Raw genomic sequence first — 68,354 nt, 5'->3', positions numbered from 1 at the left:
GTCAAAAACGATCAAACCAGTTGTACTTTTGCAGTTCAGCCTACAGACGTTACCGCTATCGAAACCGTGCATCTGGGAATGCTGGGTTGCAATGAGTTCTCGGAGCATAAAACTGGGTCCCACGTGCACGACTCTTTGTGGCTCGATGTCATGGAAATGGATCTGCCATCACTAATGATGAATGAGATAATGATGATGGTGTGGTATGGGGAGTCATGGGGGGAGGAGGAGATAGGTGGAGGAATGGTGGATTTTGTGGGGAACGGATCAGATGAGTCTCAGCTCTATCATCATGGAGCTTTATCTATACCTGATGATGAAACTACTTATGGCTTCTTGTGGCAGCATGACAACTTGTAATCTTGCTTTCCTTTTACCATTAAGAATATGGATTGTTCTTAGATCTATCAAAATCTTAGCTGATTGATGATGTTTTGGACTAAAAACAAAATGATTTCATGCTTAAAGTAAGGAAAGTCTAAAGATACACATTTGCACCTCACTTGCACTCTGTGTGGGGCTCCTAGTTCATGTAAGTATGTATGTAAGTGCGTGTGCAAAGTTTCTGTTGCTAGCATGTTGAATAAATTATACCATGTCAAGGTGCTTCTTTGCTCTTATTACTTGTTCTTTTGAATTATGAAGTCGTACCATTTTCAAACAAACAAAACTATTAAGTTGTAAAGGCATTCTTGTTCAGCACAAAGTGTTGAAATTTTGGACAGAAGATTTCTTCAAGGGAGGGAGGGATCATTGCCCACGTCTAGTACAGCTCTGCTATGCCAATTCCATCGTTAATTGGATCTTTTGTACACGGTGAGAAATCTTTTTCTGTGCAGACTGTGCTTGGCCCATTTACCTTCGCTTTCCTGTCCCCAAAATATCCTTCCTTCTCCTTTTTAGTGGAGGGGTAAGAACTTCATTAAATAATAAAACAGTTAACATGGATAATCTCTTCTGTAAATGGAACATCTGCACTAGCACCTTAGTAATCCTGCAAGAAGATAGCTTTGAGATCGCCTGATCTCGTGTTTGAAGTCGTGCAACAAGAAGAAATCCTCAAAATAGCACTCATTCTGCATCACAGCATTTAAATAATCAGTAACAATATACCATTCATTCTCCATATTGCCAATAATACGTTTTATGGATCTTACAGTGTGCAATAACAATAATACAACTTAATTCTTTTTACCAAGAACCGTGTCTACATGTTCTATATGGATTAGCTGCCTACTATTTTTTCCCCCTTCTATTTTACTCTACTATATTATGATCTTTTGGGTCAACTAAATTAACGACCATGCAATAGGAAAAATATGATACTCCATGACTGCTGTACAAGGTTCCAAATGTTACAGCTCGAGTTTCAAAACTGAAAGACAAAAAGGATCTATTTTCTCCCACTATGAGATGTAAAATCTCAACTACAAACATAAGTGACAAAAGAAGACCCATTTTCAAAATTATATCAAGTAGAATAACATACAAAATAGGTACATAATTAAAAAGAGCTAACAAAATGCTGTTCACTACGTGGCCCAACTAAAATTGCATACAAGAATCCACCTCAAATTTTAAGAATGAGATTTGCACATCTAACTTTTAATTTACCAATAAAGAACAAGCAAATGCCAAAGTGTTACACCAATGGATGGAAAACTTTTTCAATCGCATCTATCAAATGTTAGAAGGCGATATAAAGATACAACCAGAATACAAGGGCCAATACTAAAGTGCAGCTAGAGCAACCACAGGGAAGACCCGTTGTTGCACAACGTATACCCAGTTCCAGGTATTTCTCTTCGTGGTTGCTCTAGCTACACTTTAGTATTGGCTCTTGTATTCTAGTTGTATCTTTATATCGCCTTCTAACATTCGATAGATGCGATTGAAAAAGTTTTCCATCCATTAGCGTAACACTTTGGCATCTGCTTGTTCTTTATTGGTAAATCGAAAGTAGTTAATGTGCAAATCTCATCCTTAAATAACCACCATTTGAGGTGGATTCTTGTATGCAATTTTAGTTGGGCCACACAGTGGATAACAACTCTTTTTAATTATGTACCAATTTTATAATTATAACAGAGTAATTAAGCTCTTTTTAATTATGTACCAACTAAGCATCTTTATACATCACATGATCCTCTTTCTACTATTATTGCTTGAAAAAGAGATAAAGATGTCATATAGCTCACTATACATTGTTGAGCATATTTACCAAAGAAATTAAGCTTTCAGGACAATTGGCGACTTAACATGGTATCCAATCTTTGGTTTTATGGGAGGTTTTGGGTTCAATTCTCTAGGGAATTATAAAACATTGGTTTATGGCTGGTCTTCAGTTAACTTCTCACCATTTGCACGGATCCTAGTACGCATTTATTACTTACTGTATATATACGGGTGTTGGGATTCGGAAGTTACTTGATATGCATAAATGGTATGAACATTTAAAGGGATAATTGATCTATCAATTACCTTCAGATTGAACTTCCTTAAGAAGTCTTCAATACAATCCGGGCCCAACAAAAGACCCATTAATCTCTCTTCATTTAGAAAAAAAAAGTCAGGGCTCATAGACGGGTCTGACCACAAAACAATCACCGGAATCAAGTTCACCCCTTTACACGGAGAATTGGGTAATTTTCTATCTGCTCCTATTTAAATTTTCCAGTGAATCAAGAAGTAGTGAACCTTATCAGGTCGAGAAAGATTTTACCAGTTTACCAGTCCTTCTTCCTTTTTTTAGAAAGTAATCAACACGTTACGAAAAAGCCCTCCATGCGCGGTGTAGACACATCCTACTATGATGGAAGCTAGATAAAGTTTTGCAAAACAATATAAAAACTTCTTATACACATTCTCCCATTGCTCTCCGTACTTAGTTAAGACTTCTTGCTTGAACCCATACTGAGGCAGTACAATACTTTGACTCGTGGTTTCCACGTAGAAGAAATACTTTTTTTGGGCATAACAACCTATAAAATGTGCATCATTCAACTAGTGTTAATTTCTTTACTCTTAATTCCATGCAACGAAATTGGATAACACCGGCGTACTAATCCAATTAGATAGCGAGAAAATAGAAACAAACTTCTAATAGAATAAGACATGATCATCCCTGTGGATTGTATTGGATTGTAATGTCACAGATATAAAATTATTTTGTCCATTATCGACCGCTATGAAACTTAGATGATCAAATGTCTTATTCTATTTTCTCGCTATCTAATTGAATTAGTAAACCGGTGTTATCCAATTCCGTTGCATGGAATTAAGGGTAAAGAATTAACTTTGATTGAATGATGCACACTTTATAGGTTGCTATGCCCGAAAAGGTATTTCTTCTTCATGGAAATCACGAGTCAAAGTATTGCACCGTCAAGTATGGGTTCAAGCAAGAAGTCTTAACTAACTACGGTGAACTGTGAACAAATGGAGGATGTCTATAAGAAGTTTTTATATTATTTTGCAAGATTTCCTCCGTCATAGCAGGATGTGTCTACACCACACATACAACACACATGGAGGGCTTTTTCATAGTGTGACAACTACTTTCTAAAAAGAAAGGAAGAAGACTCGTAAAATCATTCTCAACCTTGAATGAGGTTCACTACTTCTCGGTTCACTGAAAGAGTTAAATAAAGCAAAGAGAAAATTATCCAATCCTCTGTATACAGATATGAAATTGATTCCCGGTGACGTTTTGTGGTCAAACCCGTCTATGAGACCTGACCTTTCTGTATACAGAGGTGAAATTGATTCCCGGTGACGTTTTGTGGTCAAACCCGTCTATGAGACCTGACCTTTCTCTAAATGAAGAGCGATGAATGAGTCTTTTATGGGACCCAGACTGTACTGAGGACTTCCTAAGGAAGTTAAATCCAAAGATAATTGACAGATAAATTTTTCCTTCAAATGCTCATGCCATTTATGCATACCAAGTTCTCCAGAGAATCCACACCCTAATCACATCCGAATCCTATCACACACATTGAGGTGCAAACACCTGTATGTACATAAAGTAATAAATGCATACTAGGATCCGTGCAAATGGCGACAAGTGAATTGAAGAGACTTATTTAAAGCATTGGATAAAAAATTCAACTTCGGAGAGTAAATGATCATTCTCTTGTATGTATGCATGTTCACTAAAAGTGTTGAAGGACTAAAGCGCGCTCTTTGGCTGCAATTACTGTATCTTGTAGAGACTTATTCATTGCATGGGATCATAAATTCAACTTTGTTCGGTAGTTTTTTTGGGTGTTTAACTTCACAATTGTAAGTTGCAAAATGACATGAAATACAAAGTATTATGATTGCTGAGAATTAAATTATTTGAATAAGAATGTGATCAAGCACACAGAGATGTTATAGATGATCATTGCTCTAGGCCATGTTTACGATACCTACAAGTGATTGAGGTTTGGTCGTTTGGACTCCATTTGCTTGATGAAATGATCAACCTTAAAGTTGCTATATGTCTCCTTTGAAAGTTGGCAATGTCTCCTGGATGTATATTCTATGCCGAAGTATTCTATGTTGGGACCGGAGGGCTAAAAGGTTAATTACAAGTAGTTGTTGGAAGAAAGGGGATGACATAGGAAATTAAGGGCAGAAATTCTCATGCTTGGTCCCATGAACGTGAAAATGGAAATAGCATAGAAAGTGTATTAAGAGCTATTCTTGGGAATTATCTTGGATACATCTAGAGCTCTTTGAATTGGTGCTACCTGAGTAGGTAGTAGGTACATTATGGGTTAGATAGAGAAATTTAGACTAAAGTTTATGAAGTAGCTAGTAAGTACAGCATCCCAAACTTCCCAAGCGCGGTGTTGCGTAGAAAGAGACCCATCTCTAGGCCCCGGGTAAGCACTACTAAGCGCATCAAGGTCGAGGTCCATATTATAACCTATGTTTCAGATTAATTGGCAATTTCGACATGTTATACACATTGCTAAACAAAATATAGGCAAATTTATAAAGACTTGAACAAGGGGTTTTGCGCCTACTCAATTTAAGGTGATTTTCAATTTTTTGTGAGGTCAACTAGCAGAATGAATATAAAGAATAGGAAGTGTATAGCTTGCCAAGGTAACATACAACAGTCACAACATAATAGAAGGATCCATACAAAACGACACTTTTTAGAAACAAATGTAGATAGAAAATCCTCAGCATAACGCAACTGTCTAGCCAAAACCCATTCATTGTCATATTAAGATCAAACTTGGTCTTATCCAATTAACCTAAAAATGAAAACTCGATCAGCACATGGCATAGCACTAGAATGAGTAAAATTCAACATACTAAACTACCGTTGCTCAAAATTTATACCGATCATGAATAAATAATGACAGAAGAGCATATACAAGTCATACTATTTTTTTTGTTGTGTTTCCATTGGCAATATTGTGACATGCTTCCGTAAGACCGTAACAATTTGAATCCTCATAGCCCCATTTTTATGAGCACATGGTATGTGACAAAATCATGACATTGTGGTAGCTAATTCTCCCCAAGCCAATTTGCCAAGGTAGCTAATTCTCCCATGCTAGTTTAAAGCAGTTGAACAGTACACATAGATTAAGAACCAAGGTGGCTATTTAGAGTATGCTTAACTGGAAAGCAGTGCAAATTGGTGGATGCATAAAGGTGACACCATCATCAGGAGATAGAATCAAAAAAGAAGACATGACTACACATGAAAAGGTAACAAGTAGAGAAGACATCAAGACAACAGATTTCCCCCTTCAAGTAATTATGTTTTGTACTTGTAGCGTTAAAGTTGATTAAACCACATTAGGCATACAAAAATTGCACCCATACAAGCAGATCGATCGATTAGAGGAAAAGGGAGAGAGAGAGAGACGGTGAGATCGGGAGAGAGAGAGAGGGCGACAAAGTGTGGCCCAATTCTTTTTTGAACAAGGCATAAAACAATCTTAATTATAAATTTTCAATGAATTTTTGATGCACCAAGAAAATTAATGTACGGTATGTGGAGTATTAGCACGACAAACAAACACGCTCATGTACAAAATATTGGAAGACACTAATAATTCTTCATTAAAACAAGTCTCGAAGTCATAATCATTGTTTCGATATTCATTATTCAAAATCGACATCAGAAAACATAGTTGCTCGACTAGGGTTTTTATCTCACCGTACCGCCGTAAGCAGATAACTACGCTCATCAACCACGAACGCGAACACATTCTTGAAGGTCGGGTGTACAGGGAGCAGGAGGAGGTAACCGATCACGCAACTCTTGCAACAACGAAATGGCCTCAGACATGTCACGATCATAGCGCTCACGAAGGGCATCTTGCATGGTACGGATGGCCCTCGTCTTGCTACGAATCTCAGGAGTTATATGCGAGGGCTCAGGCGGCGTCGGCGCATCATCAGGCAAAGGAGGGGCCACGGGCGCCGGGACGGCGGCGCGACGGCGGGGCCTTCTGCCGCGCCGGATGGGTATAGTAGATCGGGCCATCGAGAGAGAGAGAGGGGGTTTCGTTGAGGTATGGAATAGAAAAGTAAAAGAGGCCCTTCTGCTGCTTGTTTCTGATGAGTTCTTATTTAGAGTTTTGAGGGGTAAATTTCAGTTATCACCCTGAGGTTCCTAACAAATGAAGAAACAGCCCCTAAAATTTCGGAAAATGCACTTCCTTCCCTTGCTTTTCATACTATTTTCCATATTGCCCCCTCCAGTCAACTTATACAGCGTTCATTTGTAGGCAAAAATACATACTAATAATTAATAGGATTATTTTGACCTCCGCTCAAATAGTGCGAGATAATAGGTAAAAAATTCATTGATATTCGAGAGAGATGTTTTGATATCTGTGGAAGTGTATTAATATTCGTGAGATATTCATTAATAGCCAAACTTGTTTGGATTATATGCATATTATTCAGTAGGTGAATGTTAGCATAACCGTAATTAATATCCCTTTCTTATATATACTCATCAAACTGGAGTATATTATCTGATCAAAAAAAAAAACTGGAGTATATTATTTTTTCATTCATTGCACAGGGCAAAGTGAGGATGTGTGCAAAAAACCTCCACCAGGATTTTTTGATGGTTAATTAAGGCTTTTCTTTTCTTTTCTTTTAAAAATAAATTATTTGTCTCAAGGTCCAAGGAGAGAAATCTAAAGTTCAAAAAATAGGAGGAAAAGCTAAAAAAATATTGACAGTTTTAAAAAAATAACGACGACATTTCGAATATCATTTTTTTCTTTTCTATTTTTTATTTCAATCTATGTTTTTATCTTACACTTTCTATGACCTTCATAAGTTTGAGATGTTTCTCTTCCCCATATTATGCAGGTGCATGTCATGCCTACGAAATAAATGCTCGGCATTAGTTTTCGAAACAATAAATAGTGGGCGCTTTAAACATGATAATACGAGCAAAAATATTTTGAGTGTGAGACACATCTCGAAGGTTTTAAATATTTTGAGTTGGTGAAGAATTAAAGTTCTAGATAGAGCTGAAGAGAATCCTACAGAAACCGACGACACACACCAACTAGGCGTATCAACGTCATGTGGGGTCCACTCCGGATTATGCACGGTGATCCGAGCCGTTCAATAATTTTAAAACAAAAAACCAATTGGGCCTAAAAATAAACTCAATCCCATATGTGTAGATATTCGATCGAATCTTCCATTTTTTTTACAAATCCGGAAAACGAATAAAAAAAATGAAAGGTTGGATCGAGCATCTACATATCGGATTAGCTGATTTTTCTCATGCCCACTCGTTTTTTTTTTTTAATTTATTAAACGGCTCAAATCATCTGTGCGAGATTCGTGGGCCCCGCATGGCATCGGTACGTCCGGTCAGTGTGTGTAGCAAGATCCAGGGAACTTGGGATTCTCCTTCGAACTCATGGTGTCATCTCTCTTTTACCAGAATGAAAATGTCAACCTCATCGTTGAACAAGTCAAGGAGAGGAGTATACAATTGCGCAACTTGAATTAACATGGGGCTCTTTTCAATTTTTTGGTACATGCTTGTTTGAATCAACTCGCTTGGTCCAATTTTTAAAAATAAAAAATAAGCTCATTAAGTTTTCCAGCCAATGTAAACAATTCATTATTCAACTTCTTTATCAGCCCTGCGTATCCTGATTTTTATTTATCTGTTGCCGAGACTATATTTTATGATTCTTCTAATGTGCAAAAAAGCTTTATACATATTTTCTGCAGTTTTAACGGCTTAAAAATTTTGCTTCTATGAACTCTCTTTTATTCTGCAAGTGGAGTGAAGTGCAGTTGATGCCTCCCTTATACTCCCATGCACATAGGTAGGATTCAATTCCGTAAGCACCCATCTCCTTCCCGAGTACCCCTAAGATAAAGTAGATTACGAATAACAAATGACAAAAAAAACAGAAAAGAACTCTCTTGCATTCTGATACGTTGGATATTCGTAAAATATTGGAAAAGCTGAAGTACATTTTCCCTTTCCTCCAACATCCAAACACAAACTTAAGTGGGATACAAGGTGGTAGGAAAATAAAATCTCCATTTTTCCCACCTCCTGCCCAGGGAAAACAGAAACACCGTTGAAATAAGCCATCATAAACCAATAGTTGTGCCCTTATAAAAGGACAATATGCCACTAAATTTTACAACAAACCAACATTGCTGTACTAAATTTTGACCATATTCAATCACGTTAAAGAACAATAACACTCCCATTCCCATAAAACAACTCACCACTACGAACTTCCCCGTATCCATAATTAGTTGCAAGCCACCATTTGTACTAAAATGTTTTTTTTTTTAACGAGGTACTACCAAATGTTCGACCTGCATAATTCAAGAAGAATGAAAATTTTGAAGAAAGTCAACCAGGATGACATCACACAACAAAATGGATTCCACATTTGACATACCCGGTTGTGGATGCATACTTACCAAAAAAAACAACGCGGGTCACATACCCTCTAACAAGAAGTTCCAACTGATCTCGCGATGGAGCATATAAACCGAAACCGTAGATCTTATATCTCTTCGATGATGTATACCCGCTCCTACGTCTTGCATCACTATGTAAGAATGCTTATCTCATTGCTTTATTTCAAAGCTCAGTCATCTTTGGGGCCGACATTGAACTTGGCTATGAAGAATCCAATAGTATCTAGTGGAGATGATGGATCAAATCTCTGAACAAGATCTTCCTCACCGGGTCTTAACCATTCCCTGAAAAAGAGAGAAGCTCGATCGTCAAAGTAACTCAACATTTGCAAAAATGTTGTATTTTTTCCTACTTGTGTCAGATTATTATGATTTTAATGATATGGGTATAAAAAAGAAAAGGATTTTCTTGATTTCTGCTTTGAAGGACATCAAATCTTCCTGGTCTCCAGTTTAATGAGCTTTAGGTAAGTTTTGGTAATATATGCTTTATTTTATCAACATTTGCAAAATCACAAGTGAGCTTCGTAAAGTGCAAAATTAGCAGATTGCAATTAGGAGTAATTATTCAGCGCTCCCGAAGTACCATGTGGCGTTGACTGCGTAATACTCCCAACCATTTATGTTGGGACAAATTTTCCTGTAGGGACACCATCATTCACTTTTGTTGGGTGGTTGGGAAACAAGGGATTCACATTGTGTGGTGGCGATCTTTTATTTGTAGGGAGTACCAAATGATACTATGGGAGTATTGAAGAATTGGCCTGCAATTAGAGACTCAAAGCAATTGAAAATTCCTTCATGTTTTCAATTTGCAATTGTATTTATCAGTCAGAGACGGAAAAGAGCACAGGAAAATTAATTCATGTTTTCAATGTCAATGTTCTTCCATGAATCCAATGGCTCAATAGTCAATTTGCATAAGAGAGTGGAGAAGATTGCAGGATAGATATAGTTGTAGGAGATGACTAGAGGATGAGTACTTACTCAATGGAACCGTCAGACAGTTGACAACCACCAACAAGGCCAGGTCCTCCAACGTTTGGATGCTGAAATGAAATGCAAAATCAGACTACATAGTTTTCTTTTCTGTGGGTCAGACTGCATAGCTTGAAATACCAACAGCTAAAGTAAGACTTTTGATGAAAACATTTTTCAAACTCAAAACCATACCTCGTCCAGAGAATTCCAAAATCAAAGTACCTCCAAAAATGTACAACTACTTTGACAACAACCATTCAACGCCATACTACGTGACACAAAGACGTCCTAAACTGCAAAGGGAAAATGCATCATTTATGGTGCAATCAACGGTCCCATACAAAAACAACAAAGTAAGCGACCATATGGTTGCACCTCATTACTTGCACTTTTGGACTTTAATCATAAGTATCATTTCTGTATACTATAGGATTCAGTAAGTGATGCTGATTTGGATTTAAGAGGTTTGCATTTACTTTCAAGTAATTCTCCATAAGGAACTTCTGTATGCCTCACTTTTTCTGCCATAAATACTTTTACAGCAACCAAGATAAGACTAGCTTTAGATAGAGAGCTACTGAATGAGCCATCTACAAAGAGGACATTTGTTCCAAACCTATTCCACCTTCAGTAATTATCACATAGATAGTGCTTACACTTAAACAGGAAGTAATTCATCTTTTTTGTGTTCATATCACCAAAAAAAGGCTAGCAATGAGTACTACAGCAAACCTGGCCAATACCATTTCTTCAAGTGATCAACACAAAAGACTCACTACTTTATGATCTTGCCCATTTCCTAGTAACTAGATAGTGGTCAAGGTTCTTTAAATCTTTACCCCCATAATGCTCTATCATACACAAGGATAGTCCCAATATGGTTGTCATATATCTAACATCCTTATTCCACCTCTTTTTCCCTCTTTATATCCAGTGCATTAGCACCTTAGGCCAAGCTCCCGTACCACTCTTCAACCCCTTCCCTATCATCCTTCGAAGCTCCAATTAAAGCCATATTCTACATCAGCAAAGCATGCATTCAAATTCTCCATAACATGAAGTTCTATCCCTTGGTATTGTGCCATGTTTTCCAGTAGAATCAATTTGATTTCTTCCAAAAGCAAGTGCTGCATACCGATTTTTCTGCTGCCAGGAATTCAATCTCTGCACAAATAGATGCTGGAAGATGAAGCCATCCTCCAGAGATTCAATCTCAAGGATCCAGTCTCAGCCGCCAAGTGTTCCTCCCATTCCCTGTCCACCACCTATCCCAGCCCCCTTACCAAGCCACTGGCATCCACTCCCTCCCCTTTCTCCAGGATGCCCCTCACCCACCATTATTTATGCAGAAACATTCTAAACTACATCTAGGAACTTTCACCGTCTTTTTTATAGCATGTCAAACTTAGTAAGATTCTCTATATTTTCGATATGGTAAACTATACTAGCAGTATGGTGCAGAACTGAAGAACTAGTCATTTATCTCTTATATATCTAGTTAACTAATTTGTTTTTTGTGGTGCCCTGACATGTTTTTGATTAATGAATGTCTGAATGCCCATATCTATGTGCATTTCAGCACTTCTAGGTCAGGTATTGTTCAATAAATCTGAAAGATAGATGTTCAAAAATTAAGTAATGGAAAACTGAATGATAAATTGTTTAAGCTAAACCCCTATTTGGTAAAAATATAAAGAGCAATCAAAACAAATGGTTCAATACAAAGTTTGATGAGTTTTGATTATATCATGTAGGTACCGTTATCTTACTTTTAATAATGGTCGCTAAGTGTTTGAGGTGGCGGTGGAAGGGCTGTGGTGGAGAAATAGTGGTGGAGAGATGGTTGGAGCGGTGGTGGTGGTGGAGAGATGGCAGCAGTGCCCACCAGATGAGAAACTCAAGTCAGCACATGTAATGGTAGCGGTGACAGTGGTAGAGTGTTGTCCAATATGAAGTGGTGGTGGTAGTAGTGGCAGAGTTGGAGTGGCAGTGGCAGCAATGGTGGAGTAGTGGTACTGGTAGTCGTAGCAGCATTGGAGTGGTGGTAGTGGTCCTAGTGGCGGCCGCCGGCCACGGTTGTGGATGGTGGTGTAGGAATGGCCGATGGTGGGGTATAAAATATTGATAAATTAAGTCAGAATTGAATAAGCACAAGGCTACGTAATTTTAATAAATTTTTAGCCTATATTTCAAAATCCACTGAACATTAAGCAATGTGAAGTATCAAACAACCCCTTAACCACAGGCTTTTCATTCACCCTTTCCCCTTCTGCTTCATCCTTCTGCATTCAATAGCAAATGGAAAACATATACTCCTCTTTTTTCAGTTTGCCAACATATCTCTACTACTCTAGAACACGACCAAGGCCCCAAACAATCTCACATTGCAGCGATTGGCCACAACTAAAGCAAGCAATGCACACTTTGGTTTTAGAAGGAACATGCTTGTAAGGTCAATAATGAACCCAAGCTTCATCTTCCACTTCATTAAGTTAATAATGTTGAAATTTAGCTTATTATTCAATGACATTTAAACCTCGCAAAATATATGAGAATCAAACATCTCGCTACTTCCTTCTAGTGATGGTATACGCCGAAAATGCGATTTGGTTCACAACTTAAATCGTCAATGGAATGACAAGTGAAGCTTAAACTTGTAGTCAAACCTGTAATGCCAGCGACAGAAACTTATAGCTGTCCAAAGCGTACCGGACCAGTGCTTCATTCTCACCGGGGTTGATTGTACACCTGAAATTGGAAGGAGTCATGTGAACTGCACTCTTCACAAACATAGACATGATTACATACATGTGGCATCAAGTGCCAAGACCGTGGACAAGATATGGGGGACCACTTCTGTATTGTACACCAAGTAAGATACATGCACAAGGGCCACCACTAAATCGCGAGTAGGAAGCTTCTACAAGTGCAGCAAGGCACATCCATGTCTAATTGGATAAATTGACTCATAAACAAAGATCTTTTGCATATTTATATATATATATATATATATATATAGGAATTTTCAAGTGAGGGATCCCTCATTTTGTTAAAATGAGGGACTTTCATTTCCCGATCAAATTTTGAAAATCCGAACCGTTCAATGTGTGCAGAACGTAATTTTAAGGGTCCCCGCGAGAAATCAGCAAAAAAAATGACCGGGAAGGGCGTCATCCGAGCAGTTTTTTTTGAACCGTTCAATGAAAACTGCTCGGATGAAGCCCTTCCCGGTCATTTTTTTTGCTGATTTCTCATGGGGACCCTTAAAATCACGTTCTGATAACTTTGAGCGGCTTGGATCATCGAAATTCAATCGGGAAGGGGAGTCCCGCATTTAAATAAAATGAGGGATCCCTCACCGGAACCTATATATATATATATATCTTGACCAAAATGTTTTGAGAAGAATGTTGGCTTAAAAGACTTGAACAGTGAGTACGGACGTGGAATATACGATAACTCCACCAGGGCGAACAAGCTGAACAGCCTGGTCAAACATTTTCCTCTGATACTTAGCATGGTTCCTTAACCCTTCTATTGTCTCCTGCATCAAACAACAAATAACATTAGCCTTCTTGTTGAACCAAGAGGAAATAATGATGGAAAGGAAAGGAAAGAATAATGACTGGGGATGAATAAACTGTAAATAAAGTTCAAGACAAAAGGAGATACATATACAAATAACAATCTTGAATTAAAGTATTGAACATGTTGAGAGATGTATTAACATGACAGGGACACATATAACAAGATATGTTAATGCGGCCCTATATGTTGCAGCCTATGTCACATGGACTCTTCCAAATGCATGTAACTTCTCGCCTGGGACACATGGGTAAGGGAGTGGGATACGTGTCTGACACATGTATCCGATTAAGAAATTTGAACCCCTCAAATAGCATGCAATTAGTTTTTGCACAAGGACGTCATTCCATTGTCTAGAATGGAGTCAGACACAAGCCTTCATAACAAGATGTTGGTCTACATCCCACCACTTGTAAGGTTCTTTACAACCATAGTATAACCAGTTTCAGTGTAGATACACTGAGGTAAGTAGAATTAGTATCAGGTGTTTGTAGTAAATTTTACAATAAGTGTGAAAAGAAGATGAATGACATGAAGTGGAGGAAAACAGAGGAGAGGTGCATAAGTAACCAAGGAGGAGCTGTAAATCCAAAATGATTTGATTTTTATTTCTGTTCATATGAGTGGAGGTAGCAAATGTGAGAGCAGTTATGGCCCGTTGGGATTGTGGATACAAGCCCCCCATTCTTGATAGATAGCTTACCGCCCTGCCCTTTATAGTAGTTACGATTGTCATGGAAGAAGAGCTTGTTTTGTGTCAAAGAAGCATGATAAATTGGCCTGTAGCAAAAAGACATTCGTCCCGCATATAGCAACCTCTCATTGGCTGCTTTCTTAGCAGTACACACTACCACATGCATTGTGCATCTATCTTACAGCTTCTTTGCCAGTCAAATTCCTAGTCCTAGAATGCAATTTTGAATATATTTAATTAAGCATAAAAGCCATATAAAGGTTCTGGTACTTGATCCACCAATATGCTAAATCTGGAGAAAATGAAAAACCAGTAAGAGTAAAGAAACGAGCGCCACAACATTCACAGCACCCTCATATAATGCTACTGTCATCGTAATCAGCAATCATAGTAGGTTTACAACTGGAAATCCATTTGCGTACATTGTGAATACAGAACAAATTTAACTTATACTCCGGACAGAAACTATACCAATACCATTAAGAATGAAATAAAGAAAAACCAATAAATAAATCTTATGTATCAGTAGAACGCTTTGTTCAGAAAGTACTCAACCTCTCCAGCAAACAGTCGGGGTCTCAAACCAAGAGCAGAACAAGGAGCATCAAGGAGAACTCGATCGAAGCTATTTGGATAAAAACCTTCTGATTTTTCAACCCTACCACCTAAGCAATGACTTCTTCCACGCCCATTAATATGTCCCTGGATACTCTTCTGGAGGACAGCATTGCAAGCTTTAGTTGTTTGTGTTGCTTGCTCGTTGCTAACTGAAATATTAAGTTATTTAGAGATAAAAGCAAAACTAACAAAGAGGAAAAATCATAATGTGCATATCGACAATGGATCCGGAACGAGCTTAAGTTCATCATCCCAATGGCAGACACATGTACCTACCAAGGAAGATCTAAGAAGCTCCACTAACACTTTAAAGAAGGTAGTATGTCATGTCGGAAACCAACACCCGTTGGACTCCCTAACGCAGGTCAAACACTCTTCCATACACGTCTTCTTATTTGTTAATTCATTAGGACGGAAAACCATATGGACACTTGGGATAAACATGAAGTACATAGTTTTCACTCATGCTGATGTGGTCAATGAGATGAGCCAAGAGGATTTGGTAATTTCAGAAGGTTATAATCATGAATTGTAGGCATCGCCCATGGATAATCTATAGGCCTTGTAGTTGGTTTAATCTACGTTAGACACATTTAGCTACATCTTTGCATTCATAATAGGCATCCATTATTAGGTTCATTTCATCATATTAAAGTGTTTTGTTATTGCGATGTATATGACCCTCATGATTCATGTACTGCTCAACAACACTTTTTTACTAATCTAACACTCGCAATAGCACGTTCTCTCAAATAGCAACAACTATCTTAAACCAAAAAACACAAAATGTATTATAAGAAGTAACATACAATTTGCATTGCCAGTAGAATCTTTGTCTGACCCTTCTTGGGCAACACATGATGAAGTGTGCATATCGTTGGATTCACTCCTTTGCCGAACAGCTTTAAGAGCATCTAACTTGTATGTGGTTATACAATTCAAGCCCATTTCAGCAGCCAATTTTTGGATGTCGAGAACCTACAAAATAAAATAAGGCTAGGAGTAACATAATGAAACCTTTGCCGATCAAAAAGAAACATATGGGAATCTTTTTCATCATCGGAAAAGAAAATAGAGAACATCTAGACGTCAATATTCTCAGTTTTGGACTGAACACATGGTCCCAGAAACATTAATGGTGGTTTAACGGAACTGACTCATGAATTTCTCATGCAGTGGAATAAATTAACCAAATACCATTAAAAGACATTGATGTACTTGTTTAATGTGTCATGCACTATGAACTTTGCACTGATACTTTAGAACTTTAAACAACAGCAAACTACTTTCTTTTGCAAAAGAAACACTGCTTAGAGATTGCTACACATTGCCTTAATACCTTCAAAATCTTAGCATATCAAGAGCACTCGGCAGAAACAGAAGCCCAAAGTATTCTGCCAGACAGCCCGAGATAATTAATGTCAATTTTATTGGTTATCTAATAGCCTTACCTGGATTCTTAATTTCAACATGCCCAAACCAATTTAAGATGACATCAAATCTGCATTTATAGGACAAATCTTGCAAAAGTTGTCAATATCAACCACACTTGCCATAACCTTGCGATTCACTTTCAAGTAGGTGCTTCAGTCTGCTAGTTCAAAATCAGGTATCATAATAACAAAGACAATGGCTGTTTGAGAACTTTCCAAAACACAAGTCATCGCTGACAAAAACTTTTCCATAATATAGTAAGTTGTTTATATAGTCTTTGCATGTCAACAGAGTATTCAACAACAAAGAACCTCTTCTTTCATTGTCATTCACCCTCCATAACGAAATAATATGAGTTTTCAATTATTGTTCACACCCCATCCACGGAGAATACAAAAAACACTGATAGGAATATGCAACAGATATCCATTATTTGGCCATTTTTTGAGTTTACTTCGTCAATTTGAGATAGCAATATAAGATCATGGGGGCTGGATGCCATCCTGCCTGATCTGGAGCTAGTCAGTCTAATGTGCATCAAAATTCAATAATGCAGGAGTCATAAGACAACAAAATACAAGTGGTGGGACCTATCAGAAACTTCACCTTATTGTGAGATCTATCAACTGCAACCACCTCTCCTTTGTCCTTCATAAGGATTGCTACCGCAGTTGTTTTCCCTCCCGGAGCCGCACACATGTCCAATATTTTCTCCCCCTGTTGAGGCTCTGAAGAAGAAACAAAATATAAACACCAGAAAAGTCACACAAAAAGGAAAATCTTCCCTGCAAACCAAAATTTTCACATTAACTCTACTTGAACCAAGAAAAAAACATAGTGTTAAGCATTCTATGAGACATAACACTACAGGTAGCCATCCAAATTAACTAGGCTACCAGACACCGGTATGTACACCTACAACATCAAATAGAGAGCAAATTTATCCAAGATTGCCGACATGCACCACATTCCAACATCAGCAACCAAAAAAGTCATTGCTTCTCTATCTTTATACAAAACAGCCACAGATCAAGCTAAATTTAGTTTACAGAACAAGGTAGCGTGGGATTGTCAAACGGCAACAGATACAGTACAATAAACAGTTGTCAACTATTGGATGGAATTTAGAATCGATATTTCCACTATATATATAAGAAAACAGATTTATGCATTTCAACGTACATCATAAATATATTTATATACATATATATACATAAATATAATATAGATTGAGCCTAGTACGATGAAAGAACTGTTTTGGACGATCATCATATAATCGCTTGCTTATACGGAAAGAGGTGTGAGTCCAAGGGGCTATGCATAAAGAGTCTTCCCTTTTACGCAGTGTCCAAGGGATTCTTGACTAACCCCCTATGCATCGTCTTGGAATGATATGGCTACCATATTCTGGGTCAGGAAGCAAAAAGTGTGAGAAACACTTGAGGACTTCCATAGATTTATCCACACAATGCCAAGATCCAATAAGCACTTTTGAAACTTTCATTCTAAACAATACTTTCCGGGCCAAGATAGAACTAGACAATGTCAATTCTCAAATGGGATGCAATGAGAAGTGTTTAAATCACATACTTTTCAAACAATAAATTTTTTTCTAGCTGATTTACATTCTCCCTACCATTACTACCATAACCACTTGACAGGAGAGAAATTATAAAACTGTAAGAAAAACAGTTCATCTACAACAAAATATGGTTAGCAACACTACTTCCATCACGAAAAGGAGAAGCAGCAGGGAGGCATGAAGAAACATCAGTAAGAATGATATCACACTGAGATAAGTACCAAGGACATGTGCTGTGACAATGCTTGGCAGATTTTGCAGGAATATTTCCCCCTCAAGAACATCTGAAATCCACAAGTTTCGGGAAACAGAAGATCAAAAGATAATCAATACTTTTTGAACAGCAAGTACGAAGCTTGAAAAATTATTCAACAACCAATAGTAAAATTTCAAACGCGCAGAGACAGATAGATGAACCAGGAATGCACTAGTGCTTCTTATCTCAAATCTCAATATGCTTCAATCTGTACTGGTCTTTTGTCACCTCTTGCTTTCTCTCTATCAGCATCCTGCTGAAAATTTCTCTTAGTTGGGTGGGGCAGGAAAGAAAAGGAAGAAAGAGTGATAAAAAGGTCAAGCCATCCAACTAAGAGAAATATTCGTCAGTAGCTGTTGATAGATAAAGAAAGCAGGCAACAGTAGAAACCCATGCCAACAAAATACAATGAAAAGAAACATAAGGAAAGAAAACCCAGTAATGTATGTGCATCACTTCTCCTGGGTGTTCAAGTTCCTGTCATATTGTCTTCTCCTCACTGCCATAAATTATAATGCTCATATCTGGTTTGAACTGTCTTCCACCTTGCATGTGCACATCCTTATACTTTTTTTAATCCACATAAGCACACTCACGATGGAAAGATACAGAGATTCATATCTTGTATGAAATGTTACCACGACAATGGAAAGATATAGAGATTCATATCTTGTATGAAATGTTACCACGACAATACAAACTACAGAGACATGATACTCCACGACAAATGCCCACCTGTCTGCGTGCGTATCACCAACCACCCAAAAGTACCAATTTCAACTCACAAAAATTACATGCAACAAGCAAGTGCTCCTATTTTACGAGAGGAAGATGCAACAAAATCGTGAAAGAAGAAAGGATGAATAGGGAGATGATCACCATTGCAATATATTCAGAAAACTGATAGTTAAGAATATAATCGATATCAAGCATGCTTCCCATGTCACAGAAAAAATTGTACCATGAAAGGAAGGAAGCTTAAATACTCTATCATTCACATCCACGGCAGTTCCTTTTAGAACGCGAAACATTCCAGCTCTTGACATCATTGTGGTTCCTTGGCCAATGTACAAGCCCTTTCGTTCCAAAAAATAAGGATCTACAACCAAAAAACAAATAAATCAACCCTGACATTACAACAAATATTTGTGTCGGCACAAACAGATTAGGGGAATAAACTTTGCTGAGCATTTCTTAGGATTTACTGAGAGAAAAAGTCATAAGCTTTTCTGAGCGTTTAAAGCCAACAATTGCAGCAAAAAGGGGTATTACAATGAGATAGATATATATATATATATATATATATATATATATATAGAGAGAGAGAGAGAGAGAGAGAGAGAGAGAGAGAGAGAGAGAGAGAGGAAAATGCAAGAATGAGACATGTAAGATGAGATGACAAGAAGGTAGAGAGAGTGAGTGGGCAGCGCCGCTATGATCACTAGTTATTCAAGTTGTAGAGCCGGCATTGGAATGGTGAGAGAGGATTAGCAGAAGAGTTAGTGGTGATATTTTTTCCTTCCACTATATTAATAAAGGGCCATTACTGTTTGAATCTGATTTCTATAGATGAAGCTCATCGTTTCCTATCATTTAACTAAAACTTAATTGCAAGTGCTACGCAATTGGAAATCTCAAAGGATGGTGTAACTACACCAAAGTGAGGGTACTTACTGTATTTCTTCCAACTTTAGGGAAGTTCAGTGTTCGAGCTTTAGGGGAGTTCATTGTAATTACCCAAAAACAGAAGCAAAATAAGGGAAAGGAAAACAGAAGAAGACTGGGATTGAAGTCACTCAAGACGTTTTACAACCTCCATTTTTATTCACAGACAGCATTGTGAAGTGAAATCTAATGATAATATCCGATCACTTCCATCAAGTTATATGTCACAAGTTTTTAATCATTTTATGGTTAAAACCTCAGTTCCCAAGAATCAAGGTTGAAAGAACAAACGACAAAAACATTTATGCTAATAGTTATTCAGTTTCCTGTGCATATAAGAGAGGATGTCTTGCCTATGTGTGATCCCTGTAGAACCGTCCCACGAGTCATACCAACAACCCATCCACCATCCTGGCCAGGCTGCTCCACAGCAACTGAAACTGCAACCACATCCCCTTTCTCAACATGAGCACTACAAGCCAATACACCAGGAACATACACCTAGACAAGAAATACAAAAGGAAAATGGAAAGAATACCCAGTAATCATTGTTTGTCAGGATCACACGGTGGATAGAGAAACAAAACAAATGGATTTACAAGAATTCAACAACCATATAAAAGTTCTTCATTGGCAAATTTTAAGTTCCACATCCCCCACAATGACAAGAAATATATAGAAGAAAAAACAACAGAAACACTAAATAGTTGATTTGCAGTAACTACTTGATGTGCAGTAACAACCACATTCCAAGAGAAGGAAATCCTGTGATGTTCATGATCCAAATGAAACAGTAAAAACTACTTTGCAAACAAATTTTAGGCAGCAGATGTAGTTGATATGTAGGCACTTTAAGACTCAGCTTACCTGAGCACCCCGAAGAACAGCCTCAGCACATTTACGACTAACAATTACCTCCTTTGGAGGTCTGTCTTGTGCATAACCATAATTGACTGTGTGTGGTCCTGAACCTTTGACAAACACAACATAGTCTAACCCAGGTAACTGACATTTAGAAACATGATAGTTTTGACCACTTTCAGAGACTGCCAGATATGCCTTTTTTAAGTCATATGATGTAGGGGGAATATAAGATTCTTTATGATCTGGGCCAATAAGATATTCAGCATGGGTGTCACTCTGATTCGTGCCATCAGTACCACTTTGTTGCCTTATTCCCGGCAGAGCTGACGATAATTTCTCAATAATGGCATCACTTGTCGACTTGAGTGTATTAACACGGATACATGAGTAACAAGACGGAGACCTGAGCAAAACATGTGTGCTCAAAATGGTGAGCAATGATGTTAAATAGGTAGATATTTATGTATATTGCAATTGAGCAATAAAAGACTGAGATACATCTCGTAAGAATTCGTTATAGAACTCACAAACAAGGTTAATAGATATGCAGTCAAAGTATACAATGCAACCTCTTACGGCTTGACACTAACCTGTAAGGGAATTTCTGACACATAAAAACAGAACAGAAATTATTACAGCAACAAAATCTCAGTATTTTCTGAATGGCATTATGTCATTATGTTTATTCCTGCCTTGACACCCATTTCTTCCACCCCATCACCCACCCACAATGCGCGCACGCGATGGGCTGGGAGGGTGCCAAAACTCAGTAACTACAGCAGAGTTTAATAACTATGCTGGCTTCTGTACAAGGTACAAAATGTTAGCGCTCGAGTCTCAAAATGTTGACAGACAAAAGGGTGGACGTAATCGGTAATCCAGCAGCGAGATGTACAACCTCAGTTATTATGTTTTTATCTTGTTCTGCCAACTGAACACATAACATCCGTCAACAATATAAGTTTCCAAGTGAAATATATCGTGTGGACGAAACCAAACTTCTTCAAACTGTATCTTTTTAAACCTAAATTTCCCATTCTGTCAACTTTGGACTGTGTTGAGGGAGCGCCTTCAAAGGATCTATTATTATGCCCCTCCACGCAGTCCAAAGTTGGCATAACACAGCTGCCTGCCAAGCCGCCCTCAAACACCTCCTTGGCCAGCTATGTCTCCAAAAAACAAAAATATTGCATTGATTGAGGGATGACCCACATCAAACACAGAGATCGAGAAGGATCACCAACTCAGCACCCAGTGGACAACCAAGGTGATAACAGATTCGCTGGACTTCTTCCACACCTCGTGCTTCATACTTTAGAAAAAAAATATGTACTCAAAGAGCATGGCCAATAAGATATTGTAGGAATGTTGCTAACTTGCTACTGTTATTTGTAGCTTGATTTACAGTTCTCCTTTACTGAATTTGACATATTAAATCATGGACCTGTCTCGATGTTTGACTTTCATGGAATTTTTTTCCCAATCACTAAATGGATAGTACACACAATGAAGGCATAAAGCGAATGCCACCCATATACAAAAGGAGTACCCAACGAAAAGGCCTTATAACTCTCTATGGGTTTAGAAAAGCTCTGCAAAGACTACAAATTGGTCAAGTTATGGGTAGCAACCATATAAAAGACTAACAAAAGCACTTCACAATATATTAGAAGCAGTTTTATAATGTTAGTAACAACTATATAAAGTGGAAATTCTGGATTTCTTGGTATGGATTTTGTCACAAACCAATTTAGGAGTTGAACATGGAATAACCACGTGGTTATGTTGTAGCCGGTCATGAGCATCTTTTATGAAGCCCTAAACCTACTTCCTAAACTCATTCTTTGATCCATAATCTCTTCTCTGCTTTTTTTTTCTGCTGCCTGCATACTATTATATCCATAGTTCACACTTTGACTTGCATTTTTCCATTTAGGACTTGAAAGCATGTAATACATTTGTAAAATTCAAAATCCGAAGTCCAATTGCAATTTTAAAGGTGTGAGTTTTGTTTGGTGCCGCAAAATGCACACTTGAGTTGTATCCGTTTCCAAATAATATTGAACCACTCGGCTTCATGGGAAAGATATTTTTGTTTCTTTTTCATATTGAATTTTCTCCCAATGAGATGGATACAGAAGTTCTATAATTGCTAACTCAAAATTTTATTTTCCTCCTACAGTTTTCAGCAATCAAAGCCCAGGAATTCTACACTTTTTTTTCAACTTCCAAAACGAATTCAACATTAACAAAGACAGTGGAAGGAATTCCATGCCAGAAATAGAAAAGAATAAGTAACTCAAGTTGTCAAATAGAGTTAACATGCAATAAAAGGAGTATATTTGGCATACGTTAGGGCTTTGGAAATGCGAGCGAAATGGTCAGCTCCGTACGCTTTGATGAAGTATTCTTCAATCCTAGGATTCCATTGCAGGGTTGGGTTGTAGTGGTAACGTTCAGATGCATCCATCTGTAGCTGTAAATGTGAGGAACAATTGCCGATACTGAACAAGAAAGCTTAATACAAAAACACGGAATACAGCACACACACACACGGAGGTTTTAAAGAGTACAGGAGGAGCAGGAGTTCTATGTTGCAGTGAGAGGAAGCTTCTGCAGATGGTTTTGAGGAAAGCCCTCCCTTTCTTCATTCAAAATACATGAACATCGACATGGAAACTGGAGCTTGATTATGTTAACAAAAGCAACATGGAAAACTGAACAGATTGTAAAGGACTTAGAATTTGCGCCCAGGACTTTAATTGAGCTATGTTCTATCACAGTGAAATTGATCTCCCAAAAATAGTCGAGATGTGTGTAAATTGGAAAAAAAACAAAGGCATATGCGGGAATATAATTGAGCCCTAGTTCCTATACGGTAGAATTGGTCTCGCAAAATTTCACAGAAAGGAGAAACACCAAAGAGAGCCGACTAGTGTTGATGAAGGGCACTGGTTATGCTAAGAGAGAAGTCCGTCAGAAGTCTTCCAGTGTACACTCACTGGAACCTTGAGCGACTGTCAAACACCGGTATAGGGACCTTTGCCTTGAGAAGGTGGAAAGAAAGCAAAGTGACCTACACAAAAACAGTTTCGTGTGAGGGTCCATTATTAGACATTAGACAACCCTCATCCCAAACCTTTCAACACGCAATAACTCAATGCCGTCTCCGGCTATCGGGAGTGCCTAGCAGTGATACATTGCACCCAAAAAAAGAAACACCACAAAATGTATTGTCATTAGGTCTTATGACTCTTATCCTTAATCTTTTGCTTAGTATTCTTTTTTTTCAACTGGGGGAGACAGTTAATAACAGTTGTATGAATATATGGTTTGCACAGTTGAATCATTGTCAAAACGCAAACCAAATGAATGGGCACGATCAATTGAAAAAAGTGATCAAGATAAAATAGTAGAAAAACAGAAGAATGCAAAACAATTTGCCCAAAGTAAGTAGTTCGAGAGAAAAAGCCTTAATTGTGCTCCAATATCCAAAATAATAGATAATTTACACAACCAAAACAGAAGAATGCAAAATAATTTGCCAAAAGAAAGTATTTTTTAAAGAAAAAGCCTTAATCTCGTATTCGTAGATTCCAATAGAAGCAATTTATCGAACACCTTATGTGCAATAAGTACTTCTAAAATTCAGAGACATTTGGGGAGTTCTTACATAGCCAAAACAAAAGAATGCAAGACAATTTGGCCGAAGCAAGTGGAAGTGATACATCAAACACCTTATGTGCAATAATCAGACATTTGGGGAGTGCTTACCGTGTGAAACGGCAGAGACGCAAGGCTGACGTCAGTAGAAGTGGGTGTGGAGGCGTTGGTGTGAGAGACGTATACACTGACTGCCTGGGTTTGGAGGCGCGGGAGTAGGGCGTTGCTTTGGTTTTTCTGATATGGGTTTCATTTGGAAACGATGACATCAGAAGATGGTGCAGAGAGGAAACGGTGCACTATGGAACCCCTAATTTCCGGGTTAAGGTCCAGTCCGGTTTGGGCTACGTCCATCCATTCCTTTTCAATTTGTGATCTGTTGGGGATAATCTCATGCCCACTATAATAATCAAAACTGTTGATTTCGTTGAGTTTTTTGAGAACTTGAATCAATTATTCAAAAAATTATGTTGTCGAATATCGATCAATATCTAATCAAAATATATTTATTTTAAAATAAATGTGTTTCGATCGGCTATTGATTCGTAACCAATCAATATGGTTTTTTGCACAGCTAAAGTTCTCGACAAGATTGATAAAATGAACCGTTTTAATCATTGTTGAACATAAAAAACTTGATTACTGGACACACCAAACTAGCCAAATTGGACTAGACCTTAACCCCTTATTTTCTCCAGCCCATTACTCAATGACAAATTATTTGGTAGTGTTAAACACCGCAATGTGGTGCCCCAATATTCTTGTCCACCATAAAATTCTGTGAAAACCTTTGGTATGGATTCCTTTAACAATGTGTGATGAATTAAAGTGTAAAAATACCATGTGACGGTGCCCCATGACACCGAGTAATTAATCTTCTTCCTCTTTGTTAATTGAGGACGTAGTTTGCCGGTACGGAAAAACACAATGTGCCACCAGGGAGAGAGGGAGAGAGGCTCTAGGCTATGACGCACCCTAGTTAAGTACTTCTAATGTTATAGGTATCACACATAGGTATTTGCGTAGTTATGATGCCGTTCGATTTGATTTTTGGTGTGGTTATCACGTGAAACCAAAATCGAAAACCGACGGCCGGTTTCTTGAAATCAAAACCAAAACCAAAACCACGATTAAAAACCACACCAATCGATTCAATATGGTTCGAGCAATCAATGATTCCGGCGAGATTGCCATCCCTATGTGCCACACGCCTCCTCTACAAGGTGTTCTCCATTTTCCTTGTGCAAGGTCCTCTTTTCCTTTGTTCTTTTCAATGAGTATTTTTACTTCTATTTTTGTAGGAAAAAAATCTTACGCAAGTACCAAAAAACTCCCCCAAAGGATTGTTGATGTACATATTTATAAGCAAATTTCTCCCATCCGGGTTTCCGATATCTACTCATGAAAATTCATATGAAAGTGTCCTTGTTTAATCAATAAGCATAAATTTATTTCCCCCCTCATTTTGAGGGAGAGAACATCAAAATTACTCCCTCCATTCCTAATATTTGGCCCCTATTGAAAGAGCAATTTTGTATGCTCATTTTGAGTGTTCTACTACTGTAATCAAAACAGTTCAATTTTCTAGATTCATTTGTTAGGGGACTATGCAAATCGTATATTGTATGCATTGAGTTAATATCTTTGATGCCATAGCATATCACGAGCGTTCAACAGAAGCAGAAGCCCAACGTATTCTGTCTGAAATAACTAATGTAATTTATGGTTCTCCGTCTATCTATAGCTTTGCCTGGATTCTTAATTCCAACATGCCCAAACCATCTTAAGATGTGCATTCAAATCTGTATTTATCACCCACGCTTGCCAAGAGTTTGGGGGTGATATCGAGAGCCCAAGGATCTTCAAGTTGAAGTAGTTTTGAAAACATCTCTGTCCTACCAAAGAAAATCAAAGTTGCCTATTTGGAATTGGAAGTGTCTGAGAGCATCAGACCCAAGAACAGGTCATCGGCCCAAAAAAAGAGAATAGGCAAATCCGACTGTCCTGGCATCAAGCTGGGGAGAAAGGGATGGATAGCAGTCGTTCTAAGGCCATAGATACCAAGAAGTGTAGACAGAAGTAGGCATGTAAGAAACACAATCTGCAAGAAAGATATACTAGTAGTATCTTCTTTCATCTTCTTTTCCTGTTCTTTTCTGCACTCAAAAGCTCTCAGACAAGCAAGTGTTTTCCCATAGTTTGCCCTTGAGAGGAGGTACAGAATCTAGCCTCCACATTTACTGATGTTTATTCTCTAGATTTTGAATAAAGGAAGCAAGAATGTGCACAAAAATTGTAGCGTCTCTCTCTGATGTTGCTTTGATGAAGGCGCGATTATACGGATAATGTCCATTGAGTACCTCGATATTTTGGAGGTATAGTCAGCCACAATTTCAATGGTAAAAAACTTTCTAAGAACAACCAATTTACGCATATACTATCCAAGGTTAAGTCCGTCTCCAATCTCCCCCGCTAATACCACCACATAATGAGATCATATGGGTACAGTTATTGTTGTTGTCGTTATCAATATTTTTCTTGCTGTTGTACGACCTGCTCTTTTAGTTCTAGTTCTGGCCCTCTTTTTCCTTCTTCTTTTTTTCAAACATCACACTTTATTTATAGTACTAAAGATGTACAGCTGTCTACAGAATTGACAAGTTTTGGGTACTGCCAGCCCAAACTATCACACAACAAAAAGGCAGTCGGCAGGAGCCACAAAATAATCGACAGCAGTGTTTTGCTTCGCCACAACCTTCTTTCCCAAAACATTCGCTACCTTGTTGGCCTCCCGAAAACAAAACCCGAAAAGAGTTACAAGCCGAAGATAGTCCCGGAGTAGTGCTCGTAGTCGTCCCGTATGGACCGCCTTCCTGCAAAAAATGTTAAAAGACAAACTTGGAATCAGTATCCACGTAAAACCTTTTATAACTAAATTTTTAAGCAAGCTGTAGTCCTTCACTTACTGCCTAAAGCTCGGCCACTGCATTTGAATTAAGGCTAATAGACCGTTGAAATGCCGAGCAGAAAAAACCAAGGTGATCTCGAAAAACACCGCCAATTCCGGCTATAAAATGGAATTAGACATACGCCTTCATCATAAGAAGTTGGTCCAAATCCCACCGCTTCAAAGGTTCTTTAAAACCACAGTACCAGTTTCAGTGTAGAGATACTGAGTTTGTAAAAAGATTTAAAATGAAGTGTGAAAAGGAGTTGGATGATATGAAGTGGGGGAAGACAGCGGAGAGGTGCATACGTAATCAAGGAGGAGCTGTCAATCCAAAATGATTTGATTATTGCTGTTCATATGATGCGAAATCAGGATGAGAGGTGGAGGTAGCAAAGGTGAGAGCAGTTATGGCCTGTGCGATTGTGGATATAAATCAGCCTGTAGCATAAAGACATTCGTACCGCATATAGCAACTTCCCATTGGATGTTTTACTAGCGGTACACACTACCACATGCACTGTGTATCTATCTTACATAGCTTCATGCACTCAAAGAAGCTTCTTTGTGAGTCAAATTCCCAGTCCCAGAACATAATTTTGCATATAGTAACTTGAGCATAAAAACCAAATTAAGGTTCTGGTATTTGATCCACCAATATGCTAAATCTGGAGAAAATGAAAAACCAGTGACAGTAAAGAAACAAGCACCACAACATTCACGGCACCCAAGGATGGGATTAGGGGGGTCTAGTAGCGGCGACCGCCACGACAAAAATTTTAAAAAATGCAATTATTATATGTAAAAAAAAAATTTATGCCCAACTTACATAGTTTCGCCACCACTAAATTTTTTTAGTATACATTTCGCCACTGCTAGGGTAAAATCCTGGTTCCGTCCTTGACGGCACCCTCATGGAAAGCAACTGTCATCTTAATCAGCTACCAAAGTAGGTTTACACCGGGAAATCCATTTGCGTATGTTGCGAATACAGAACGGATTTAACTTATACTCTGGAAATAAACCATAGCAATACCAAATAAAGAGAGAACAATAAACGATTCTTAAGTACTGAACCTCTCCAGCAAACAGTTGGGGTCTCATACCAAGAGCGGAACAAGGAGAATCAAGGAGAAATCAATCGAAGCTATTTGGATAAAAACCTTCGGATTTTTCAACCCTACCACCCAAGCACTGACTTCTTCCACGCCCATTAATAAGTCCCTGGATACTAAATCATTGCAAGCTTTAGTCGTTTGTGTTGCTTGCTCGTTGCTAACTGAAAGTATTAAGTTCTTTAGAGATGAAAGCTAAAGTAATAAGGGGAAAGATCATAATGTGCATATCAACAGGGATGGGGAACAACCTTAAGTTCATCATCCCGAACGGCAGACACTTGGACCGGGAACAACCTTAAGTTCATCATCCCGAACGGCGGACACTTTTGAATCTGTGAACTGCAACCACACTTCCCATACATACATATCGGTAAGGGTGCTAAGTAACAATGCATTTGTCCGATTCCATTCCCATATTGATCACATAACACTGAATTTGACTACCCAAAATCAAATCCTACTAATCCCCCACTGCTGGAAGAACACTTGATATACCAGTCCAATTAGGGCATGTTTGTTGAGCTCATTAGAGCCCGTATTAGCTATCCCGGGACTAGCTAATCCGGGCCCCACCTCTAATCCTTGGTTTGGGGTTCCCAAACTCCCCCCGCATAAGCAATCACCCGGGATGTGTAACACCCTTGCAGCCGGATTATCTAACTCCCCTGACCCTGTCGTTAGCTTATCCGAGTGGGTTAAAGACCATCCTACCCCCACAGCGAACACAACAACAAGCAACCAGCAAAATCAACACACAGAAACGACAAATTCCGTTGTTAAGATCGATTAAAAACAACAATTTGCCAGCAAAATCAACAAGCAGAAACAAACAGACAGATCTCAGGAAGAATAGCAACCTGGTGAGTCTCTCATGCTATTACTCCTATGTGGTCGCCTTGACAGGCTGTTTGCCAAGGCCGCCATGGTCGATTTCCTCGCTTCTCTGTTCCTGTCCATTCGTAGACCTTAAAAATTTCTACAAATTACGAATGTGTACTTGACTTGTATCCCATCACAAGTTCTTCACAGAAAAATTGAGTAGTAGTAGTAGGGGTGGTGCCACAAGATTTTTGTATAAAAAACGGGGCAATCCTACGACATTATACAACAAGACCTGAAGAGAACGCAGCTAATGTTAGTAAAAGAAGGCCGACATTGTGGAGGGTTTGGTTTGGGTGCCGCTGGGCATTGTAGAGATGTGGAGTGCAGCTTTTCTAGAGTGTTGACTTATCGAAATTGAGTGTACCAAGTAAAATCAAAATTGCAATAGACTATTCAATCGTGGATGTAATAATCGGCTAATCACCGATACCTAGTAATTCTAAATTGTTCAGTGGAGTGTAGAATAAGAAGAGGGGAAGCTATGGTGAGTGGTCAGTACACTTTGGCGAGAGCAACCTTCTATATACCGGTTGAAATGACTATTAATATCCTATCAAGATTGCCAATGAAATCCCCATTGCGATTCAAATACTGGTGTGCTCTCATTGAAACCCCTAATTTCATTTCCAAACATGAAACATCTTCAAACCCAGTCCACTCTCAACACTCCAGCACTCTCCGTCCTTGTAAACACTTGGAATCGTGGAACCCAAAAACATGCAATGTCTTTACTCTTCAATGATGAGTTTAATAACTGCCCAGTCAATCTAAAATTTTCATTTCTTGATAAGAGGAAATATGGAAATATCTTAACAGACTACGAGGTATGATATTACCATTGTGGGTATCTGTGATGGTTTAGTTTGCATAAATTTGTCTCGCTTTGGATATCTAGAGATTCTATGCAATCCTTTGACCAGAAAATTTCAGGGTATTCCGCATTTCAAATGGAACAAGTCCAATGGGGTTCACCATGGCTATATATGTGTTTTGCGAGTCACAATCAGACTAGCAAAGCTAATCTGTATGTGGGGAGCACCGATACATGGACAGAAATTGATGATAAAAAGCTTTCATTGTTTTCTCGGAAAGGGCATCGTAATGACTGCGTGCGGATTCGTGGATCTTCTGCTTTAGTGGTTTTGAATGAAGTTTTCAATTGGCAGGCACATGAAGTTAAAATCATTGTGTCCAACATGGGTGATGAGGTGTTCAAAAAAACACCACCATGTTTGGGTGAGAATTTGCATGAGACTAACTTGCGATTTACAGAATTTAAGTATAAACTTACTTTGGTTATTTATCCTGATGATAAATGCCTTGACGTGCGGGTTTTGAATATAGACCAAAGTTCTTGGATTAATCAATTCAAAGTTGAATTTTTTACAAGGACCGCAAGTAATGTGAGGAAAAATGGTGAAATTACATGGGATTTGCAAAAAATGATGAATTGTTAGTAACTAACCATAAGGTATTTGGTGATTTAAAACTCTTTTTGTTTAATCCAAAGATCCAAGAAACTGTGTATCTATATTTTGGTCAGGTTCCGCATCCATGTTCAATTTATTTGTATGTCGGGGCCCTGTTCTTGTCATGCAATGCGTTGAAGTCATGCTTAACGAGAAAAACAACAAAAGCAAGCATTGAATTCGTGGAAGTGGCTCAGTAACATGCTGTTTTGAATGCTTTATCTGTTCATGCTTAGTTAGCTGTGCTACTTCAACTATGCCTTGAATGTAAATCAAGGGTAAAAAAAAATTACCCATAAGAGAGACATCCGAGGTGTAGTTAAAGAGCACAATTAAATAAGCGTGAACAAAAAAACATTCAAAAAAACATCTTACATGAGCCATTTCCACGAATTCAATGCTTGCTTTTGTTGTTTTTCTAGTTAAACATGACTTCAATACATTGCATGATTGGAAGCAGGATCACGACATACAAATAAATTGAACATGGATGCAAAACCTAACCAAAATATAAATCCATAGTTTCTTAGGTCTTTAGATCAAACAAAAAGAGTTTAAATCATCAGATGCCTTATGGCCAATCCCTAACAAATCATCATTTTTTGCAAATCCCACCACTGTAATTTCACCATTTTCCCCACATCCCACATTACTTGTGATCCTTGGAAAAGATTCAACTTTGAATTGGTTAGTCAAAGAACTCTGGTCTTTATTCAAAAACCCACGCGTCATCAGGATAAATAACCAAAGCAGCAAGTTTACCCTTAAATTCCGTAAATCGCAAGTTAGACTCATGCAAATTCTCACCCAAACATGGCGGTGTTCTTTTTGAAGAATGAACACCTCATCACTCATGTCGAAGGACACAACGATCACTTGATAGTTTTAACTTCATGTGTCTGCCAATAGAAAACTCCATTCAAGACCGCTAAAGCAGAAGATACACGAATCCACACGCAATCATTATGATGTCCCTTCCGAGAAAACAATGAAAGTTTTTTATCATCAATTTCCATCCATGTATGGGTGCTCACCACGTATAGATTAACTTTGCTAGACCTAATGCCTCCCGTGGTAGAACGAAAATAAAACACAATCCTAATCAACTTGTAATCATTAGCACTGGATGGAAGCCAAACCCAAAACTGACTCGCAAAACACATATATAGCCATGGTGAACCCCATTGGACTGGTTCCATTTGAAATGCGGAATACCTTCAAACTTCAAACTTCGTGGTCAAAGGATTGCATAGAATCTCTGAATATCCAAAGCGAGACAAATTTATGCAAATTAAATCATTACAGATACCCATAATGGTAATATCATACCTCTTAGTCAGTTTCTCAATGGAAAGATATTTCCTCCTATCCAGAAATGGGAAATCGAGATTGACTGGGCCGTTATTAAACCCATCATTGAAGAGTAAAGACATTGCATGTTTTTGGGTTCCACGATTTCGATTGTTTACAAGGAGAAAGCAGGAGTTGAGAGTGGACTGAGTTTAAAGATGTTTGGAAATGAAATTAGGGGTTTCAATGAGAGCACACCAGGTTTTGCATACGGATTTGAATCGCAATATAGATTCCACTTGCAATCTTGATAGAATATCAATCGTCATCTCAACTGGTAGATAGAACGTCGCCAAAGTGTACCGGCCACTCGCCATAGCTTCTTCTCTTCTTCTTCTACACTTCACTGAACCATTTAGAATTACAAGATATGGGCAATTAACCGATTATTACATAAACAACTGAACGGTCTATTGCAATTTATATTTTCTCCACAATTGGGGTCTCACAATATCTCAATGTCTTAGATCGTTCTCAAGGTGTTAAGTCTACTGCAATCTCGATTTTACTTGGTTACACTTAACATCCACTCCCATTGACCCCCGCAATCACCCCATTACAAGATATCACATTCGGTTTCATCTCTTTATTCTCCATGTCCTCAAAGACCTCTCATGCCTCACTTCCATGTCTGAGTCAAGCATACCCCGAAAATAAAGCACTCCATGATACCATGTCTGGTTCAGACATTGCATCAAGCAATTTATGGGCATCCCTCCTTATTGACTGCCTTTGACATAGATAAGAACCAAGGACGACTGAACAAAGGGGTCTGAATCGAGTCCGGATACCGACGCAATGCCACGAACCTGTTGTCCAGCTTTGACGGTGGATAGAGCAGTACATGCCTTGACCACATCGAGGACTTGTATGAAATTAAAAGCATATATCAGGTAGTGAATCGGGGAGGAGGGGGAGGAGGAGGTTGTTTGCATCTTCAAATCAGAGGACATTGACGTAGGAGGAAAATCTTGAAAACACAAAAAAAAAAAAAAACAAAAAACAAAAACTATCGGAGTATTTATATGGGGTTAAATATCTACTTGCCTTCCAAACTATCCAACTTTTATTTACTTTATCCTTCAACTACCAATTGAACACACACCTCCAAACCCTACCCCCACCCACCCACACACACACCTACCAAACCATTACTCCCACCATCCAATCCCTCACTCCCGTCCAATTCTAACAAATGGAAAACTCAACCCCTCATCCAAAGTGTGCTTTTGGCGCCAAACAAGGGCACAACAAGGGTAATATGGACATTCCAGATTGAAACCCTAAACACCACAAAGTAGATGATTTTGCACATCTAGAGAGAGAGGGAGAGGGAGAGGGAGTGCATTACCTGCAAGAGATTAGAAGAAAGCCCGTCATCCGTCAAGGTCCCTTGCCGAAGCCGGTCAGCCAAGGCCGCCACCGGCAGCGTCCTTCCCCTGCGCTCGGCTACAATTGGAGCCGACGATATGTCTCGCATGAAACGGCCGCGTTTGGTCTGCAAATTGAGATCTTGAGCCTCAAAGAAGAAGCGCCGAGGAATCGGAGGTGCTTGACGATGGCAGCTTCAGCATCCTCTCTCTCTCTCTCTCTCTCTCTCTCTCTGGATGTATATGTGTCTATCTTCTTTCTGATGATGAGTGATAGTCTTGTTTTCGATGGGAACAAGGGGTGGGGTTTGGATCCAGAGGCAAGTGTCGTGTTTGCCCAACTGGGTTGTTTTCTTTTTTATTGGTGGTGGTTCTCAATTAGGGCTTTTGGAATATTGACAGTGGAACAACAATGGATTGGAAGGGGGCCTCTGAGGTACAGACAAGGAAGAAGGGAATATATATGCGTGTGTGTGCATATTTACATTGTGCGGTGGAAGACATCTAAAAAATACACCAAAGTTTCTGATTAAATTTCGATGAAGATAGGGCAGCTAAAACGAACCAAACAGCTTGAGTTCGGCTGGACTTTTGACTTGTTCAAATTGATTTAAAAAAATTATAAGTCAAACTCAATTATGTTTTTTTGTTTGATTATGATTTCAAGTCAAGTTTGAGCATATGAATATTTTGACTCAATAGACTAGCGAACAAAGATGTCATTCCTTGAATATTACAAATATATTAGTAGATTTAATAATAATGTGTTTGGATTTGGATTTGAAATTTTTTTTGAAAAATAATAGGAGTAATAAGTGAAGAGAGAGAGAGAATCAGAGAAATGTTAAAAGTATAAAGAATTTAGGAGACATTTAAAAAAAATATTTTTTGAAAAGTAAAAAAAACAAAACATAAATGTTTCAAAATATGAGATTTGCGTCAACCTTTCATATGAATAGTTTGACCAGCTTTACGGTACCATTGCTTCAAAATAGTAAAATATCCTATGTGAGATATGGAAATTTAGGGATTTGAAGGTTTTAATTTAATCAATGTAACTAGTAACTAAATTTTATGTTTATGAGTTATTTTAGTTTAGATTAATGATGTTAGTTCTTCTTTATAGCTTTAAATTAGCTGCTTTTATTTTGAAACTTAATGAGTCTAGTTTACAAGCTCGATATTGACTTGTATATTCTACAAGTAAAACTAAGTTTATCACAAACACAAAATTTCAAGTTCGAGTCAAGCTTGAACAATTAATCTCAAAAAGTTTCAATTTCAAGTCAAGCTTTTTATCACGAACACATGTGCTTGGTATTTGGCTCGATTAGCACCCCTAAACGAAAGATATTTATTCTTATTTATATATGCGTGTTCTAAGAAAATCGTGTGTCTGGAACGTGAGTTTTGTAACGGCATAACCCCGCATCTCAAAACGTACCATGCGTATTTAAAGAAATCGTGGTCGGAAAAAGCGCCTTTAGCCAAAAAAAAATAACGCGGGTATCCAAAACGCGAGTTATGTATTCACCATACTTCGCATAGTCAACCTGCGAAGTACCTAGAAGAACACTTCTCCCCTTTTTTACAATTTTCAAACTTATTTTTGGATGGAATAGAGTTTATGGGCAAGGTGGCCACTATTGCATGGAACATTTGGAAAGGGAGGAACAATTACGTGTTCAACCGTGCGATGGTTAATCCTCAAAAAACCATTGTCCAAGAGGAAGTATCCTCTTGGCGGGCTCCGGACATTGGGAAGCTTAAAGCCAACTGTGACGTTGCAATTTAGTAACCAAGAAAGCCAGCAAAGCCGCTGTGGTTCTTCGGAATTGGATGGAAAAAGTGGTGGAAGGGGCAGCACAAACAGTGCGTGCTTGCTCCAGCCTTGGTGGAGAATTGTATGCAATTAGAGCTGCTTGTGAAATGCTTCTTAGGCTGGGAATGAAAGAGGTTGTAGTGGAGTCGGATAACAAGCAAGCGATAACTCTTTGTGTCTCTGAATTGGTACCACCGTGGAATGTTAGAGCTTTGGTGTTGGATATCCTGCAGTATGCCAAAGAAGGAATGTTTCTCTTCAAATGGGTTCGACGGTCTGCCAACAAGGTCGCGCATGAAGTAGCCTCTCTTGCTTTATGTAATTCTCTACCTTGTAATTGGATTTCAAATCCACCGTTATCTCTTGTATCAGTGTTAAACTTGGACTTTAATGAAAGCCAGTAGAGGCGTTTTGCCAATAGAGGCGTTTTTTGCGGATCAAAAAAAAAAAAAAAACGTATTTTTGGATTACTTTGATAATCCGATTTGTCTAGATGGTATAAATTGTCAATTTTATTAATCATATGATATGATATGAAATATCAACTTGATAGGATACCTAATGATATCTATATTAATCGGAGAAGAAATGGTTAAAAAAAGAAAAAGAAAAAAATTGAGTTGGGCACATTTAATTATATAATCTTATAAAGGGTAGGAGGCTTCTCCACCATTTGTAAATTGCTCCTCAACCCCCCCCCCCCCCCCAGCCTTCCCTTTTTGTTTTCTTTTTTTTTTTATCAAACCCCAGATTTCCTTAAAACTCGGATTATCCCCGACTCCCACCCAAAAAACATCCGGCCCCCCTCCCCTCTTAAAACACCTTCACCTTTTAAATTTAATTTTTATTTTATCAAACCCCAGACTTCCTTAAAACCCGGATTATCCCCCGGCCCCCCACCCAAAAAACATCCGGCCCCCCTCCCCTCTTAAAACACCTTCACCTTTTAAATTTAATTTTTATTTTATCAAACCCCAGACTTCCTTAAAATCCGGATTATCCCCCGGCCCCCCACCCAAAAAACATCCGGCCCCCCCTCCCCTCTTAAAACACCTTCACCTTTTAAATTTAATTTTTATTTTATCAAACCCCAGACTTCCTTAAAACCCGGATTATCCCCCGGCCCCCCACCCAAAAAACATCCGGCCCTCCCTCCCCTCTTAAAACACCTTCACCTTTTAAATTTAATTTTTATTTAATTAATTTTATCTTATTTATTTAATTTCTACAAATACACCGGGTCAAAAATCGTATTTTTTTGATCATTTTATTTTAAATGGTCATAATGAATTTTTTGCTCTAAGACTTTTCAACAAACACCCTAAAACTCGTTTTTTAGTTTCAAGACTCTCTTAGGGTGTTCATTAAAAGGCCTTGGAGGCAAAAATTTATTATGACCATTTAGGATGAAATGATCAGAAAAATAACATCTTTGCACCGGTTCAAACAGATTGAAAATTGAAACATTTATTTTTGTAATTATATTTTTATTAGACTTGAACCTAAAATTAGACTTCAACCATAAAGCAAATATGGGGGGGGGGGGGGGGGGGGGGCGGCCATATGGGGTGAGGAGAGAGGTCCTCATTTTCCTATAAATAGAACCCTTTGTGAAACCATTCAATTCACACCTTGAACCTCTCCAACTTTTCTCTCTAGAAACTTTGTGTTTGCTCTTTGTTCTTACTTTGTTCTTGGTATTATTGAATTTCTTCAAGAAACTCAACCCAAGGCCGCCACCAAACCACCACCCGACCAGCCTCTCGATCCAAAAAATTTAGTAGTTTAGTCAATATTTACTTTTCTCTTTCAAAGCTACCGGGAGCAGCATTTGGAGGAGATATTGATTAAAATTTGTGTTTTTATGTATTTTCATGTTTTGACAATATGTACTCAATTATAATAAAATGAAATTTTATTTCAATTTATTATTGTTCATTACAAGTTATTTTTATTATTCATTGTTAAGACTAATTAAAATAATATAAATTTATTAAGTATAAAGTCAATTTTAATTGAAAATAGAATTTGAGTTAACCAAAAAATAAAAAGAAGAATGGATGTAAATGGGAAAAGAAACAAATAAAGAAAATAGAAAAGATTATTAAAATAATAATAAAAAAAGTTCAAAGTGGAAGGAAACAAAAGGAAATAGAGAGAAAAAAAACGAAAAAAAAAATTCTAACAAAAAAGAAACAAAAGAAAATAAAGAAGAAAAAAGAAGAAAAAAAAAATTTAATGGAAAGTGGGAGGAACAGAAGAAGGGGGAGGGGAGGAGGTAATATGGGAAATGGGAGAAACTTTTTAGTATACCGGGGATACCACACTCTTGGTATCCCCTCCGGTTCGTTTTCATTTTTTCAGCCATTTTCCGATCACACTTGGATGATCGATTCCGTTCATTTTGTAGTGTTCAACGAGAACTATAATCATATCAAAAATCATGTTCATCGGATTTTAATAGATACATGATCGGCACCTGTGAAAGTTGCAAAAAAAACAAGATTGGGTTTCAATTCAGTGTGGTTTTGGATCCAGTTTTGGTTTTTTTCAATTTTCATGTGTACCGATCATGTTTCTACAAAAATTCAATGAACACGAATTTTGGTATGATTATAGTTCTCGTTGAACTCTACAAAATGAACGAAATCGATCATCCAAGTGTGATCGGAAAATGGCCAAAAAAATGAAAACGGACCGGAGGGGATACCAAGGGTGTTGGTATCCCAGGTATACTAAAAAGTTTCTCGGGAAATGGGGGTAGTACGGAATCAATTTGATGATCTGATTCGTCGAAATTGTAGACCTTGTTAGTTAAAAAAATTAGGGGAAATTACAGTAAGCCCCCTTCAACTATACCTCGGTAACGAGTTGCCCCCTTCATCGTTTGACTCGGACACTTAACCCCCTTCATCTTTTATCGCGTGACACTTAACCCCCGATATTTTATCTCGTGACACTTAACCCCCTTCATCTTTTATCGCGTGACACTTAACCCCCGATATTTTATCTCGTGACACTTAACCCCCTTCATCTTTTATCATGTGAGCAGTACATGACCATATTAATGACAGATCGTGCCCTTATAAATACATAAGTGTTCCAAATTTCAATCCGTTTGAACCCGGGAAAAGATTTTTGTTTTCTGATCATGTTATCCTAAATGGTCATAATTAAATTTTGACTCTAGGACTTTGGTTGACTAGTCCTAAGAAATTCGTAGAATCAAATATCTCTTAGGACTAATCAACTAAAGCCATAAAGTCAAAATTTAACTATAACCATTTAGGATAAAATGATCAAAAAACTAAAATCTTTCCACCATTTCAAACGGATTGAAATTTGGAACACTTAATTTTTTAACCATATTTTTAAATATATAAATGGTATAAAGAGGTATTTGACTTTATGGCTTTCGTTGATTAGCCTTAAGAGATATTTGATTCTACGAATTTCTTAGGACTAGTCAACCAAAGTCCTAGAGTCAAAATTTAATTATGACCATTTAGGATAACATGATCAGAAAACAAAAATCTTTTCCCGGGTTCAAACGGATTGAAATTTGGAACACTTATGTATTTATAAGGGCACGATCTGTCATTAATATGGTCATGTACTGCTCACATGATAAAAGATGAAGGGGGTTAAGTGTCACGAGATAAAATATCGGGGGTTAAGTGTCACGCGATAAAAGATGAAGGGGGTTAAGTGTCACGAGATAAAATATCGGGGGTTAAGTGTCACGCGATAAAAGATGAAGGGGGTTAAGTGTCCGAGTCAAACGATGAAGGGGGCAACTCGTTACCGAGGTATAGTTGAAGGGGGCTTACTGTAATTTCCCCAAAAAATTATACTCCGTATTGATTATCAAGTTGATTGAATAGCTACTGGTATTAATCAGAGAAAATATATCTCGATAAAAAATGCGAAAAAGAAAGCTGGGCATACTTGATTAACGACCTCAAACACCGTTTTCCTCAGAGCTGTTCGTCATTAACCATTGCAAATCCAAGTCGGCCTTCACCGCCGATCCGAGTTTCGATCATTGAGTCAACCGTTGCAAAGCTAATCCGTGACTCGGGCGATCGGAGCTGGTGAGTGGTGAACTCATCCACACGGCCAAACCCACTGTCTTCGTAGGGAGACCCACATCTGAAGCTCAGGAATGTATGGAACAATCTCAGGTACAATGGGTCGTAGTCCGTTATAAACGTTGCGAATCCAAGTCGACCTTCACCGGAGCTGGTGAACTCATCCACACGGCTAAAACCCATCAATTCAGGTACAATGGGTGGTCGTTGCATGTAATTCAATTTCTATTGGCGTGCAATCTAATAGCTTTTCGGGTTTTGATTTTATATGGCTTACGGTATTAGAAATGGCTGCAAGTTATATGACTCCCACATTTTTGACATTTGGCTTCTGAAGGAAGTCATTTTTCGGCCTATGGTTTTGCGTAAATCTTTTGATTCAACATTGTTACTTAGAAAAAGACTTGCATCAAATCTCAACTTCAGGAGCTCCTTCCATTTGATTGGTTCTCATGTTTTTGTCTTTATTTCCTATGTTCTTGGTGAATCCTGTCCTCGAGTAAAAGATACCATCTTTCCAAATACCCCCTAGGCATAAAAATAGTGAGAACTAGAATAAAGAGTATTTCCTATTCTGTTTTCCCCGGTATACGGTTCATTTACTTAGGACACTGTACTAATACTTTGCGTACGGATTCACCCAACTTTCTTTTCTTAAATTATTATGTCGGTATAGAACAAAGTTGGCAATAATATTTTCTTTGATAGAAAGAAGAAGGTTGCTTTCTTTGTCTTGTTCGTTTTAGGTTAAGTCATTGATTTTCTTCATTTGATTTGTTGTTTAGTATATATAACGCAACCTTCAAACGAAAAGACGTCTTCTTTATCATAACTGAAAGATGTTATTATCGATATACACGCACTACATTTTAGATGTACCCTATCAACATTCCAATACCATATCTGTACCTGTACCTTTACCCGTGTACATGCTTCATTGGATATAATCAACTCTGTATTGGTTTAAAAAAAGTTTCTTTAAATTCCCATTTCTCTTAAGTAGCACTTATTTTTTCCATGGTTTTTAGGGTTTTGACGAAGTTGAGAAACAAGCAGATTGGTCTGCCTACGTGAGTAATGCTAGTATGGAAGTTTGTCAAAACCTTGACTTGTACGTATTTGTATTGGTTAGGACCTAGTGTTGCATTAGTTTTGAAGTGTTTATGGGATGTTTGCATTGTGTCCATTACTGTCTCATAGTTCTTCGCTGATTTTTACTATATTTTCTTTGCTAATTTATTTTTAATTACTAGACTCCCCAGTTTCAGAATCCTACTCTAGAAGTTATATTCTTACTTCTTAGGAAGAAGTTGTAGCTCTCTGCCATGCTTTTGCCTTTTTCTTTTTTCATTTGGCATATTGTGCATATTACTGCCTAGAAAATGATTCTTTAGTCTAGGTTGACCCTTGCTTTTTTGTCTGGTTGGAAGAGTTGCGGGCAACAATTAGCAGCCAAAGAAGATTCAGTTCTTGTAACTATTGTCAACTCTAATATGCAAGTTTTGCATACACGCATTGCAGCTTTCTTTCTTTATTTTTCTTGTGGTGGGGAAGCAAAGGTTTTGTTCACCAAAAGGAGCAAAGTTTTGGGGAGTTAAATCCAATTCCCCAAAAGGCTTAGCTTCCCAAGCACCTCTTTCAAGTTGGAAACTAGGAATTCAACCTACGTGAAAAGTTCTACATGAGATGCAATACTCCTCTCACTTTAGAAAAAAATAAATGGGCAAGGGAGCAATTTAGGAAATATCATATTATAAGCAAGGGAGCATTTTAGAAACTTTTGGGCCACCTGAAGTTTTCCAAGCAATTGGCCACTTACAATTTTTGCTGCTATGCTGAAAAGTTATATATGAGATGTTGTAATACACGTGTCACTTCGAAAAAGGATTTATATGCAAGTGAGCAATTTAGAAATTCTTGGGCCACTTGAAGTTCTCAAAGCAAAAGGTCACTTTTCAATTTCCCCCAAACTTTGTGAATCTGTTTATGAGTTTGCCCACCATCAAATCCTTCTTGCTTTGAGCTAAACCTCCATACTAAATCACCTTTCATATCTGTGATTTCTTTGATCTACACTATCACTAATTACTTTGATCTGCACCATATTTTGATCACCTTCAATAAATCTAGTTTTTGCTAAAGTTAGTGCTATCTCACTCAAACTGAACTTAAATGACTTGAACTTGCATCAGTTGGTCTATTAACTGAATAGCAGATCGGAGTTTAGAGTCAAACATGTGTTTATGCTCTGATCAGGAAATGAAATGCAATGAGAAAGTTTTTCACCGTTTAATTGTGACAGATATGACATGCATGGCATTCCTTTGTGCACTTTTCTACCGAATCTATAAATATCTTTATGCTTCTCTTTTTATTTTTATTTTATCCGTTTATGCTTCTCTTCCAAACATCTCTTTCTGACGTACTCAAGGTAAGAATCTCTAAATGTCTTATTCACCTTCTGTATGCCTAGAACTCTGGAGTTTGAAACATCACTTATCTTTGACCGAATAGTTCTCACCAAGCAATGGTATGTTGATGTGGTAGCACAATTCAAACTAATGCATTTCCAATTGAATTGGCTGGAGGGTTGTATGAAGATCTTTCATCAGTGGCAGCATTGGTAGAAGCTGAAGCTGCTGTTGGAAATGCTGTTTATATGCTTCCTTCATTCTATAATCATGACTGTGGTAAGCTTTATCTTTCTCCTCATGGGCTTAGTATGTGCTATTTAAGGGACTCAGTATGTGCTGTTTCACTCCGCTTTTAGTTTTACGTTGTCAGAGAGTATACTTTTTGGGGAGTTCCTGCAGAGTCGTGAAATGAATGTTCTTCTAATTTTATTGGATTTATTCACCTAAATGTACAATTATGTTCCACATAAAGAAGTGAAGTTAGTAGGGGCTCATTGGCCTTATTAGGATTAAAAAAAAAGTGAAATAGATTCACTTGTGCAGCTGTGCTTAAATCAAGACTAGATTGATCAATAAGGGGGAATGAAAAGGTGTCTGTGAATTCCAAAGTAAAATCCAGTTTGTGTGTCAAATAAAATGGGCATCTAGATTGCCACTTTTTGAGAACACAGTACGCATGATTAGCCCTTTGCAGGTCATTTAGATTGTAGACTGAAATCTAAATATCTAACACCGTTTGATAGTTGACCAAGGTTGGTCAAGACATTTAGGTTGGGTTCTGTTCATACAAAAGTTTTTTTTTCCCTACATTCAATTACCAGAGGACAATATTGGCAAGGGAACATCCAATCTGAAATGGGGTTATTGATTTAATCGATGTCTGTAGTTTTTAGATTGAAATACATTGTTGATCCCTTTCTTAATAACTTAAGTCTCTCCGGCAATTGGTAACCTAACATGTGGTCTCAGATAAGGTATCCGAGCAAAGAGGTCATGGGTTCAAGTATTGTAATAGTGTTTGTTTCTCAATAGTCATTACTGAATTCCAGTAATTCTCATAATCGATGTAACCAGCTTACAATTTTCTTTGCAGCTCCAAATGCACACATTGTTTGGATAGAAACTTCAGATGCAAGAGTGAATGATCTCCATGGTATTGTAGCAGCTTTATGCTACATGCCTTCTGTAATTCTGATGTGGAAATCATGGGCTGATTTCTTACTTCTCAAAGACATTGAACAAGTTAATTGTTTGGGGAGAAAAAAAAGACATTTAAAAATAGTCTAAATACTCTTTTTTGGCCATAGAGTATTGGGATTTGTAAGCAATTGTCTACCTCTCTCAACTGAGGTTCTTTTAGTGTTCACTCGATTACGTTGCACTTCAGAAGAGTATACCCAGCATAGGACCCCGTAAAATGCTCCAGCATCCTTTTCATGGAGCATGATACCTAACTGCACTTATCGTATGTTCTGTAATGTTTCTTCTTTTTTCTATCTTCCTGATATGATGGCTGGATTTGTGGGTTAATCTTGGGATTAGAGACTTTAGTTTTGCCATGAAACTAGATCAAACAGTTATTTCTTGTTAAGTTGCTCAATGATACAGCATTTGCTGCTATGAGTCATTTAGTTGAATTTCCATCATTGTAGAACAATGCATTACATGAGAGCTATATATGACATTATAGCAACTCTTAACTGGCAGGTTCTGGAAAATGCAGGAATTAATTAACTTCGCCACTGATCGTAAAAGTGTAGATGAAGCCACAAAAACGAGTCGGTTAGGGAGTACATCACGTTTTGCTGACTTTCAGTCATGCTGATTCTCAGTCAGGTTAGAGTCTCACTATCTTTTAGTTGTAGTCGATTGTAGTGGCTAAGTAAATTCACAATGAGGAGATATCATTATGACTGTGGAATACTAAGAATACAAAATAGAAATGCAACTAGGTATACGGCAAGTCAGATTGGAAGAAGAACCTTCCATCCGTAGAGGAATTTCTTCTGCCGCCTCCTTTCTTGTACTCATTCATTGATGGGGCTTTTGAAAGTAAATCTGCAGCTGCTTCTTTGGGCTAGATCCAGAGAAAAAGTATGCTACCGCCTACCAATGATGCGTACAAGCCTCCTGTTGGACAAAAAACGGTGGGAAAAAGGACAATATTTCCACTGAAAATTTTCTTGGAAGATCTTGTCCAATGTAAGATGAAGGTATTTGGATGGGCATTTTGGATGTCATTTCATATACCTGATTGCTGTTAAGACTTTCCTCAAGATGATGAAACCATTTGTCTACTTGTGAACTTTTTTGTTCTTGGATAAGTATACGAGCTGTAAAATCTATGTTCACAAAATGGAGTATTGAAATATCTCTAATTTCAATTTTATTTTTTTATTTTCTCATATGCAGTTTGATCTCTAGTGGATCTTTGAGTTGGATTTGAATGCAAGGATCTTTATTCGTGTGGTAAAAGGATATGATGGCAATATAAAGTGTGGGTTTCTCAAGAGGTAGCGTGCATTGTGCCGACTCAAATTGTTTGATACCGCCGATGAAGAGCTGCAGATTTGCTATGTTGATGCTAGTATGGTCCATGAAGCTCGCCAAAAGCTCCTTTGTAATGAGTTTGGATTTAGATGTCGTTGCCTCAAGTGTTTGTTGGGTGATTGATCTTTACAATCTGCACGAGGTCGAAGGGTTTCCTTATCTCTGTCAGCTTTTAACTTCTCTTGTACAAGGTGGATCGAGGCAATGCGAATATCCATTTGCGTTTTTTACCAACCAATGACAGGGACATGATACAATTTCTGCTTTCATTATTTTTGTGCAGATGAAAGGTGAAGTACCTTTGAATCCGTTTCTGCTTATTTAAGAATGTTACTTCTGTTTGGAATGCCTAAAGTTGACATGAAGCTCCACTTCCACGGCAATGCTCAAGGCTGAGCTAGTTGGAAGACAGATTTGGTTGTCAAAACCGTACCTAACTTCTTATAGTGAAACACGGGTTTGTTATCTTGGGGTCTCAAAACCTGTCACCCTCTTTATATGCATGGTTTTCAATAACTTTCTCTTCAAAGCCATTGAGCAGCATGGTCGAAGCTTTGTGTCCAGAAGGAAAGTGGCGACTTGGGATTCAGAAATTTAGAAGCTTTCAACCTTGTCATGCTAGGCAATCGAGCTTGGCAATCAAGTGGCGACTTGATATTTCTCACAGCAACTACCAACCTTTGTACATGGTTTATAAATTATCCTGATTTCCAATTTTAAAGAGTTCACTCTCTACCATTGATTCAGAAACCAAAGAGAGATGTTTTTGTTTTTTATCTTATGTATGCAAGTCTTATATATAGGAAGAGCCCTCCAGAAACTGAAACTGCAGCTGTTTTGTTGTTCTTAAGGTGATAGATCTCTGTTCGAGACATTGGCTCCTCTCTTAGATAATATGGGGAAGGTGTTATTTTCCTGTGTTTTCTGCTGCCTTCCCTTTCTCCTCCTTTCCATCCCATAAATTGGGCTTCATAATATGAGTTATCAGCTCCTTGCATCCATAAGCTCCTCTCTATCCCTCTTCCGAGACCTCTATACTTTGTACCTTTTCTAGTGCAGGAAGAGGATATACCCCATGAGCATGATAACTCATGCTTCTTCTTTATCTGGCTTCTTTTACTTTGTCATTTACTTCTTGTTTTCTTTTAAGTTTTAACATATCCTTCCTATCACTCCTGTCAAAATGTTTCCTTGGAGATGTGGGGAATGGCGCCGCTATTAAACTTGTTGTGAACATGATCAGGAAAAGGGTGCGGTGGGGGTGGAGTGTGTGTTAATTTGAATATTGCAAGGGTTTTTCTTTATTATTTTGGGTTGGGCTTTTACTTTGCAAGTTCCTCTTAAAGGTATAGGCTCCTCTTGTCCCCATGTTTGTAACAAGGACATGTACAAGGTACAAGCAATTAGAAGCAGACAGGATAAAAAAGAGAGAGAAGAAGGTTCGAGCAATCCAGAGGGCACAAGGTATAGGCTCTTCTATGGGAACAAGAGTTGGAATTGATGATCCAGAGGGTTTTGCCATGTTTCTGTGTTGTATTCCTTCATTAAGTTGGCCTTTTCTACAACTGTTTACTACATTTGGGTGGAAAAGAAATGCCAGAAATTTTCAAGCTAGGAGGCAAGATAGAGCTGCTGTACTTTTTTTTTTTGAATAGCTGCTGTACTAAATTGTATCAGAAGAGATATCGTGTTTTGGAATGGTTTTTTTTGCTGTCTGTACATGTAGTAGTGCTGTATAGCATGTGTTTTCCTTTGGTTGGAGTTCATGTATTATTTGGGGTTCAAGGCCATCCCCTTGCCTGTCCTTTTGTGTGTGTGTGTGTGTGTGTGTGTGTGTGTGTGTTTCATAATGAAATTTACCAAAAAAATAAATAATCCTTGTTCTTATTGTAAAACAGGTATGTACTCTGTTTGATATTGAATTCCATTTTCATATAGATCATAACATCTTTCATTTCTTCTACTTCTCTGCTATTGCATGTGTTACGAAAAGGCAAAAATGTTAGTTAGTGTCCCTTTGTAGGGGTTAAGAAGTCTTTAAATGATTGTACATCCCTCCAAATGTAGATAGGTAAGGAACATATCAGTGCTGACAAAGAATTTCAGGGGCACTAACTAACAAGGACCCTAATCATCTTGCTGCTCTACTGCGGCCGGCCCTCGGAATTAAGGTTATGTGAAAAGCCATGTAAATGAGGCAGTGGCGGATCCAAAAATTCCATGTAGTGGGAGTACCTATATTCACAACCTTAGGCGAAAATTCACAATGAAGCACAATTACATGAGAACCTGGCTATGAAGCACAATTCTACTTCTTTCAAGGTTTGTGTTGTAGGTGAATTGGTTATTTCTGTTTCCTTTTAACTTATTTGTTATTCTTTAAAGATCAAATATTGTCACAATTTTGTAAGATTTTCCCTTGCAAAGCAAATAACGCATGTAACATGTGTTGTAATATTATATACATGTGGCCTTTCTTTTAGGAGAGATGAATCTTGTGCTCCATTTACTTGCCAAGAAATTAGAGCAGGCATATGGTTCTCTAGAAAGTGTCAGTGAGTGAAATTGAAGGAAAACGAAATGTATTTTCTTTTGTGCGCTTGTTCGATAAGAAGAAATTTCGCGAGAGTTTTTTTTGCTAAGCAAAGAAAGATTTTATTAAGCAATTGAACCAATAGAAAAGGTACCAAGGTGAAACATTCGCAGCAGCTCCCAACTCTTGAACATGGATTCCACTAGAAGCAGTAGTGAACCTCGTAAGATGTTGCGGGTGACAATTGGTTTCAGCAGTCCCACTTCCACATGCATTCATCTTACTCACACAGCCGCAAATATAGTACCACTGACTCTGAACTAGTTCCAGCAGATTCTTGATTCTGAATCTACTCCAAGCAGGCAGCACCAAAGTATTAACTTTGATATCTCTAAGATACTAGCAGCAAAACAACTCACACATCTCTTCAACACAGACTTACACTTTCAAATCTCAACTTCAGGAGCTCCTTCCATGGCGATAAGGTTCCTCAAGCCCAACTTCACTCACCGCCTGTCATCTTCTTCGAAATGCCAGCACATGTTGGATTTCTAGGTTTGGGAATTATGGATTCACTGATGGCTCAAAATCTCATAAAAGCTTAGAACTCAGAATTATTTGTCTGCGTCTTAGTTATTTCATGATTGAACATATAACCATAATGTATGGTCTTTCTTATATTTAGTTTTTTGTTTTACCAGTAATTATACTATCACTATACTTGGAAATGATATGTACTTGTTACTAAGTGCTTTCGTTATTTTCGGAGAAATTGAAAGACATTTCCTTCTACGTTTCTATATAAACAATGAAAGATGTTTGGGCTGCTACATTTGCTTGTACCAAATTAATATGTCTACATGAGGTTTATTGAAGATTGGCATGTTTGTAGATGTGATGCAACTGTTTGGAATAGGACAGAGAGCAAATGTGGTCCCCTTATCTCACTGGGGGCAAAGTAAAGCAGTAAGTTGTTGATATACTTGCTAAATTTACTTGTCTTTGCATTATGGTGTATTTGGCTAGGGCCTTTGTTGCATACTCCAATATCACATCCAGCTTATCATTTTACAATTCCCGCATCGCAAAATAAATTTAGTTTAAAGATGGTTTCCGAGAGAACTAAAGTACTTTCTAAAGAATGCTGATCGGTTGTGGCATGTGCCCATGTGAATAGTGTGAACCATGTATAACTGGACCAATACTGCTAGAATCGTCTTCATGCCCTTCCCAATAATGCCTCATACTTAGGTATTCCATCCAGTCGAACCCTTATCATGTGATTGTTTTTAATGCTTTTATGTTGCAGGAATCTTTGATTGATTGTTTCCATGTATAAATCATCTCCCAAAGAAGTAGCTGGATTCTGTCATGTCACATTTTCCATGCTCGCGGATCCTGAAAGTGCCGTGCGTATTTTTAATTTTATTTGCTTGTGTGCTATGCCAATGTTTTTTATATTTTGATTTCTCTAGGACGTTGCTTGTGCAGAGCATGGAGCATTGAAAGCAATCAGTTTCAGGAAAAAAAGGTATTATTTCCTTTTCTTTATGGAAAAAATTATGAAAATGAGGGGTCAGTCCACTGTCAGGAAAAGTGGTAATGTGCATAAACCAGAGATGTTTGTGAGTCCTAATACGAGGAAGGATCATAAAGCTCTTTCGAGCCTGGTTTTGGGGATTGGAATTGTGTTCAAGCCTTGGCTATATCTGGGTTCCACTTTGGATTTCTCATGTGGAAAAGGTGTTTTATTCTATCAGACTATTGATCCATTTAGAAGCCGTTTGGGGAAAGGTGTTCAAACCGTTTTATTCTATCATACTGCGGGAAAGGTGTTTTAGAAGCCGTTTGTGTTCAAGCCTTGGCTGTGATGATTTAAGATTTTGGATATAATCTCACTACCTGATAAAGAGTTGAACTGATCTGTATTGAAATTCCATGCATCAAACCATACCATTTTTGCAAGACGGCAAGTGAAGAAAAAATGGGTTGTTGTCTCAGACACCTAATTACAAAAAGGGCAGCTAACCTCATTTATCTGGAATCTAGCAGCTAGGATAGACCTGAGCGGTAGAGAATCTGTAGCAACTCTACTCAGTGTAACCTTGAACCGTTCATGCATCCTAGCCTTCCAAAGCTTCAGCCATTCTTGAGAAGTGAGCCCAATAGCTTGAAGAATCGAATGACAAGTTTGGAGAGATTAGGCAGATCTTGGTGAGAAATTTCCATGTTGCTCCAGCAACCACAACCATTCATCTTCAGAATTAGCAGTAGGAATAGGTACATTCGATTGAACCACATGGGGCTCAAAAATCTGTTGAATGAGACTGACATTTCACATGAGAGACACTCTACTAAATAGCTCACAAAAATTATGAATAAAGGGTGGGTTAATTTGTGGATGAGGAACTTTGTGTGACTCAAGATTAGGAGCCAAGGATCCAACCATATGTCTATCGATGAGCCATCTCCAACCATTTTGCAAGCACCACCAAGGACAAGATCTCTTGTGGATAAAATTCCTTTCCAAATAGCTGAATCTGAATTTTTCTTACGGACCTCATGAAAAGAAGAGTGGTCACAGTATTTTGCCTGTCATAATGGAAACCCATAATTTCTTCTCCTTGATTAGGAGCTGCCACCCTAATTTAGACAAGGCCTTGTTCGTATCTTCCATTTTTCTAAAGCCCAATCCCCGAACAGGTTTTGGCCGACACATAATCCCATGCCTTGAGGTGAACTTTCCTTTCATCCTCCGAACCTCCCCACCAGAACCGAGCTATCTGTGAGTGGAGAGTTTAAAGGAAGACAGCGCATACACAGGCATTGATAAGGGTATAGAACTACCTGCATATGACAAAGTCTTGCTCTTCCACCCCTTTGAGTTTGTCAACCTTTTTGATCTTCCAATAAAAAGAGGGTAAACCAAGATAAATCGTGTCTCCTTTACCTTTCCTCAAGCCTAGAGCTTGTTTAACTGGAGCTTGTGTAGAATGAGAGAGTCATTGGCACTAAAGAAAGCAGAAGATTTGTCCTTATTAATTAATCTCTTGTCCTGACCATTCAGCATAGAGCTCTAGACAGTTCTTGATTGCATTGGCCTCAGCTTCATTTGCTCTAGTAAAAATAAGGAGCTCTCATCTGCAGACATATATAAGATGTGAAAGAGGGGGACCCTATTTTATTTCGACGCATGGATTCATAGGAATTAATTAAGCTCAAACGGGGCACTAATCCTCATCTCATACTCAAGATTTCTTCATCCTTATTACATAGAATAAATGCAGCTATTGCCTCCTTGACATAAAACTCAATGAGGAAACGATTGACTGCATTTTGAATTTGCATCACAAGAGTGATTTCCAATATCGTCCTAATAAAAATAAAATTTTGCAAAGTGTTTATATGATAACATGAATTAACTGTCAGATCAAAAAGGTACGAAATCACCCCAGCTAAACTACCCACACCCCACGGAATTGCACATGCACACACGGGAGTGTGCCCACCTTCTAGTATCGTTGAATGCCAAAATGAAATTGAAACAAATTTTGAATAAATCTCACCCAAATCAAATGCACCCCAATGTTTTTGGATAGCGTTGGCGCCAGCCATTGGAATGGCCCCCACACTCTCTCCATTCTTCCGCCACAATGACACTCACCACAACCATATTTGCCACAGTGGAACTGCCATTTAACACTCAAAAGAATTAATGGTGCGATACATAATGCATGCATGTGCGCGAACGCTGTCCTTCAAAATATTGCAAACTACAAAATTCCTGAAAGTAAAGATTAAAAATGGAAGCGTAGAGTGAGATTCGAGAGTGGGCGCAGAGGGTGGGACTATGTCAAAAAGGGGTGCGAATGCTAACATTTGTAAAAATTTAAATTTATTACAATCACTTTAAATACGTAAGAAGGATTATTGACTCCTAACTGGTGTGGCCCCCGGAAGCCGCCAAATGCGTCGTAGATGGATCCGTGAAGAGAGAGAAAAGTGATTTTTCTGTGTAGTTTTTTAGAGAGAGAGAGAGTTACACCAAGTAAGTCGTGTTGCAACATTTTCAAAATATATAATGGATATTAAATGTAATTATTGATGAACGGTTTTAAAATTCAAGAGGCGTGTTTATTCATATGAAATGAATAGATTTGAACATTGGGTTTAAGCACAAAAAATGTGTCTATTTAGGCTAAATGAATAGGCGTGATCAGCAAGTGGAGCGCAATTGGTGTCTTTCTTATACTTTCATGTATATGGACAGAGTTCGATTTTCGTAAACATCAATCTCCTTCCCCAAGTCTTCCTAAATAGATAGAGTAGATTAAGATTAACGAATGACAAAAATACAAATAATAATAAGCATGATCAAATCAAAATATATGACTATTATGGTCGTATGAATAGACATAGCTATTATAAATAGACGTACCTATTGGAATCAATAAAAAGATGCAATTTTTTACTATTGGAATCAATAAAAGATGCGATTTTTGGCTAATAGACTATTATGATCTGTGCTTATATAAGGGCAAGGGGTTTCCACCGAATTCTCCCGAATTGATGAGGGCGAATATCGTCTTAAGGACAACAACAATGTAATGTGACTTAAACCATCTCTGTTTATCCTTCATCAGCTACGACGAATTTGTACCAACAAGTCGTTGCTTGATCAATCTCAATCGAAGAATTTTGGGTTGAGTAGGAAATTTAGAAAGAAAAAAAAAGTGCAGAGAGAGAGAGAGAGAGGGTGTGTCGGGACAATTTTCAGATGAATCAGCTCAGTCGAGCTTTTGAAGTCCATACAAAGTCGCGTTTGACAAACGCGAGGTTTTTAAAACGCCGGCGCCCAGATTCATCAAGACTTCGCAGGTTGAACACGCGAATTATATTAGAACGACGTCGCCGCATTCATGAAGATTTCGCAGGTTACGCATGAAAAGTCCATTGAAACTACGTAATTGCTAAATTGTGAACTGAATGCCGTTTATTTTTATGATCGAAATTGTTCAAGTTGTAGATATTGTCAAGAATATATACCATGTTGAATATCATATTGATCAAGTGCTGATTCGTTTATGATCGGATATGAATTTTGTGAATTTAGTCAGAAGAAAATATTTATACCCACACTGGATCAAATCCAATAAATAGAGGTCTATTGAAACTTTGTAATTGGTAAATTGTGAACTCAATACGGTTGTTTTTGATGATCTAAATTGTTCAAGTTGTAGATATTACCAAGAATATATGCCATGATAAAGAATTTGTTAATCGAATTTGGATTAGTTCATGATCGGAGATGATTTGTGCGAGTTTATTCAAAAGAAAATATTGATGGCCACACTATATCGTACCCATTACTACCATTATTATAAGCCTCACGACCCCGAAACCTTCCAAGGCTACAAAAACTTCGACGATCGGCCATCCTCCTGCTGCCACCGCTACCGTCACCTCCACGCCGCCGGCTTTGACTATACAGGTACTGTGGATGTCAAATTATGCAGTTCCAGTCTTTTGGTCTTTGCTTGAATTTTCTCCTATTTACATTTGAAACTGAGAAATTTTGCTTTTAGTTGTGTTGCTCGCTCGTGGAAAGTTTGTACTTGAACCCCAAGGGGTTGGCCAATTGGTCTTGGCCGGGAACACTTAGGGGTTCGAGCAATCCAGAGGGCACAAGGTATAGGTTCTTCTATGGGGTTTGAACAAGAGACATGAACACAGAGATATACGTGGTTCTCCAAAATCGGGTACTTCCGTGGAGCAATTTCTTGTAACCGGAAGAACAAAGAGCTTTACAAGTAGTATTCTCTCACACTCACTACACTCTCTGACATTTACCATTTACAAGACTACATTGCTAACCCTCACATGTCTCTCAAAGATACAGAATTCAAAGGCAGAAGCTCCATTTATAGACTGAGCTTGGAAGGGGGGAGAGAACTTGGGGAAAGAATTTTAGAAACTTGAAACTGGAAGGAATTTTAGAAACTTGAAACTGGAAGGGGCCGGGGGGAGAATTTTAGAATTTTTAAATAACTGGAGGGGGGGGAGAGAGAATTTTAGAATTTTTTAATAACTGGAAGGGGGAGAGAATTTTAGAAACTTGGACTCCGATTGGTTGGGCGTAAAATATTTTACAGCTGAAAATATTTTTCATGTAAAATATTTTAGAGGAAAATACAAGTTTTACAATTGTTTTTGGGTGTTTGGTTGAATTGTAATTTTACTATTACACAAAATAATAACTCATCTAATTTGCATGGAGTAGTATTTAAAGTGAAAGTACTTTGATGTTTGGAGGAAGTCCAGGAGAGAGATGAAGGCCATGGTGTGCCTAGGAATGCAAGTGGGTAGAGAGAGAGTCTTGCTGTTAGTTAGAGAGAGAGGGGACCTTTTTCCATGTGTATTGACGTGGCATGAGGGAATACGATAATCCCTTTGTCGAGCAGTTGTTCAATAGAGGTGATGGTCGAATGTGCAAAGGGTGCGCAGCGTAGGAAATTGACTTACCGGTTTTTTGGCTGTAAATTGTTTTACGGCCATTGGTGTAAAACATTTTCCAAAAAAGTTCATTTTCCGTGCATTTGAACAACCAAACAACGGAAATTACGTAAAATATTTTTGACAAAAATATTTTACATCCAAACAAACGGAGCCTTAATTTCTTCTACTTCTCTGCTATTACATGTATTATGAAAAGGCAAAAATGTTTGTTAGTGTCTCCAAATGTGGATAGTAAGGGAACATAGCGACAAATAATTTCAGGGGCACTACCTAGCAAGGACCCTAATCATCCCGCTGCTCCGCTGCGGCTGGCCCTCGGACTTAAGGTTATGTGAAAAGCCATGTAAATGAGGCAGTGGCGGATCCATAAATTCTATATAGTAGGAGTATCTATATTCACAACCTTAAGCAAAAATTCACAATGAAGCACGCATACATAAGAACCTGGCTATGTATAGAGAATAAGATTTTTGTATAAGAACCTGGCTATGAAGCATAATTACATAAGAACCTGGCTATGAAGCACAATTCTACTTCTTTCAAGATTTGTGTTGTAGGTGAATTGGCTATTTATGTTTCCTTTAAACTTCTTTGTTATTTTTTAAAGATCAAATAGAGTCACAATTTTGAAAGATTTTCCCTTGCAAAGCAAATAACGCATGTAACAACATGTAATATTATATACACGAGGCCTTTTAGGAGAGTTGAATATTGTGCTCTATTTACTTGTCAAGAAATTATAGCATGCATATGGTTCTCTAGAAAATTTCTGTGAAGTGAAATTAAAGGAAAACGGAATGCTATGTTTTTTTTGACAAGAAGAAATTTCCTGAGAGTTTTTTTTTTGGCTAAGCAAAGAAAGATTTTACTAACCAATGCAACCAATAGAAAAGGTACCAAGGTTAATGGGACGAGGGGCAAGCTGACATCACAACCGGGGACATATCTCTCAACTAGGTTGGCACACAAGCACCCGACAATCATATCCCTACATAGATGAGACAAATTAAACTAGTAACTCCAAGCCGTGGTACACAGCATTAGTTAGCAATCCCTTGTTACAACCTGGGGAAACATTTGCAGCAGCTCCAAACTCTTGAACATAGAATCCACTTGAAGCAGTGGTGAACCTCATAAGATGTTGTGGGTGACAATTGGTTTCAGCAGTCCCACTTCCACATGCATTCATCTTACTCACACAGCCGCAAATATAGTACTACCGACTCTGAACTAGTTCCAGCAGATTCTTGATTCTGAATCTACTCCAAGCAGGCAGCACCAAAAATATGTTAGAGCTTAGATTGTTTGAGGCGAGCATTTGAGCTTCAATCAAGCCAAACACGAGCCGATCTGGAGTAGCTTGAATCTTTTATAAATCAGAAGTCAAGTACTAGTAGCTTGTTCGAGCTTGGTTTCAAACCTTAACGAGCTTTTACAAATGTTCAAAATTGGTTTGTTAACGTGACAAACCGATCTTGAACAAGTTCTTAACGAACAAATATGATCTCGAGTAGCTTGGTTTGTTTAGCAACCTAAGTTTGCCTGCCTAATGTTCTGAAGAAAAAAACCTAACTCCCGCACATACTAGACTTTATAAAAAATGACCTAATTGTCCCCCCAACGTTGTATACATCCATAAAAAGATACCCTACGATAATTTACCTTGGGTAAAGGCTATTGATGCACTAGATTGAATGTGTTTGTTGTCATCTAGGACTATTTTTGAAATTGTATAGGTTGATCGAAAATACATACGATAATTATTGATACAGTTTCTGTAATAGATATTGACAGAAACTGATATCATCTTTCATAAAATGACAAAAAATAAATCTAATTTTCACCCACCCAACGATGAACTTCAGTGTCCATCTTTATATGCTTTAACTGTGGAATTTGTTGATAGACGTTACAAAGAAAAGGAACTTGGATTGTAAAACAGCACATACTTACCTAGAGGATCTGTTTGGGCAGATGTGGGCTTGGAATGAAGGGACTTAATGTTCAGTTTTAGCAAATGTGTATGAGGTTTAGCTATAGGTTATTCGTGAAAAAGGATGAAGAATATGTTAGTAGTAGAATACCTTGAAGTTCTGTTTGCTTCTATTCTGATCGATATTCAATGAAGTTGTAAAGAATGATTCTTGGAATTTAGAAATTTAGTTTCATAACGCTTTTGTTTTATTATTTTTGGCGCTCAGTACACAGCCTTAGAATTGGGTTTATGTCTTGCTACATTGTGTTTACTTGCAGTCTTGCGAGGATATTTTAGAGCCAAAATTTGATGAGCTTATCACTCAATTAAGGGAAATAGGCAGCGTCCTGAATCATTGGTTGAGCGATCATTTAACCAGTCGGCTATCATCGTTGACGACTTAACTTTTTCACTGATTTGCAAGGTTAGACTTTTACCATTAACTCCTCTTCCCTACTGTTTTCCTTTTCGGTCCACTTTTTGAAGCTATTTTCCACTTAAAACTAATAGGTATTCTTTCCTAATTGACCTTGTTCAGGCATTCTTGGAGGCCTGACTCAAGTGTGGTGGATGATGATCAGACCATTTTGGATCCCAATAGCAATCTTGGAATGTACATTTGACGTTGCTTACTTTCCTTCAATCTTTTGTCATTCGAGTTACTTTATATTCTGTATGGTTTGAGTTAACAATGCATTAGAAGACCACCACCGTCCACAAGTTTTGCATTATTTTCTTCAGCGGCTTTTTTGTGTGTCTAATTGACTTCAGTTTTGCAACTCTCTCCGAAGTACAGAAAAAAGAATCATACTTCTAAAATTTCCCATGTTGTCTCATAATATCAGCAGTTGCATGAGCTAGAGAGTAATCTTGTCCATACAAATAAAGAAATATTCAAGTGTTTGTCTTCATATTTGAGACATGGGATATGAGCTGGTACGAATATAATATTTTTTGGTAAATGAACTTAATAAATGTAAAATGAACAACAATAAATACATATTTCCATCTACTTGTTTCATTGCTACTATGAGAGAGGAGAGGTGAGTGAAAGAAAAGGAGATATAACAGGGTTCCAGATTACATGGTTATTATAGGAAATAACTCAATCTCATCCTAAATTAAGTAGGAATTTGTGATTATTAGAAGGTCCTTAGGGTGAGGATCTTATTCCAGATGGATTGGTCTATCAGGAATCACATTCCTATTACGGGACAAAAGAATCTAAGGGACTCATAAGTCAATGTGTGATTCCAAGTATCCAAGATTCCTGCCATCCAAACATAGCCTTAGCCTTGACCTCACTGATACATATAGCTATTACTTACTCTTGTTTTAAGGTATAACAACGTTACTTAGAATCTCGCAATTTTTACAAAACTGAATTTCCTTTCCCTGTTTCTACTAGTACATGAATGTTGTAACTTTATAATATCTAATTGACAGGAAGTTAGAACCTATTTAGATGACTAGTTGATTCACAATGTTTAGCTATGCCCCACATTTATACATTGCTTCTTCTTACCAATAGTTGGAAATGTAATTTTTCTTCAAACGCAGGGCGTTTGTCATCTTTTAACAAATTTAGGAATATATTGTAAAGAAGCACTCTCAAGTTCTCGGCCTTATGAGTCTCTTCAGTTCGATGATTCTAGCAATAATCGGGAAGGGTTATTGGACTACGAAAACATGGATTTGGAGGATTTGGTTTATGAGAAAGTCACTGAAGAAATTGAAGAAAGAAAAAGGGCCAATGAAAGGGTTCCATTTCATAATCATGCACCAAAAGCACTTACTGGATTGGTTGAAGGTACGATTACAGGACCAAAATTTCCGAACTCAAGTGCAAACATCACAGTAATAGTAGGTGCAGACATTTCAACATGAGATATTATCATTTCCTTTCTTGAATGGTGTACTGTTTTTACATTAGGAGTATTAGGTGATGATGTAACTTACATAATTGGAAAAATGATATTAGCACTCCAAAAAACAAAGAGTGGCCTTGGTATCACACTGATTTTAGAGTGCTTGCAGCAATTTTTAGAGTGTCAATATCATTTCCCTTGGTTGAAGGTACTATTAAAAACACTGAAGTATATCATGATCATCAAACGATTACCTTCTTTATATAAATTATAAGTCTTGCCAGTATACTAATTAACAATCTTGCTCTGGAATGTACAAAATAGACTAGTAGATAAGAATAGGAACATTTCATGACTGGTGTTTAGATCTTGGCTTAAACTTGTTGAAGCATGCCACTAAAAATCAATTGGCAATGAGTGCAATCTTATATAATAGTTTTAGATGGTTACAATGGACCTGTGTGGGACAAGCTCCAATTCAATGGCTACCCTGGCACGTTAAGTGGTAAACTATGTATCCATTTCGTCGGGTATCACAACTAAATAAGGAGCATTTTTTTGGGCAAATACAAGTAGTGAGCAACCAATAAACAAAGAGAGTATTGTCCAAGCTCCCACTGTGCTAAGATTCTAAAGCATAGAACTCAAAAATCCAAAGTGTAGTGAGATGAGAGGCAGCTCTGACAAAAGACCACGTAATGCATTAAATTGTAAGGTCAGTACTAAAATACTAACAAATGTTTGTGCGACAAAGATGTTTGGACAACCCACTAAGAGGCCTATGCATTTTTTCTGCTCTTTACATTGTCTGGTCTCATCTTGTCACTGCTGGATGTTGAGTCAGTTCTCATCTGCACAAAGAAACACCTGGAACTGGGGATAGTCAGGAGCACCGAACAGAGTAATCAACTTCCCCGACATATCTGTTGTGTACCCGTTATCCATTCCTCCTAGACCAGCCCGTTTTTCCCTTGCATCCGGCCCTTCATGTGATTTAATAATTAACTGCGGAAATAAAAATGGTAAAAGGACTAGACAGGATGCAGCACTAGATTACACTATCTAGTCCTCTACAATTTCGTGAATACCATTAACACAAAAGTAAATCTGGTTTGGTGTTATTTTTATTTGTGTGTGTGTGTGTGTGTGTGGGGGGGGGGGGGGGGGGGGGGGGGGGGGGGCACATGTGACTTACACCCGAATCAGGAAGTATACAAGAATCAATCAAACAATATGTACTTCCATTCAAAAATCAAGTTCAACTCTATAGATAACAGATTGATGGAAAGTAAAAATGGTAAAGGACTAGACAGGATGCAGCACTAGATTCCACTATATAGTCCTCTACGACTTGTGAATCCGGTTTGGTGTTATTTTTCTTGGTGTGTGTGTGTGTGTGTGGGGGGGCTTACACCTGAATCAGTAAGTATACAAGGTCAATCGAACAATATGTACTTCCATTCAAAAATTAAGTTCAACTCTATAGAGTAACAGATTGATGCAAAGTGCAATTGGAAAACTAAAAATTTGTACTCTTAGTTCACTATCTACCCCCTTCATTATGTGTCGAATGAAACATACTCTTAGTTCACATTGGTGCATTGAAGCTTAAAATTGTCAACAAGTCATTCTAATTGAGTATCCAAGGTCCAAATGAATAATAACCAACTAAGCATCTTTATACATCACATGATCTCTTTCTACTATTATTGCTTGAAAAAGAAGTTATATAGCTCACAGTAATGGTATTCACAAGTCGTAGAGGACTATATAGTGGAATCTAGTGCTGCATCCTGTCTAGTCCTTTACCATTTTTACTTTCCATCAATCTGTTATCTATAGAGTTGAACTTGATTTTTGAATGGAAGTACATATTGTTTGATTGATTCTTGTATACTTCCTGATTCGGGTGGAAGTATACAAGAATCAATCAAACAATATGTACTTCCATTCAAAAATCAAGTTCAACTCTATAGATAACAGATTGATGGAAAGTAAAAATGGTAAAGGACTAGACAGGATGCAGCACTAGATTCCACTATATAGTCCTCTACGACTTGTGAATACCATTAACACAAAAATAAATCCGGTTTGGTGTTATTTTTCTTGGTGTGTGTGTGTGTGTGGGGGGGGGGCTTACACCTGAATCAGTAAGTATACAAGGTCAATCGAACAATATGTACTTCCATTCAAAAATTAAGTTCAACTCTATAGAGTAACAGATTGATGCAAAGTGCAATTGGAAAACTAAAAATTTGTACTCTTAGTTCACTATCTACCCCCTTCATTATGTGTCGAATGAAACATACTCTTAGTTCACATTGGTGCATTGAAGCTTAAAATTGTCAACAAGTCATTCTAATTGAGTATCCAAGGTCCAAATGAATAATAACCAACTAAGCATCTTTATACATCACATGATCTCTTTCTACTATTATTGCTTGAAAAAGAAGTTATATAGCTCACAGTACATTGTTGACCATATTTACCAAAGAAATTAAGCTTTTTGGACAATTGGTGACTTAACATGGTATCAAATCTTTGATTTTATGGGAGGTTTTGGGTTCAATTCTCTAGGGAATTAAAACTTCAGTTTATGGGAGGTCTTCAGTTCACTTCTCGCCATTTGCACGGATCCTAGTACGCATTTATTACTTTTTGCATATATACGGGTGTTTGCACCTCAATGCGGGTGATGAGATTCAGATGTAATGAGGGTGTGGAGTAACTTGATATGCATAAATGGTATGAACATTTAAAAGAAAACCTTCAAATTGAACTTCGAGGTCTTCATTATAGCCCGGACCCCACAAAACACCCATTCATCGCCCTTCATTTAGAAAAAGGCCAGGGCTCATAGACGAGTCTAACCACAAAATATCACCGAGAATCAAGTTCACCACTTTATACGAGTATTGAGTAATTTTCTCTCTGCTCTATTTAACTCTTCCAGTGAACCAAAAAGTAGTGGACCTTCTTTAGGGTTGAGAATGATTTTACGGGTCTTACTTCTTTTTTTTAGAAAGTATATGCCACGCTACGAAAAAGCAAGCCCTCCATATACGGTGTAGAGACATCCTGGTATGACGAAAACTAGATGAAGTCTTGCAAAACAATATAAAAACTTCTTATACACATCTTCCCCTTGCACTCCGTACTTGGTCAAAACTTCTTGCTTGAATCCATACTTCACATTGCAATACTTTGACTCGTGACTCGTGATTTCCATGTAGAAGAAATACCTTTTTGGGCATAGCGACTGATAAAAGGTGCATCATTCAACTAGTGTTAATTTCTTTACTCTTAATTCCATACAACGAAATTGGATAACACTGGCGTACTAATCCAATTAAGCGAGAAAATAGAAACAAACTTCTAATAGAATAAGACGTGATCATCTAAGTTTCAAATTGTCTTATTCTATTATAAGTCTTATTCTATTTTCTCACTATCTAATTGAATTAATATGCCAGTGTTATCCAAATCTGTTGCATGGAATTAAGGATAAAGAATTAACACTAGTTGAATAATGCACACTTTATAGGTTGCTATGCCCAAAAGGTATTTCTTCTTCATCACGAGTCAAAATATTGCACTGCCAAGTATGGGTTCAAGCAAGAAGTTTTAACTAAGAACACAGAACAAGGGAGGATGTCTATAAGAAGTTTTTGTATTGTTTTGCAAGACTTCGTCTGGCTTCCGTCATAGCAGGATGTGTCTACATCGCACATGGAGGTCTTTTTTGTAGCGTGACAACCACTTCTAAAAAAAAAAAAGAAGACTCGTAAAATCATTTTCAAACCTGGAGGAGGTTCACTACTTCTTGGTTCACTAGAAGAGTTAAATAAAGCAAAGAGAAAATTACTAAATCCTACGTATAAAAGGGTGAATTTGATTCCCGGTGACGTTTTGTGGTGAGACCCATCTATGAGACCTGGCCTTTCTCTAAATAAAGAACAATGAATGAGTCTTTTATGGGACCTGGACTGTACTGAAGACTTTCTAAGGAAGTTCAATCCGAGAATAATTGACAAATCAATTTTTCCTTTAAATACTCGTACCATTTATGCATATCAAGTTATTCCACAGGATCCACACCCTCATCACACGCATTGATGTGCAAACATCCGTATATATACAACGCATTGATGTGCAAACACCCGTATATATACATAAAGTAATAAATGCATACTAGGATCCGTGCAAATGGTGAGAAGTGAACTGGGGAGACTTATTCATTGCATGAGATCATAAATTCAACCCTGGACAGTAAATGATCATTCCATTGTATGTATGCATGTTTACTAAAAGTGTTTAAGGACTAACGCGCGCTCTTTGGCTACAATTACCGTATCTTGTAGAGACTTATTCATTGCTTGGGACCATAAATTCAACTTTGTTCGGTAGTTTTTTGGGTGACATAAAATACAAAGTATAATGATTGCTAAGAATTAAATTATTTGAATAAGAATGTGACCAAGCACGTAGATATGTTATAGATGATCATTGCTCTAGGCCATGTTTATGATACCTAGAGGTTTGGTTGTTTGGACTCCATTTGCTTGCTGAAATGATCTACCTTAAAGTTGTTGAATGTCTCCTTTGAAAGTTGGCAATGTCTCCTGGATGTATATTCTGTGACGAAGTTTTCTATGTTGGGACCAGAGGACTAAAAGCTTAATTACAAGTAGTTGTTGGAAGAAAGGGGATGACATAGGAAATTAAGGGCAGAAATTCTCATGTTTGGTCCATGAATGTGAAAATGGAAATAGCATAGAAAGTGTATTTAATAGCTATTCTTGGGAATTATCTTGGATACATCTAGAGCTCTTTGAATTGGCGCTACCTGAGTAGGTAGTAGGTACATTATGGGTTAGATAGAGAAATTTAGACTAAAGTTTATGAAGTAGGTAGTAGGTACATTATCCAAATGTCACTTACATTAGCATCCCAAACTTCCCAAGAGCGGTGTTGCGTAGAAAGAGACCCATCTCTGGGTCCCGGGTAAGCACTACAAAGCGCATCAAGGTCAAGGTCCATATTATAATCTATGTTTCAGATTAATTGTCAATTTCGACATGTTATCCACATTGCTAAACAAAATATAGGCAAATGTATAAAGCCTTGAACAAGGGGTTTTGCGTCATCCACATTGCTAAAGAAGTGTATAGCTTGCCAAGGTAAGATACAACAATCACAACATAATAGAAGGATCAGTACAAAATGACAATTTTTAGAAACAAACGTAGATAGAAAATCCTCAGCATAATGCAACTTTCTAGCCAAAACCCATTCATTGTCATATTAAGATCAAACATCCAATTAGCCTAAAATTAAAAACTTGATCACCATATGGCATAGCACTAGAACAAGTAAAATTCAACATAGTAAACTACCGTTACTCAAAATTTATATCAATCATGAATAAATAATGCCAGAAGAGCATACGCAAGTCATACGATTTTTTATGTTGTGTTTCCATTGGCAATATTGTGACATGCTTCCCGTAATACCGTAACAATTTGTCTACTCATTGCCCTATTTTTAGGAACACATGGTATGCGACAAAATCATGACTTTGTGGTGGCTAATTCTCCCCAAGTCAATCTGCCAAGGTAGCTAATTCTCCCATGCTAGTTCAAAGCAGTTGAACAGTACACATAGATTAAGAACCAAGGTGGCTATTTAGCCTATGCCTTACTGGAATGCAGTGCTTTAGCCCTTTGGTTAAAGTTGGTTAAATCACATTAGGCGTACAAAAAATTGCACAAGTACAAACCCATACAAGCAGATTGATCGATTAGAGAGAGACATACAGTGAGATCGTGAGAGAGAGAGAAGAACCGTCTTTTGGGTTCTACTGTATACAAGCCCTAGCACTATTTGCGCATGTAGCACTTTTGTTTTCTAGCATTTTTGATTCGGAAAACGCTAGTCTTTAGTAGATGGCATCTGAGAATTTAGGGGTGATCCAGTTTGGTTCGGTCCGATTTTTTTGGCTCCGGTCAATTTTTTTGGCTTTTTTTTGGGACCGGATATTCGGTTTGACAAATATGTAAACCGGAACTGGTCAAAACACAACCGGTTTGGTTTCAATCAGTTTGGTCGGTTACGGGCCGGTTTGGCCGCAAACACAAACCTCCCTCACAAACACAACCACCCCGAATCAAACAAACACAGACGCAAAAATTACAGATCTTAGGCTCCGTTTGTTTCGATTCGATGTAAAATATTTACGATAATAAAATATTTTCTCTGTAAAACATTTTCACAAAAGTTATTTACTCCAAATTTAAATTTTTGGAGTTGCATTTGAGAACTATATGGAAAATACAAATCAATCTGAAAATGTTCATGAAAAAGTGGAGGGCTGTGATGTGATAGTTGTGTGATGTGATAGTTGTAGGTGATAGTTGTAGATCGGGGAAAAAGTTCATCCGGTAAAATAACTCACCAAAGTTTTAAGAGAAAATCATTTTCACCCGGATCATGAAAAATATTTTACCATGGAAAATGTTTTCCAATTTTTTGTCCAACCAAACAAAGGAAATTTCATAAGTAAAATATTTTACGCTGAGCCTTAGTTACAAAATCAAACTTCCCAAGTCAAACCTCCAAAACAAACACAAATTTCTCATACGTACAAACTTAGATCTGTAAAAAATCCTACAAGTTTAAACGAAAAACAAAGACATAGGTAAAAGAAGAAAACATAGCTGCAAGAGTTTAGATCTGTTGGAACAATGCGGTACTTCGGCAGCCTTGATGTTCGACGAAGAAGATGAGACCACAGGACTTGAACGGCGCGGTACTAGATCGGCGGGCTTGACGTTCGACGAAGAAGATGAGAGAGAGAGAGAAGAGGGAGACGGAGAGGGGCTGCGCGAGAGATCAGTTGTGGAACTTGTGTTCGCTTTAGGGTTTTTGTGACTTTGTGGATAAGAATTGAGATCTGATGTTTAATTTATACTCCTATATCCTTGCAATTTTTTTCAATAATTCTAGTGTCACCCTATTTTCACACCCAAATACACACCCACCATTCACATGAGTGGCGGACTCCATACACACACTAGAGTGTGTAGTATGTGTGGAACCCATAACTTATGTGAGTGGTAGATGTGTGTTTGGATGTGAAAATGGGTGTTGTACTAACACCACTCATTTTTTTGCACATGCATAATACTGGTTCGGTCCGGTGTGTAAGTCCCCCAATCCGGGAACCGAACCGAAACAATTCTACCAAACCAAACCGATTCTATCTGGATATTGGAAAAAATATCCGATTCGGTCTGGTTTTCCGGTTTGTGCCGGTTCGGCAGTTTTCCTAACACTCCTAAGTAGTGGTAATTGTTTTTCTCCCACCCCAAACTTTTATAGAATATATATATATATAAAATAATTGAATCCATTTTTGTGCATTTCCGAATTTACCTGTCCGAGTGTGACCAAATTTATTCATGAAAGAATAATTATGTAAAACACATAGGAGAGGACAAAATAATGTTTGTGGTTTTGAAAAGGGGAGGGTGAGTATTATTGGCTTATTGGATTATTTAGCCCCCTTAAAAAATAAGTACATATTTAGTTTGTCAATTTAGTTGTCAATTTATTTAGCCATTTTGTTGGGTTAAATCTTTTTTGTTTTAACAGCGAAGAAAGTAATATGTTATTAATAATAGCAAAATACTATTACATTGTTGGGTTATTATTGGATTATTCCTCTTCTGACTAATAATATTTGGATTGAGATCATCCCCAACTCGACAATTGCACTCGATCATTCAATTTTGGCTTTTGTGGGTGACCTATGTTAATAACAGAAATCGTTCACTTTTTTGAGCAAGTTGATAACATGAACCTCACTAAAAATTAGATTGATATAAATTCAAAATCTAGATTGATATAAACTCAAAATCATATCAATCCATATACGATCGATGTAATTTTCGACGTGGACAATGTTTTTGACAAAGCTCTAAAAATTGAACGATTTAAATCATCAAAGTGGGCCTCGAGTGGGCCGACAAAAGGAAAAACTGGATTGTCGAGTCCATAAAAATGGACTGGAGATATCCTGTTTTATTAGTATAATGATATTTCCCTCCCTCCAAAAGACTCCAAAATAATCTCGTCCCAAAAAAGATAGGAAAAATGGTGTTCAAATTATGAGTGGAGCTGGCAAGTGAAATTACTCTCTTACCGTTCTGTGTTAAGAAAAACAAAAATATAATTGAGGGGTTGTTGCGTCATTTACACGTGGGCTTGAGGGTGTAAATGAACTGAGCCGTTCGCAAACTATTCGAGGCTCGGTTCGGTAAAAGCTCGTTTAAGTTTGATTCGTCAACTACATGAACACAGTTTTGTTTTTAACATCACGTTTACACCAAGAAAACAAGCAATTACAATCCAAATCAGATCTCTAATATCATCAAGAAAGGTTTTAATATCCCAGCTTGCGTATTCCTTCTCATTGAGCATATTAATCAGTCATCTGTTGGCAATCCGACTCTAAAATAAAGTACCTTCCACACCTCAGCCTTCGTCATAGAACAAGCTACCCCAATTGCCCGTGTCTCTACCGCCAAGGCCGAAGAAACCTTAATTCTTCCATAGTTCACCTCCATGACAGACCCGTTTGAATACGGAACCATAATCCCAAATGCCGCACGCTTATCCGACAAGTGAAAAGCCACATCACAGTTGAATTTCCAAAACTTAGTTGGAGGATGTTGCCATTTAGGAACATTACTATCCCCAAGTGGATCGGGGAATCGGAGAAGACAACCAGAATAAGTAGAAGCTAAAAAGACGCCATTCACAGAAAAAGCATGACACAGAGCACGCCTATGGCAGGGGGAAATACCCGAGAAAATCAAATCATTCCGACACTTCCAAATAGACCAAGACACATGAGCAATATGACCCAATCTTAGGTAAGACATCACTCGAATGAGAAAGCATTTGAACCACATCACGGCTGACCAAATAACATTCTGAAATGGAAAGCTCAAGCTAAGAGAGCCACTATTCCAAACATCACAGGTCCACTTACAACGAGAAAGAATATGTTCAATAGACTCAATCTCCTTAACAAATGGGACACAGAGGGATACGGGAACACTCCCTCCAAAACAGGTTTTCTTTGTGGCTAAAGCATTGTTTATTCTGGGCTTTTGGGGGACAAGGTAAATGCCTAACTTTTTTCCACAAACTGGGATTAAGCAAAACAGAAGAACTAGGAGACGAAGAGTCTGAATAAAGAAATTTGAGAGCACACTCATAGCCTGATTTTACCAAGAACTTCCGATTTGTTATGGCTCCAACACACTTCATCTTCTTTATCATATTGCACCAGAGATCTCAGGATTGAACTAAGCTCTGATTCCAACCCTTCTAGACCTTGACCCACAGAGAGTTGGTATCCTGCACAGTTCTCCAAAACTGTTTGGCAAATAAAGCCCCATTGATAGCCTTTAGATCCTGAACCCCATTCACCTTGGCTCTTAGGCTTAGCCACCTCAGACAATTTCCGCCAATGAATATTCCTTAAATCTTTGCTGCCTCCCCACCAAAAATTAGAGATCATTGTGCAAATTCTACAACAAAAAGCATTGGGGAACAGAAAGCATGACATAGGATATGAAGGGATGACCAAAGCAACAAATTTAATAAGCACCTTCCTCCCGGCCTGAGACAAGGGAACTAGAAGTGCTACTTTCATCTGTTGAAGTAAGGGAAGTTGGCAGCACTAACCTTTCATCTGTTGAAGTAAGGGAACTAGAAGTGCTACTTTCATCTGTTGAAGTAAGGGAAGTTGGCAGCACTAACCTTTCATCTGTTGAAGTAAGGGAACTAGAAGTGCTACTTTCCAAGTTCCTTGACACTTTTGAAGAACCTAAAGGGTTGCCACCAAAGCGACTACATGATCCTCGTATACCATTACTTCCAGGAAGAGCTGCTAATGTTAGACCATATCGGTACCCATATATCCAAAAGGTTGAAATAGAGAAGATAGTACAGGAGATGTTAGATGCCGGAATTGTTCGACCCAGTGTCAGCCCACACTCTTCGCCAGTTCTGCTAGTCCATAAAAAAGATGGTTCATGGCGTATGTGTGTTGATTATCGGGTCTTGAACAACATGACAGTCAAGGACAAATATCCTATTCCCGTGGTGGATGAGTTGCTTGATGAGCTCGGAGGTGCACAGTACTTTTCAAAGTTGGATTTGTAATCGAGATATCATCAGATTCGGGTGCATGAGGATGACATCCCCAAGACTGCCTTTCGAACTCATGATGGCCACTATGAGTTCTTAGTGATGCCGGTCGGCTTGACTAATGCCCCATCGACTTTCCAGAGCTTGATGAATGACATCTTTCAGCCTCATCTACGTAAGTTCATCTTGGTATTCTTTGATGATATTCTCATATACAGTTCATCGTGGGAGGAACTCATACATCATTTACAAATAGCCCTCACCCTCGTTCGGGAGAATTCCTTATTTGTGAAGAAGTCTAAATGCAGCTTTGGCTAACCTCAAGTTGAGTATCTTGGTCATATTGTCTCAAAAGATGGTGTAGCAGCAGACCCTTCAAAAATAAAGTCATGTTAGAGTGGCCCATGCCAAAAAACATCCGAGCGCTACATGTATTTCTTGGCTTGACTGGGTATTATAGAAAATTCGTCAAGAATTATGCAAAGATCAGCGCACCTTTAACAGACCTGCTGCAAAAGGATGCCTTTAATTGGGGGATAGATGCGGCGGTGGCCTTCCAAAATTTGAAGACGAGCATGACGACTACTCCAGTCCTTGCTCTACCAAATTTCCTTAAACTCTTTGTGGTGGAGTGTGATGCTTGTGGAGTCGGAATTGGCAGGGTTTTAATGCAGGAGGGTCGACCTTTAGCATTCACAAGTAAGGCATTGTCACCACTCCATCAACAGATGTCAATATATGACAAGGAGATGATGGCCATAGTTCATGCAGTAACAAAGTGGAGGCCTTATCTAATTGGCCGCCATTTCCAGATTCAAACAGATCATAAGAGCATAAAATACATCCTGGTGCAGCGAATCTCTTCTATGGAACAGCAAAAGTGGGTCTCTAAGTTGTTGGGATACGACTATGAGATGATCTACAAGAAGGGGATTGAGAATGTTGC

The 68,354-nt window shown here is 38.0% G+C and overlaps 1 protein-coding gene and 2 long non-coding RNA genes across 11 annotated transcripts; 1 reads left to right on the top strand and 2 right to left on the bottom strand.

Moving 5' to 3' along the window:
* Positions 1 to 8,585: 8,585 nt before the first annotated feature.
* Positions 8,586 to 24,613, bottom strand: LOC131311833 (rRNA (cytosine-C(5))-methyltransferase NOP2C). 8 transcript variants are annotated; one of them, XR_009195608.1, is made up of 15 exons: positions 24,394 to 24,613; positions 23,193 to 23,695; positions 22,971 to 23,095; positions 20,623 to 21,022; positions 20,109 to 20,256; positions 19,052 to 19,189; positions 18,056 to 18,118; positions 16,859 to 16,980; positions 15,628 to 15,796; positions 14,756 to 14,967; positions 13,365 to 13,465; positions 12,588 to 12,669; positions 9,928 to 9,989; positions 8,941 to 9,225; positions 8,586 to 8,832 (listed from the first exon to the last, which is right to left on the bottom strand). XR_009195608.1 is itself a non-coding variant. In XM_058339419.1 (14 exons), exons 2-14 carry the CDS (start codon positions 23,268 to 23,270, stop codon positions 9,111 to 9,113), a joined length of 1,815 nt encoding a protein of 604 aa, XP_058195402.1. In that variant the 5' UTR covers positions 23,271 to 23,695; positions 24,394 to 24,613; the 3' UTR covers positions 8,586 to 9,110. The 8 variants fall into 8 exon arrangements, 7 of the variants coding, with proteins under 7 accessions (XP_058195402.1, XP_058195404.1, XP_058195403.1 ...); XM_058339419.1 differs by having other exon boundaries at positions 8,586 to 9,225; XM_058339421.1 differs by having other exon boundaries at positions 8,586 to 9,225; positions 22,971 to 23,089.
* Positions 24,614 to 26,864: 2,251 nt separating this feature from the next.
* Positions 26,865 to 33,920, bottom strand: LOC131311840 (uncharacterized). Its single transcript, XR_009195612.1, has 2 exons — positions 33,400 to 33,920; positions 26,865 to 27,155 (listed from the first exon to the last, which is right to left on the bottom strand). It is a non-coding gene; the product is annotated as an uncharacterized LOC131311840 (long non-coding RNA).
* A 5,616-nt stretch (positions 33,921 to 39,536) lies between these two features.
* Positions 39,537 to 45,544, top strand: LOC131311838 (uncharacterized). 2 transcript variants are annotated; one of them, XR_009195609.1, is made up of 4 exons: positions 39,537 to 42,021; positions 43,833 to 43,958; positions 44,158 to 45,444; positions 45,493 to 45,544. It is a non-coding gene; the product is annotated as an uncharacterized LOC131311838 (long non-coding RNA). The 2 variants fall into 2 exon arrangements; XR_009195610.1 differs by lacking the exon at positions 45,493 to 45,544 and having other exon boundaries at positions 42,839 to 43,958; positions 44,158 to 44,757.
* Positions 45,545 to 68,354: the final 22,810 nt, after the last annotated feature.

Source organism: Rhododendron vialii, chromosome 12a (assembly GCF_030253575.1).
Source record: "Rhododendron vialii isolate Sample 1 chromosome 12a, ASM3025357v1".
Taxonomy (NCBI): Eukaryota; Viridiplantae; Streptophyta; class Magnoliopsida; order Ericales; family Ericaceae; genus Rhododendron; species Rhododendron vialii.
This window is presented reverse-complemented; position numbering and strand designations above follow the sequence as displayed.

What these genes read in the sequence shown, in the direction of transcription:
- LOC131311833 (XM_058339419.1), bottom strand. Translation starts at nt 23,270, where the DNA reads ATGAAGAAAGGGAGGGCTTTCCTCAAAACCATCTGCAGAAGCTTCCTC. An exon ending in TCTACAGGGATCACACATAG is followed by an intron (nt 19,190 to 20,108) that starts GCAAGACATCCT and finishes TTTTGGTTGTAG; the next exon opens with ATCCTTATTTTTTGGAACGA. An exon ending in TAAGCTTCCTTCCTTTCATG is followed by an intron (nt 18,119 to 19,051) that starts GTACAATTTTTT and finishes TGTGGATTTCAG; the next exon opens with ATGTTCTTGAGGGGGAAATA.